The 69766-nt window shown below is 44.1% G+C and overlaps 10 non-coding genes across 10 annotated transcripts; 2 read left to right on the top strand and 8 right to left on the bottom strand.

The window, feature by feature from the left end:
- Positions 1 to 29136: 29136 nt before the first annotated feature.
- trnap-ugg (transfer RNA proline (anticodon UGG)) lies at positions 29137 to 29209 on the bottom strand. The gene has a single exon. It is a non-coding gene; the product is annotated as a tRNA-Pro (tRNA).
- A 715-nt stretch (positions 29210 to 29924) lies between these two features.
- trnai-aau (transfer RNA isoleucine (anticodon AAU)) lies at positions 29925 to 29999 on the bottom strand. The gene has a single exon. It is a non-coding gene; the product is annotated as a tRNA-Ile (tRNA).
- Positions 30000 to 36320: 6321 nt separating this feature from the next.
- Positions 36321 to 36393, bottom strand: trnar-acg (transfer RNA arginine (anticodon ACG)). Its single transcript has one exon. It is a non-coding gene; the product is annotated as a tRNA-Arg (tRNA).
- A 2156-nt stretch (positions 36394 to 38549) lies between these two features.
- trnal-uag (transfer RNA leucine (anticodon UAG)) lies at positions 38550 to 38631 on the top strand. The gene has a single exon. It is a non-coding gene; the product is annotated as a tRNA-Leu (tRNA).
- An 8554-nt stretch (positions 38632 to 47185) lies between these two features.
- trnar-acg (transfer RNA arginine (anticodon ACG)) lies at positions 47186 to 47258 on the bottom strand. The gene has a single exon. It is a non-coding gene; the product is annotated as a tRNA-Arg (tRNA).
- A 282-nt stretch (positions 47259 to 47540) lies between these two features.
- Positions 47541 to 47613, bottom strand: trnak-cuu (transfer RNA lysine (anticodon CUU)). Its single transcript has one exon. It is a non-coding gene; the product is annotated as a tRNA-Lys (tRNA).
- An 838-nt stretch (positions 47614 to 48451) lies between these two features.
- On the bottom strand, positions 48452 to 48523 carry trnak-cuu (transfer RNA lysine (anticodon CUU)). Its single transcript has one exon. It is a non-coding gene; the product is annotated as a tRNA-Lys (tRNA).
- A 1356-nt stretch (positions 48524 to 49879) lies between these two features.
- On the bottom strand, positions 49880 to 49952 carry trnak-cuu (transfer RNA lysine (anticodon CUU)). The gene has a single exon. It is a non-coding gene; the product is annotated as a tRNA-Lys (tRNA).
- A 1357-nt stretch (positions 49953 to 51309) lies between these two features.
- trnak-cuu (transfer RNA lysine (anticodon CUU)) lies at positions 51310 to 51382 on the bottom strand. Its single transcript has one exon. It is a non-coding gene; the product is annotated as a tRNA-Lys (tRNA).
- A 2824-nt stretch (positions 51383 to 54206) lies between these two features.
- Positions 54207 to 54279, top strand: trnam-cau (transfer RNA methionine (anticodon CAU)). Its single transcript has one exon. It is a non-coding gene; the product is annotated as a tRNA-Met (tRNA).
- The last annotated feature ends 15487 nt before the right edge of the window (positions 54280 to 69766 follow it).

The following is a 69766-nucleotide window of genomic DNA, read 5'->3' as shown; positions in this document are numbered from 1 at the left end:
TGTGGAGAGAAGGGTTATTAGTTAAAATTAGAAGAATGGGTATAAATGGTTGTATGTTTAAATGGATTAAAAAAAATTTTAGAAGGAAGAAAAATACAAGTGAGAATAGGGAAGGTATATTCTGAGAATTTTAACATAGAAAATGGGACACCACAAGGAAGCATAGTAAGTCCATTATTATTATTTTCTGTGAATGTCAATGATATGTTTAAGGAAACAGAAGGTGGAATGGGCATTTCACTTTTTGCTGATGATGGAGCAATGTGGAAAAGAGGACAGAATTTAAAAAATTTTGTCAAGAAGCTCCAGGAAGCAATTTCAATTGCGGAAAATTGGTCATATAAATGGGGATTTAAGTTTTCTGTGGAAAAAACTAAAATATTGTTTTTTACAAGGAAAAAAGTTGATGGAGAAATAAAGTTGAAATGATATGGTTAGGAATGGGAAAGAGTTAACTAATTTAAATTTTTTGGGTTATGGTTGGATGAAAGAATGACTTGGGGTGTACACATTAAGAAAAGAATAGATAAATGTAGGAAGGTATTGAATATAATGAGATGTTTAGTTGGTACTGAGTGGGGGGCTGATAGAAGGGCATTGAAATCTATTTGTACAGGGTTAATTCAGTCAATTTTGGATTATGGGTGCATAGTGTATAATTCAGCTGCAGATACAAATCTACAAAAGTTCAATTATATTAAATATCAGGCTTTAGGAATATTTACAGGTGCCTTTAAAACATTTCCTATAGCAGCATTACAGATTAAAATGGGTGAAATGCCTCTTAAAATTAGTAGGGAACAGTGATCCTTGAACTATTGGTCAAATTTACAAGGACAGAGAAAAGATCATCCAATTTTAAAAGTATTAGAAACAGGTTGGGAAAAAGAAAAAAATTAAAAGTTATGGAACGATAGTAAACACTAAAATTAGTGAAATATATTTAGATAAAATAGACATAAGTAGGGATGGGAATTGATAAGATTTTTACAATTCCAATTCCATTTTCGATTCTGCTTAGCGATTCGGTTCTTTATCGATTCTCATTTGGAAACAAACCGGTCGATTAGCATCAGCTTTGTTTAGTTCAGAAGTAATAAGAGTCGTGACCTCACAAACCCAACAACGGTGAGGTCCACATTGGTCTATCATGGCCTGGGTAATTTAACTCCTCCCTGCTCTGGTGAAAGGAGAAGCTGGAGGTAGAAGTGAACTGGAGGTAGTACCACCAGCCTCTGGCTCTGAGCCAATCAGACTCTGCCTCTCGGGATGGTCATTTAAATGTAATGCATGAGAAGGCCTTTATTTTACATTAACCGTTACTAATAGCAGGTTTTACAATTAGGCAAATGGTGCCAACATGATAGGCAGTGTTTGTTAGTTTGTTAGTTACCTGCAGTGTTAGCCGAGGACATGCTAACGTTGCTAACGTTGCTGCTGCTGCTGCTGGGTTAAGATTCACCAACGTTAGTCCGGAACGGATCGAAAACGCGACATTCATTCATAATTATTGCATGTTGGTAGTATTTCCTCCCTTTGATGAAATATCCACTTTTTGCCCTGTTGTCGTCTTTTTTAGGGAAGTGTAACCAAACTTTCGAGCGTTTGTACCGCGCCATGTTTCTGCACAAGTTGAAGGCGACTGAGAGAAGACTGGGAGACGCCAACATAAAGTGCATTGCAATAGTCTAACCTAGAACTTATAAGGGCATGGATGGCTTTCTCAAGGTCATGACTATTTAAAAACATTTTAACTTTGGCCAGGAGACACAACTGGAAAAAACTAGTCCTAACAACATTGTTAATTTGTTTGTCCAACCTCTGATGAGCACACAAGCAAAGCACACAAAGAGAAGGGGTTGATATTGGGCTTTTGTGCCGATCTCCCACCACAACATTGTTAGTAATTCTTTTGTTAATGATGACTGATCAGAAATGTAAGCCTACATGTTTCTGTGAGCTTATGTGACTAAATGTTTTGCTCTTTAAGCTCCAATGAAAGTCTGGGGATGCATTTTCTTCCAGTAAATGCAAATCAAATCCACATTTCATGTACAAAACAATTCAAAGTGCTTCACATAAAATAAAAGCATTGCAGCAGGGAGTGGAAGAAGCATTAAAAATACATAAAAGAATATAAAGAGAAACAAATAAAATAATTTAAATTAATTTAAAAACAAGCAAGAAATTAAAAGATATCGTGCAGATTTCATGCATGAGAAAAGAAATGTTTTTAACCTGGATTTAAAAATGTCTACATTTGGTGAAAGTTAAATCTCCACTGGCAGTTTGTTCCACTTGTTTGCAGCATAACAGCTAAATGCTGCTTCTCCATGTTTAGTCTGGACTCTGGACTGGACCAGCTGACCTGAGTCCTTGGATCTAAGAGCTCTGCTAGGTTTATATTCTCTGAACATATCACAGATGTATTTTGGGCCTAAACCGTTCTGGGATTTGTAAACCATCAGCAGGCTTTTAAAATCTATTCTGTGACTGACTGGAAGCCAGAGTAATCCAGGTGTTTACTTCCTCCAGACACTGACACAGTACGTCTGCTGGGCTGCAGTCGTCCGGTGACAGAGACACATAAAGTTGTGTATCGTCTGCATAACTGTGATAATTGATGTTAAAATTCTGCAATATCTGACCCAAAGGGAACATATACAAGTTAAACAGAAGAGGTCCAAGAATTGACCCCTGGGGGACTCCACAAGTCATGGCCACTCGCTCAGATTCATAGCTGCCAATTGTAACAAAATAACTCCGGCCTTCTAAGTAGGACCTGAACCAGTTAAGGACCAGAAAGTTGTAACAGGATTCTGTGATCTACAGTATCAAACGCAGCGCTGAGGTCCAACAGAATCAGGACTGAAACATTACCAGAATCAGTATTTAACCTAATGTCGTTTAACACTTTGACCAGAGCTGTTTTAGTGCTGTGATGACGTCTGAAGCCTGATTGAAAGTTATCAAGACTTCCACTTTCATTCAGAAAGTCGTTGAGCTGGTTAAATGCAACTTTATCAATAATCTTGGATATAAAAGAGAGGTTAGAGACAGGTCTGTAGTTGTTCATCATAGAGGCGTCTAGAGTTATCAGCTCACTGATGCCAGTGAGCTGATAACTATTTGTAGGAGATCACTTTCTACTGAGGTAAAAACAGTTTTTAAAAAGTCAGATGGTGTTATGTCCAGAGTGCAAGTTGTTGATTTCAGATCCTAAACTCTAGGATTTTTAAATAAACAAAATTAAATTGTGACATAACATCAGAGTTATTTCTAGGTTTTAGACACATTAGTTTAATGTTTTGTCTAATTGTTTTGATTTTTTGGCTAAAAAAGTTGGCAAATTCGTTGCATTTCTCAGTGGAGAGGAGGTCTGGGTTTGATTGTTTAGGAGGATTTGTGAGTTTTTCAACCATAGCAAACAGAGTTGGAAAATTGTTGACATTCTTATTAATCATTTCAGATAAATGCAGCTGTCTGGCCTTGCATAGCTCATTTTTATAACTACGCAGGCTTTCTTTGTACAACTCATAGTGAATCTGAAGCTTTGCTTTCCTCCACTTACGTTCAGCTTTCCTGCATTCTCTTTTCAGGTTTTTGACCATAGTGGTGTTTCTCCATGGTGTTTTCTGGTTGCTCAAGGTGCTCTAGATTTTAATTGGTGCAACAGCTTCCATTACATTCAAATTTTTCAAGTTGAAATGATCCAGCAGCCCTTCAACCGACTCTGCGCTCATTGTTGGTAACATAGCTATGGCCTCCCTAAACTGACCACTTGTTTTCTCATTGATGTACCTCTTCTTAACTGAGAAGCTGGTTGTTTGAACATACTGAGTGATCAATAAATCAAATAAAATACAAAAATGGTCAGACAAGGCCAAATCAATAACCACAACAGAAGAAATATCAACACCTTTAGAAATGAGCAGGTCCAGAATGTGACCTCGAAGGTGGGTAGGTTCTGTTACATGGTGCCACAAACCAAACATGTCCAGCACAGAAGAAAATTTTTTGGCATTATCATCCGTCATATTATCTATGTGAATGTTAAAATCCCCGGTCAAGATGAAATGGTTCAAATCAGTCGAGGTAACAGACAATAATTCAGAAAATTCATCAATAAAACTTGCAAAGTATCCTGGAGATCTGTAAATGATTAAGAACAGGATTTTAGGAACACCCTTTAAAATAAAACTCAGATATTCAAAAGAAATGAATTCACCAAATGAGATCTCTTTACACTGGAATGTATCTTTAAAATAAGGCAGCCCCCCCCCCACCTTTCCTCCCATTTCGGCATTTATCCATAAAACTAAAGTTTGGGGGGGCTGCTTAATTAAGAACAGTAGCACTTGTGCTCTCTGTTAACCATGTTTCTGTCAGAAAAAGAAAATCTAAATTGTGTGAAATTATGAAGTCATTAACTAACAGTGACTTATTAGACAGAGATCTAATATTAAGTATGGCTAGCTTTGTGGAGTTTACACTGGTCTCTGATGTATTCTGAGTTGTACGTGGTACCGTTAACAGATTAGATAGATTCACCCAGCTGGCTGACTGTTTTCTATTCCTTCTTTTACTAACTAATACAGGAATCCTATTGGGTCCCAGCTTGTTCTCAGAATAGCTGTCAGTAGTAGGACTACTATAGCAGGGACCCTGAACACACCATGGCATGCTATCTTTGTTCTGAACAGTGCTATCTTTGTTTTGAACTCTGGGTGTTTTGCTGCTCCTTGAACATCCTGCACATCCCCTTGTGTCCTGCTCTGCCAGGACAGATGATGTAAGAGGAGGAGGAGGAGGGGGTGCCCTGCGTTTCTCGGTTGATGGTGGTCGCTGGAGTCCTGGCTGGGATAGAGACATCCTCGCTGCTGTGTCCTTCAGTCTAATCTGTACAGTCATGTTTGGGTTCGCCGTCCCAACAGCATGACGTAAGTGTGCACCAAGTAATCTGCATCCAGTTCGATTTGGATGCATGCCATCAGGTCTGAAACGCTCCTTACAGTTCCAAAAGATATTAAAGTTATCAATTAACTTAATCCCATGGGCAATGCATGCATTTGACAACCATGTGTTCAGGCCAAGAAGTCTGCTGAAAACTTCAATTCCATTACCCACAGTAGGAATGGGGCCAGAAATGGAGACCCGGTGTGCTCCATAGTGACACAGTCTCTCCAACAGCAGAGAAAAATCCTTCTTCAGGATCTCAGAGCCAGTCTTCCTTCTCAGAACATCAAAAGACCCTGTGTGGACCATGATCCTCATGCCATCTGGATGAGTAGACAGAATGGTCGGCAAAATATCTATCAGTTCCCTGACTGATGGATCAGAAAAAGTTATATTTTCCATCTTTGCCATTCTGACATGCTGTGTTATAGAATCCCCGATTAGAATGGTGTCTATTGCTTTTTGTGTGGAGGTGTCGATCGCTTCTGTAGTCCTCACCTTGGTTGTGGGATTTGGGCTTCTCCTGATAATCTGGTTAGCCCTAGGCTGAGTTTTGGGGCCATTTGTTTTCATTCACACATTCTATTTGGAATCAACGGATCATGCTGGGTTTGCTCACTGATACTGCAGGGTGAGGAGACATTGTTCTGTTTGATTATTTTTGTAAACAGGAGGGGTAATACCGTTTACAAATATACAATTTAAAGAAAAGGAATACAATTATATCCAAGACAGAGTAGAATGATTTAAAAGTGAATAAAGCTGTAAGCAGCAGGAGGAAGCAGAGATGTCTGCACTCTTCAGAAGCAGGAAGTAAAAGCCATTGCAGGCGCCTACATCTTCATCACCATTTAAAAAGGAGTTCTGGCATAATATTTTACTTTCAGATGACTCCGAGACAAACTAAAAATACAGAGACAGCTGTACACAGTTTTAGCTTCAACAGTCACTGCTCCTCCCCATGTGGAGAAAAGGCATTGCAGCTCACTTCCTTGATTAAGGACATTACTTTGTTATGGCTGGGTGTGGTGTTACTTGGCTGAAAACTGGATAGGACCCTGCTGGCAACTGGCTGTACAGAGCCATCATTTTGAGTAGCTGCATCTATGAATATGCAGCTCCAAATAGTTCCCTCCAAATTAAATCCATTTCCAAACATCACAAGATGTTTCTCCCTGGTTCCCTTCCTTAGGAAGGCCTTCGACAGCCACCCTTCCATCGAGACGAATAAATAAATTATTCGGAGCCAAAGAATTGGTTTCAGCAGCACACATTGTACAATACCACTGTTTTATTTAAAAAGAGGTTCAGGCTGGCAAGTTAGACAGCTTCATGACAGCCGCCTCAGACGACAGCTTCTTCTGTCGGATTGGCGGCGGCCACCGCCACTGCTGCGGCAGCTTCCTCCGTCGGATTGGCGGCGGCCACCGCAGCTTCTTCCGTCGGATTGGCGGCGGCCACCGCCACTGCAGCTTCTTCCGTCGGATTGGTGGCGGCCACCGCCACTGCTGCGGCAGCTTCCTCCGTCGGGGCGGCGGCCGCAACCGCCACTGCTGCGGCAGGTTCTGTCGGGGCGGCAGCGCCGGCGCCACGGGGGGGCACTCGCGGGCATTGCCCCCCCATCCACGCCGGTGTGCCCCCCCTGGGTTCACTTTGACGTTTGACCGGAGATTGCCTCAAACACTGCAGTGCATGAGGGAGACACGATCTAACATAGCCTACCCAGAGAGAATCTGTGAGCCGTACGTCCTCAACCAGGGTCGGACTGGGGAAAAAAAAAAAAAAAAAAATCGGCCCTGGCAATTTTCCGCGGGACCAGCCCCCCTCAGTATTAATTAGTATCTCCAATCTATTTAAATAAAAATAAAAAACGAGCACAGACCGCTCAGTCAATGGCATGTACCCATAGAAAAAATACACACACATCACACAACCTGACTATCGGCTGCTAACAACCTACAACCATGATCAGTAACCTACACAAACCCAGACACATAATGGCTCGGCGGCCAGCAATCGGATAAACCAATGAAGTGAATCCATCCTGTGAAAGAATGAAAACAAGTGAATGAAACCTGCACTCACCCATTATGAAGTTAATTCTGAAAGCCCCTCCTAGCTGCTCGCCAACTCCTTGACGTCGGGTATGGTTGGTAACGTTACGGCGGCTAGCATTAGCAACGAGGCTGCTAGGCATGCTAAATCGGTAAGCATTAGGCTACTGAAGAAAGCTAGTCTTTTTAGCTACGTTATATTATCATCTTTCTTCTCGGCTATAAGTTAACCTTTGTTTACGGCCACTGGCCCTAACCTGACGCGCTAGCTGTCAAATCACCGGAAGTTTTCACCGGAAGTACTGGCGCACACACAAAAGCTCTCTCCAGACATATCTTTCTTTCATTCCGCCCAGATGAAATTTAATGCCAGTCTTCGAAAATCGGCGAAATTTAAGACATTTTAAGACCTTAAAAAACGTATTTTTTATTTAAGACTTTTTAATACTTTTTAAGGATCCGCGGAGATCCTGTAATGGCGGTATGGACAGATCCACTGCACTACTTCCAACCCTGCCATATTCACAAGTGGCCAGTTGATGGCGTCAATGTACTATAAATGACCAAAGAAACAATAATTTTACACAAAAAAAAATGCATGGTCAGTAGGACCAACACAGGACACAGCTATTGTTTTGTTTTGCTTTGTTTTTTTTTTTTTGTGTTTAAATTATAAAATGATGTAAATTTAAGTAATCATTAACAAATGTATTTGTAACATAGATCAATACTTGCATTCTTTACCAAGTGTGATTATATGAATAAAATTGCATCTCTGATCAATACATTTTTATCATTGTGCTTTACACCAAAAACACCACATTCCTTCAAACCGGGAGACATTGCCAATTTACTTTAATCTGAGTAAAAAATAGTGAACAAACCTTAGGACAGCCACACTTGAGGCAAGCGAAAAAATAGTGCATGCTGCCTGCCGGCTTAAAATATTAAAACATATTCAATTTTCCAAAGTGCTTAATAATCTCAATACATTGTATACATTTGAATCTTTGCCATTGACAACAACTGGAAGTGGTACATTATCCTCCTGGAACTTATATGTATTAATTAACATTTCATGAAGCTGAGCTGTGCTGCATGTTTAGATAACAGTTCAGAATAGAGTGGTTACTGACACACACACACACACACTTCCTCTCTCAGTCAGTTTCTTCTGAGATGTGGTGGCGGGTGGGGGATGCAGCAGCAGTGAGGACCTTATCCAGACATCTTTCCTGTGTGAAGTGGTGACATGCAGAGGCTACCTAATCCAGTGTGAGAGGGTTACAAAGACACACAGAGAGAATCAAGAGAGATACATATGTGAAATGGGCCTTTAGTTAATTTTTCTATCTCAATTTTTTAAACCAAGGATTACATGTAGTTATAGTTTGTGATTGATGACTTACCATTAGCTCTAGAAGAGTTGCAAACGACGAGTGCTGGCGTTGAACCTCCGAAGTACTTTATGCTTCTCATTGGTAGTGAATCGGCAAGTGAGATCCCTCTCAAAGGCAAGCTGCACCAACTGGGCCTTCCTTTCATGCAGCATGGAACGTCTGTGCTCTGAAAAAATGTTCCTCAAGGTCGAAAAGGAGTTTTCGCAAGTTGATGTGGAGGCACCAAAAGTTAGGGCATGCTTGAAGGCTGTCAGCACGCTGGGCATTGCAACCAAATGCCCATGGTACATGGAGAGGATGCGTTTCACAGTCCACGGTCCCTCTGTGGCTTCCGTCTGTGCAGTTAAGAACTGCTTTGCAACCTGGAATTCTGCGTCCTTTAAGCAGGTCTGTGAGAGGTCTAGGATAGGCTTCACGACAGTTGCATCAAGGAAGTGGAGGCTGTTTGGATTGAGTGCGTCAAGAGCTCTGGCTAACTGAGAATTACGCTCGCTGAATCTTTGATCCAACTCACCGAGCGCAGAATCAACAGTGCTGTAGTAGATCCTCTTCAGTTCGGGTTTGATGTCAGAATCCCGGTGTCCTGTGCTTTCCATCACGACGTAACTGTCCATCCTTGAACTCTGTCGAGGTGCGCGCTTGGGTCTTGGCGTACAGGTAGCCGTGGCCATGTCCCACACCCGACTGAACTCCTCCTCACAACGAAGTTTTCGAACACACTCTGTCGCACTAGTGACCACACTTAAGCCCGTCATCAAATCTGTTTCCTCTCCCTGTAGAATTTTGTTGGCAGGAGCCAACAACGACAGTATGGTGTGGACAAATTTGGCAATGAAAAGGAAGTTAGGCTCACCAATTTCACGCAGCAGTCCTGATGCCTCCACTCTGATCTCGGCGCTGTAAACACGATTATCCAACTCAACCAGAAACGACGTTAAATCCTCAAACGACTGAAGGATCGCTGACACAGTAGCAAGATGTCCACCTCTGTTCAAGCAAGCGTTTGAGATGCACACCCTTGTATTGTGCCGAAATTGTGGGTCTCTTGCAGAACTTGTAGAGAGCATTACATACCTCGAAAAAATCAGAGACAGCCGGCTCTGCAGACATGGCATGCACAACAACGAGATGGAGCTGGTGGTTGAAGCAATGCACATACGGCACTTCTCTCCCCAGCTTGTTTTGAAGAAGCCTCTGGACGCCACCGTGTTTTCCGGACATCAGAGCAGCCTCGTCATACACTTGGCTTAGGATCATGGCAGTGTCCAGCCCAGCCTTGCCTAGCTCTGATAGGATGATGGTGGCTAGGCTCTCGGCATCGCCCTTGTCTGCCGAAGCAATACACAACAGTCGTTCTGTGGCTTCGTGCACGTTGTTCACATACCATAATACGATGGAAATATTCTCTGTGCCCGTCGGGTCCCGTGTGCCGTCTGCTTTGATTGTATAGAATGAATCGCCGACCTCCTCCACTATAGCATCTGTTACAACGTTGCTGATCGTACTGATTAACTCATTCTGGATGTCGTGGGACGTGTATGTTGCATTTCGTGGAATTGATTTCACAACTGCAGCCAGTTCGGCGTCTTTCTTGATAGTGTAATTGAGAAGTGAGAGAAACAGCCCAGAGCCCCCTTTGTCCATGTCTTCAAATGCGTCCATGGTGCCTCGCAATGGTAACTGGTTCTCCACCAGGAACCCGATGACATCGATTACACTGGAGATGTAGTACCTGTTTCGCTGTAGCTGGTCCGCGTTGATTAACGTTGATACTTCCTTCCCTGCCTGCACACGCCTCTCTCTCTCCTTCCAACTCATGCATGCTGCCAGGTGCTCCTTGGACTGTTCGTGCTTGTGGAATCCTCTGTCCTTCTCCGTGGCATTTTTCCAATTGCGATAGCCCACACTCCCAAACACATCTGTGGCCGATCTTTTGGACGAGCTAGAACTAGCTGCCTGGTGGCAATAGAAGCAAAACGCAGCGTCAGCGCTCACACTGTACTCCAGCCACTCTCGGGAGGTAAACCAAGTTGAAACAAACGAGCGCTTCTTTCCTCCAAACATGCTGCCAGGATACTGTCGTAGTGTAAGCTGTTTAGGTTTGTCAACTCCAAGGTCACCTGGTGGCGATCTGGCGATTCCCTCACTGCTGCTAGGGTTGTAGCTGCTAGCCGCTCCGGTGTTGTCTCTGCTGCTGCTGACACAGGCTGAATTTTGACCATTTTTGGCACTTCCCTCGCTGTTGAAGCTGCTTGCGGCTACGGGGTTTTCGTTGCTGCTCTTTTGTGGGCCTCCATGCCCCCCTCCGCCACAAAGCCAAGCTCGTATATCCATTTGCTGAACTATATGTGTACTGTGATGACATCCAGAAATGACTGTGCGGTTGAAAATTCCATATCAATATTCTTTAATAAAATTCAAATGTGGCATCCAGGCTAACCTATCAGATCAGCACAAGCTTACAGACAGCCAATTAGCGTGTAGTGTAACCAGTGTGTATTGTACGTCATATCAGGGGGAGGAGTTGAGGACAGGCTCGAACTGGCAATCTGTGCCACCGGTGGGCTGGTCCACATCTGGGCCGGTGGCCTCCGATTTTTTATTTTATTTTTTTTAAACGATTTTTAAATTTATTTATCTAGTCTACATTTGCTAGCAGCCCGGTTAATGGCCATGTGGCTCGTAATCTATTGTATACATTTTTTGGGGGGGGGGGATGCACAGACCTTGCCAGCTTGCCTCTTCAGGACAAGTTCAGAAGCAGGTGCGTGTTACGATTGCGCCCCCTGCCCCCATCCCTCAAGTGGATTTGTCCATACCACCATTACAGGATCTCCGCGGATCCTTAAAAAGTATTAAAAAGTCTTAAATAAAAAATACGTTTTTTAAGGTCTTAAAATGTCTTAAATTTCGCTGATTTTCGAAGAGTGGCATTAAATTTCATCTGGGCGGAATGAAAGAAAGATATGTCTGGAGAGAGCTTTTGTGTGTGCGCCAGTACTTCCGGTGATTTGACAGCTAGAACGTCAGGTTAGGGCCAGTGGCCGTAAACAAAGGTTATAGCCGAGAAGAAAGATGATAATATAACGTAGCTAAAAAGACTAGCTTTCTTCAGTAGCCTAATGCTTACCGATTTAGCATGCCTAGCAGCCTCGTTGCTAATGCTAGCCGCCGTAACGTTACCAACCATACCCGACGTCAAGGAGTTGGCGAGCAGCTAGGAGTGGCTGGCAGAGTTAACATCATAATGGGTGAGTGAAGGTTTCATTCACTTGATTTCATTCTTTCACAGGATGGATTCACTTCATTGATTTATCCGATTGCTGGCCGCCGAGCCATTATGTGTCTGGGTTTGTGTGGGTTACTGATCATGGTTGTTAGCAGTTGATAGTCAGGTTGTGTGATGTGTGTGTATTTTTTCTATGGGTTTTTCTGACGAGGTGCGCGCTTGGGTCTTGGCGTACAGGTAGCCGTGGCCATGTCCCACACCCGACTGAACTCAAGCCATTGACTGAGCGGTCTGTGCTCGTTTTTTATTTTTATTTAATTAGATTGGAGATACTAATTTCCCAGTCCGACCCTGAACTACATGTTCAAATGCGTTCTGATGTCGGCTCAACGCCAGTCTGAATTCACTGTGGCCGTGCGTGGGCGTTGCTGTTGTTGTTGCGCTCCTGTTTGCTCGTTGTGTGTATTATTATTAATGGCGACTAGAAAGGGGCAAACGTGATCTGGGCTTTGCGTTCAATTTATGCACCGATGATTATACAGAGTGGATGAAACACTATTTTCATCCACTCTAGGCTATTCGAGATGTCTCCGAATGCCTACTTTAAAGGAAGCGTGATGTGTTTGCCAGGGCTGCCTAAACGAGTTGCCAACCGTCCCTTGAAATAATGGAATCGTCACGTATTTAGTAACAAAAGGACAGTTCCTTATTGGGCTGAAACGGGGCCCACAATACGGTTAAAATGCAGGAAATTGCATCTAAGAAATACCAAATTTTCTGGGGGAGGACCCCCAGACCCCCCGCTAGGGGGGCCCCCCCTACTCATTTAAATGCCCGTCCAATAGCTTGTCTCTGCTGCCGGATCTGGGAGAAGTACAACGTAACCCACCATTCTATCATCTACTTTTCAGGAAATAAGTTGGACATGGCAGCATTCATTTAGTGAATCTTTATTTTCTAGGAGCTTAGGGATCCTCCAACAGGGAAAGGGGTGGAGGCGGGAGGGGTGACAGCTGCCACCTGGCCGTGGTACGGTCAGATGGACGCCGCACTCCAGGGGCAGCACTCCATCAGTCCGCCCCTGGTAGTTGCGGCAAATCTGACCCCCACTACAGGTGGCGTTGTCACCCAGCCGTCCTCTGCCCCTCCCAGAGAAGGGGCAAACCCACCAGCTCCCAAGAAGGCCAGGGCCAGTGGGCAGCTACTGAACTTTTTAAGAGAGCAGGCTGAGAAAAAGGAAACGAGGGAAGAGGCGAGAGAGAGAGAAGCAGCCCAGAGATCTGAACGTTTTTTGTCTCTGTTTGAAAAACTTATTAATTGTTTCTTTTATTTCTGTGATTGAATATTGATGATGATTAAATATTGTATGTATTGAGTGTCAGTCTGTATGGTATTCAAACATATATATCTTTATTTACAGACTCCAGGTCAACAGGTAACTAACAAACAAACAATATAGACAGATGGATAAATCGGCTAATATAATGATTATAATAATGATTGTCATTGGACAGTTAACTATATACACAATAATTTAGAATAAATCAACAAAACAATATTTAAAACATTTAAACAGATAACAATTCAACTACTATAATGATCGAGTATAAGAATGATTGTAATTATAACTTAAATTTCTAACTTTCTAATTTATAACTTAATAGTCATGCTCCCTCAAACATGCTGGGAGCTCTCCAGGGGCAGACACTTCTGCAGCAAGTCTGGCATGGAGATTATTCCTAGACAGCTCCTGGTCCTGGGCAACATTCCCCTCATCTTCATCCTCCACTTGATCCTCCTCCACTTCCTCCTCTCCCTGGAAGTCACCTGCCAGCAGGCAGATTGTGGAGGATGCAGCATGCTGCAATGACTTTAGGGGCGAACAGAGCCCGGATCTCCAGAGCCCTGAGGAATATCGCTCTCCAGCGCGTTTTAAGCAGCCCGAAAGGTGCGCTCTATAATGTTTCTGGCCTTGGCGTGATGCCTGTTGAACCGCGCTTCAACTTGGCCTGTTGATCAAAATACAGGTAATGTAAAATACATCCGGAAATGCAAAGTAACAACTGTAATAAACAATTTATTCTCTTACCTGCTACAGGTTGACGGTAGGGAGTCATGAGGGCCACAGGATGCTGCAGGCAAGGGTACCCCCCGTCTCCAAGGAGGAAGAAGCCAGCTGGTGGGTAGAGGGACTCCTTGTACATTGGAGACTTCCGGAGCACAAGGGCATCGTGGACTGACCCTGTGTTTCTAATATATACATCAATGAATGCCCCTCTGCTGTCACACACGCCTTGGAGAACAACAGAGGGGAAGAGCTTGCGGTTGAAGGAACACTTCTTCTGCTCCGCAGGTGGGACAAGCCGAATGTGGCATCCGTCAATTGCTCCAACTGCACGCCGGAAACCATCATGCCCAGCCAGCCGAGCAAAACCTGCTCCCACCTCCTCCATCTCCACAGGCTTGGGTAACTGAATGGCCTTGTGGATGATGCCCATCATGGCCTCCACTACAGTGTGGACAACCCTGGCAACTGTGGCTCTCGGCATGGCAAATATGTCCGCCATGACCCGGTATGATGTGCCACATGCCAGCCAATAGAGGCAGACAGCCACCTCAATTTCATGGCCCCAGCCGTGTGGCTTTAGCCGGGGCAACATCTGGACCAACAAAATGACGGTCTCCCTGGACAGCCTGAAGGCTGGTTTTAGGTCAGCCTCCGAGAAGAAGGTGCAGAGGATGGGCACGGTGCTTCTAATTTGGTCATACCTCCGAGGAGAATGATCCTGTAATAAAGAAAAAAATATATTTTTAATTAGTACAACCATGAAATAATATCTATTTATTTATTTATTTAAACTGAACTCATCATGGCAATTTGACTTGACTGATGCATTTAAACACATGCAGTGTAAAATGTATTTATACAGGCCTATTTTTTTCATTAAACTATTTATTTTTTGTGTTCTATACAAATGAGCTTCACTTGTTTGATTGATTGATTGATTGATTGATTAATTGTATCAAATATTATTTTGAATTTATTGAAATAAATGCTCCTCTGTTGGGTCCCCCACGATTTCACCACTAGGTGGTGGTACTAGGTATAACAACATTAATAATAATAATAATAATAATAATAATAATAATAATGATAATAATAATATTAATAATATTATAATGATAGTAATAATAGTCAGTATTATAATAATAATAGCCGTGTCCTGGTGTGTGTCTGCTCTGTAGAGGGATACATGTGAGTCTGATGTAACTGTAACTCTATTATAACAACATTAATAATTATAATAATAGTAATAACAATAATAATAATCAGTGTAATAATAGCCATGTCCCGGTGTGTGTAGCCCGGCTGTCAGCTATATATAACATATCAAATGTCAGATGTCAATTTGTGTGAGCAGTAGCAATAGTAGTAGTAATTTGTGAATGAAAAGTTTTGGGTCTATAGCGTTACCATTACAGGCGGAAAATGTTAATCCTGTTTCATACATTAACATTTCTAAACCGTAGGCTATCGTACTAATTTTGTTAACTTTAATATGAAGTGCTGCCAAAGGAAAAATAACTTACAAAATCAGCGAGCGCTAGGATTGCGCGATATCTGTCCAGTCTCCTCCTCCTCACCATGGCTGTTCTACGCTGAATACGTCCCCTCAGCTCGGCAGCTTCCTCTTCTGCCTCTCGGCAAAGTAAGCCGACTGCTAATACTATCTGGTCCATATTTAAATATAACACGACGTAACTTTCTAAACTAATCCACAATGACGATCCTTAAACAATGGCCTTTTCCCGGGTTTTTTTTCCCGCTGTTGTCTCGTGCTGTGCAGGAATTTCTTGGCTCGTGACTCTTTCGGCCTCCATATGCAAGTTACCACAATAATAATAGTAATAATAGTCAGTATAATAATAATAAAAGCCGTGTCCCGGTGTGTGTCTGTTCTGTAGAGGAACACTTGTGAGTCTGATGTATCTGTTAGGCTACTGTTTATTATAACAACATTAATAATAATAATGATATTAATAATAATTATAATAATAGTAATAACAGTAATAATAGTCAGTATTATAATAATAATAGCCGTGTCCTGGTGTGTGTCTGCTCTGTAGAGGGATACATGTGAATAAGACACTTAAAGAAGCGCTTAAAAATAAAATATAGCATACATGTACAACGAACGGGGGCTGTTGCTGCTTTATTTAAACACGTGTATATTTATTTATCTAAGTAAATAAATTTATTTTATGTATGTTCATTTATGTATGTATTTTATTTATGTATGTTTACACACACACACACGCACACACGCACACACACACACACACACATTAGAGCGAGAGAGAGCACTTGGATGAAAAAGCCCAGCTGTTTAATCAGAGCAGGCTGCCTCGGGCACGAAGAACGCATCGTCTCAAAACTGAAAACGGAGCATGTGTACTCGTGATCTCCCGAGTTCATTCTTCCGAGGTTGACTAGCAAGAACATTCTCCTCAAGAACACAAGTCTGTTCTTTGCATTCTTGGTATTGAGAAACGGCCATACAGCTTTGACCGCTGCGCTCTGCGTGTGCATGATAAACTTCTGTCATGTTTAATTTGCGTTTAATGGACAATTGTAATGGATGCTTACTTTGGATGTACTACTACTGGATACACTTCAACACTGCGGTGAGCCACAATAAATTACGCAAAGAAAGAAGACGTCAAGTTGTTTATTCGTGCATACAAGTGATTTTTAGACCAATTCTTCTCCTGTCCCAACCATGCGCAAATAACAGTAGGCCTACATTTTTAAATTTATGTTATTTCTACAGAACGTAGGCCTAAGCTAGGCCTACTTGAAATGCATAACCCTCTAGACCCCAACAGAATTTTACAACAATGCTCCAGATTCCTGAGAATTCCGAAAGAAATGGGCAATTTGAGAAACATTTCAAATAACCAAGAATAACTTGAAAACTAATGACAAGTGTTCATTGTAAGTTTCTTTCTATTTAAAGATTGGAAATGGCTCTTTCAAATGATATGTGATCAATTAGGAATTATTCATTCATGTATTCCATAGACGACCATTGAACTGTATCAAAAAGGATATTTTGAGACTGAACAAAAATTCACTCCTCTTTTTAACTTGAAATGGATAGTTATAGTACTGTAGGCATATTTAAGTATTATTTTGCATAACATATCAACATCTCAGGTGATTGAGGTATTTGTTTTGGATTCAAATTTGTTCAGTTAGCAACGCACGGCATATGATAGGCCTTCAAAAGTTAGACACTTTGACTTGCGCCATCAGTCATTCAATCGCAGCGATGCGGACAATTTCTCCCCTCACCCCCTGCCATACACACACACATTTACACACATGCCTATGTAGCAGTCACAGTGCCGTGTGGATTAAGAGGCTTTGAAGCCTCTGACGATACCAACATTCCTATCGGGGGATGTTTACGTATGTGGATAAAAACCAGATCTTCATTTTCTTTCCACAAAGGAAAGAGAGACAGAAAACTGCCTAATTTACAACAACCTTCGGCCCTTTGAAAGCTTTTTGGGGAGTCGAACTCGCAACAGACGCTCGCCATAAATTGGAATAAGCTCAAACTAACAACGAACCCTTCTTTTGGAAAAGTGTCTTATCTGGACCATAAATCGAATTTGACACTTTAACCCCTTTCCACCAGAGAAGAGACCAGATGGCTGAGAAGACTGTCCTAATACCTTACTAAGACTCACTTTTAGTCGAATCTTAAAACCGTATTAAATGTGTTTGATAACTTCACACAATTTCTTTCAGGTTTCCAGCTTGATCACAAGACGCATATAGAGATAATTTGTACGATTCTGGCTTAAATATTGACGAAGAAACAAACTTGGTGGAAAATGCCCAACCTGCCTGATGGAACCACATTGCCCCCTAGTGGTCTGCAGTGTTGAATAAGTTGAACATTTAAATCCCAGAGGACTCAGTAAAATGGACAAGATATATGCAACAATTTAACTTTTAACGATGTCCCTTCGGTATCTATTTGTTATTTGTTTGGTATCCCCATTGTTAACACAGAAAATTAACATTGTGTGGTTTGCTATTCATATGTCACGACTTCATAGATATCCATCTGAATTTTGAAACTCAAAATCGTCTCTATTATGTTGTGTGTTATTTGATGTCTTTATATTGCAAGTCTATGTTATACCTTTAATCTGCATATCTTAACAAGATGTGGTGTTTTCAGAATCACCGAGACAAATGTTCTATGAGACGGAGGAATGGAGAAATAAGAGTTTCTTTGTCTCATCCAGAAATCCCCATATAAATGCTGATCGCCTTACACAGACATCCAGGCAGAACACCACAGTTCAGGCATATCATTGGCTGAAAGAGTAGTGTAAGCTTACGTCATGCCCCGCCTTCGAGAGTCAAACCCCGGAGCCAGCGAAACCAGACAAAGACTTGAGGAGAGTTCAGAACGCAGATCACAGTTGCTCAGAGAGATTTGTTTTGACTTTCAGTTGTTCAGGTTTTCAGAGATTTGGAAATGATTTGAGAAGAGAAGAAGAGCTCACCAGAGTTTGGGAGTTTCCCAGAGTCTCAGGAGAGAGCGGAAAGACGAGAGGATGAGCGATGCAGAGGACGACAGGAGGAAGCCCTCCATAACCAAGGGAGGCCCCGGAGACGAGGAAGAAAGACCCGAACAAAGATAAGAACAGAATGAAGTTTTCCTACCAAGAAAGCCAACTCAAGCAAACTTTTATTAATCTTCTGTGAACTTAAGTTCACTTCATCAGAGAAGCAACGGACCCACTGACACTCAGACGAGTTTAATCATGCACAGTGAAGTCAACACCAGCGTTCCCATCCAGGCAGCTGCTGAGAAGTCCGCTAGAGTCAGCCACCACAACCAGGAAGGCCCAGAGAGCGGAAGAGAAATCCCCTCGGAACCCGCGTGGCCGCTGCCATGCTCCGAGCTGACTCCACAGAACTTCAGTACAGTAAGACCGACCCGTTTTCACCTTAAAGTGGGTTTGATGGATGTTTCGAGGCTTTCACAGAATGATAAATGAATCCAAAATGTCAGTATTTAGCGTCAAATAGTCAGCCAACCCAAACTATTTGAATACATCCAGTATCTCTCCATTCCCCATATTTTATTTTCCATTCACTAAGTGTTTTATATAATCACCCATATTCAATGCATCTCCTGTTTGTTTAAGGTTCATGTCTTTGGTCATATCATTTTAATAAATAGTTCATATATCTATATATATGATATAATCACAGATTGTGTCGTATGCTTTCTTTACGTAATGTCTGTCCAACCAAACGAGAACTTTCACGAAAGTAGCGAGATATGAGACTGATTATTAATTTAACATACCAGGATCGTAAGATTTTAACAGTTTCCCTCCCTAGACTGTAACTTAAAACAAGTTAAAACAACAGGAAGGTGGTGCCCTATATTCGAGGTTTAAGGTTTATTGAGACTGTGAGAACGTCTTATAAATAATACATATATAAATGCCCAATAACGCTACACTTGGCACATCCTTCGAGCTGGAATTGAACCAGTGACCTAAGGATAACTGTTGTTGGGCACCTACAGTCCTCCCCTCTACCAACTGAGCTATCAAAGGGAGCAAAGCCAACATCCTTTTCATGAATCCTGTATGAATGCATGTAACCAGGCTTAAGATGCGTATCATGGGACACCTGCAGTTCTCTGCTGTACCAAATGAGTTATGGAAGGGAGCCAGGGGCTTGGGCCTGTTTATCAGTTAAATAAACACAAAAAGTGATGACAAACCATCAGTTTCAGATGCATTTCAGATCAAATCAGCCCCAGTTTCTATCATGCATTTAGTCCTTACAAAAACATATCTGGCATCTATCTGGGAAAGTCTCCACATCGTCCAACACAGATGTTGATCCTCAATATACCCTCACATTGTCCAGCGCAAAAGTCCAGCCATTTTGTTTGGTTCTTTTTTTGTCAGGTCTATCCATCCATTCATTTGGCACACGATTTTCATCTTCTGTTGTTAGGATGTTTATACTTTGGGTGTGGCGGTGTGTGAAAACCCTCCCTTTAGAAGAGCTAAAAAACACAGAACATATGCAGCCTTGGCGACTCATTAAAAAGGCACTATTTCTCATTGGGGCCTGTTTGATACTTTGACCCCTTTTATGCTCTTTAAATGGGCAGACCTTCTGCATTTGTGCTGTTTAATTCTTTCAGACCTTTGATACGGGACATGGATGTTACTTTGACACTTGCAACCTGCTGAAACATTCTTGCAGAGGCAGTCAGACCCCCCACATGGCAACAGCACTCTCCCTCAGTGTCTCCCCCCCCAAAAGTCAGCAGAAATTAGAAATTAGAGTCGAATCCCGCGTTGGTCAGCCGTCCATTGGGGAGTTTATTGAACAAACCGTCACAGCAAATGTGCATACAGAATGTACAAAATGTCCGACGAGCTCATCTTGTGACACCCTTTTATACCGTTTTATCATAACAAGTGTACGTGGCCCTCTCTGGAGGCGCCTAGCTTTCGCAGTTTATCATAAACACGCTCATTCTAACTATCAACAATATTCATATGAACCAGTCAACAAGGCCCAGGATGTAACTAGGCCAGAAGTCATGAGCATGTCATGACATCCTTCTCCCACATAGTCCCCCCTGAAATCACTTATCAGTGATTTAATAAAGAAATAATCTAAAATGAAAGAAAATCATCCCACATAGTTAATTAAGAATTAATTAACATAATCAACACTAAATTATCCTAATAATTCTACAATATCAATCAACAGGACCATTTTGAATAAATGAAAAGGAATATATATATGTGTACTCGAATCACATTAAATGATTAAATTAAATTAAACGATATTGAATTCACCAACACTACAAGTTTTACATTGCCATCACACTTGTCCACCGTTCGCAGTGCATAGGTGCGAAAAACCCACCGGCTGCTACTTTCGTAACTCATGTTCTTATCTTGGGAAAACTCACCTACGGCCCCACCCCACTTGGCGACCGACCACTTTACCAAGGTCGCACTCCGAACAGTTGACTTACACAACTGGCAATGCACATATTAGTGATCAGTTCTGATTGATAATACACATAGACTGAATACATCACCTTCAAATCAGTTAATCACCGTTTTGTATCCAGTACAATACATAAAATTATGGATTATCACACAACAATAGTAATAAAATGCAATGTAATGCCGCTCCTCCAGTCCCGTCCCATCTCCTGTACTCTGGTGTCGTCTGCTTCTGGCCGAACATCCGTCCGGCTGGGTCTGGAACTGCTAAGCTAACTCTGGGAGGAGAGGTCGCCAGTACGTCACTCCCAATCAAAGAGATCTTCAGCATCTCTTCTCCCTATTAGACTAACCTTGGTTCCACCCTCGAGGAAAGAAACTTGTGAACCGTCCGTTGATAACCTTCATTCGTTGACCCGCTCTCCCATGCGTTGGTCCTCAGACCTGGTCTCGCATGGTCATCTGCCTCCAGATTCCTTCCCCTGTTTGTTTGAACATCACTTGCAGCAAACACCTTCTCAGAATGGGTATAATGCAACACCCCAATAGGGAAACCATCCTCACTATCAACAATATTGCTATTCCCGCCTTAACTGTCATCGCTCCCCCTTCTCCCAAAATCCCAAACAGACCAGTCCACCACCGTTCACCTCCACCAGCATCACACGTCAGCTCCTCTCTCCGTTCCCTGAACTCCTTCACGGCCGTTGTAAACGCTCCATGAGCTGCAGTGTTCCCGGGTATAAATGTACAACATTTTCCCCAACCATCTGGCAAACACCAATTTCCCCTTCTAATATACATTCTAAAACTTGTCTGTTCTACCAAGCCATCATACTCGTCTCATGTAGTTGTTCTCCAAAGCCTGCAAACCCTTCACTCGTGTAGCTAAGAATTCCCTGTTGGTTGTATTATATGTAATTAGTCCATTCCCCATTTTGTTAAATATGATCCACGGCAAATCCAGCTGCAACCTCCCTGCGTGCTTTGAGCTCAAAAGGAATCCCTCTCGGCTGTCCTATTGCATCCAAGTAAACGTGCTTATCCAGGATGTAGTTACCACTATATGTTTTAACTCTCCCTTTTTCCACATCCAACCCTCGCATCTCGTTTACCTTGTTATACACTAACACAACTGATGTGTTCCTCCTCACCCGTGCACAAAGACCTATCCACCTGTTGGGTAACACATTTAACAAAACATCATCTCCACACATCCAGTAACTCTCAGCCACTGGGTGTGTCTGATCCCCAAAAAGATATAGAGTTAAACTGATCATTTCTATATTTTCACATTATTGATCCAAATAAATAAATCCCAATAAATATTGGTTCCATTTAACAGTAGTACTACTTACGTGACTTCCAAAAGCATTCAAACTCACCATCGTAATCTACTCTATAATCAGTGGGAGGCCCATCCTGTGATGTACTAAGATTAAATTCAGCACAAGAAGACTCCAATTTGTGGCCCTTCCTTATTTTGAAAACAATTATGTAATTTATCTGGCCCAAACATCAATCTGCACTTAATACCCCACCTAGGAAACAATAACCATTTATCCTCTTCCGATGTGAACCTACCTGCTCTGCATTCCCGTTGCTGGACCACTGCACAGTCTCTGAAGGTGTGTGGCTCTGGAACAACAACAGGCAATGCCCCTGGAGCGTCTGCGCATATGAGACACTCCATCGCTGTCAGTTCTCTCGTAGTGTATCATGCCCATCTATACCACATATTCTGTGCTGCCTTAAACCCTCTTCCACAGTTACACTGTTTTCCTGACTTTACCTGTGCATGTACACTCCGTCTGTTCTTGGGTTAACATGATTATTCTGTCCTGTAGTGCTAATGGTATCAAATCCCCCTAGCCTTCCACGAGAAATCTTACTGTTCTTACAACTATTGTGAACAACTTCTTCTGCGTTGTGGCGTCCGGAGGCGGTGATTTGGTCGTCTCCTCCACCGGACCCATGATCCACCCCTCCTCAAATCGTTTATTCCATGAACTTAAATTCAAGCTTAGCAGATACCTCTTCACGACTAGCTCTAGTGTGTACTGCTGGCAAAGTTTGTGGCGTGGCATGGTCTGAGTGGGTGTGTATTGTTGCATCATACTCATCTGACCCAGGCTGGCTACTTCCCTGCGGGGTGGCTTCATCACGGGACCCTTCCAGCCTCTCCTGGATGCGGGATCCCGTCCAACATCTCCAGGCTTCGTTCTCCTGAGCCCATGCTGTCGGCCAACACCCACACCTGGATGCTCACAGTGTCAGAAATCTTAACCTCTTCCTTTCGTCCATCCTTTTCCTCGGACTTAACTCCGTCTGTGCCTTTAGTCCAAACCTTAGTGCAGTGATTCAAATGGTACCATGTGTTGCTACCTTCCACTTGAACTGCTGTTGATGTTGCTCGCACCATTGTGTACGGTCCTTTCCGTCTTGGCTCGTGCCACTTCCTCCGGAACACTTCGATGTGCACCTGGTCGCCTGGCACCACTGGCCTCTCAACCAGCTGTTCGAGACTCAAGTCTCTGAACTCCTCCTGTAGATAGATTGTTCTGTGGATTGCAGTTAGTTGCTTCATGTAAGCTGTCCACTCTGTTTGCATCTGCTCGAGTGGGAACTGAGGTGCCGGCATGGGTCGACCCGTTAGCATTTTATGCGGTGTTAGTGCGTGACTCTATGAGTCTGCATACGATAGCTCATTAGTGCAAGCAGCAAAGCATCTAGTTAGTTTAGCTGAAGCACAGATTCAATTCAATTCCCCTTTCCAGGTTCTATTGATCCTCTCAACCATCCCTTGAATTTGTGGATGATAAACGGCCCCACAGCACTGCTTGATTCGCAGCTGCTGCAGAATGCCTCTTGCACTTTTATACACAAACACTTAACCATTATTTGAGCTAATCTCTGATGGAATGACAAACAGATGAATCAATTCTCTTACCAAAAAAAATTTACGACTATTTATCCAATATGTATGACCAATATCCTTGTGATGGCGCGACCTCTGGCTCCAGTAACACCATTGGTGCCAAAACAGCAAGCTGGCACTTTGATGCTACTTTCGCTGCTTCATCAGCCGCGATATTACCTTTACTGACCACTTTGTTACCTTTACGATTATTTGACACTGTATCACTGCCAATTTTCAATTTTCATGACTGCAATCCGCTCCTTCATTTGGACCTCATGTCGCACTGGACTTCCGTCTGACCTCCTGAACCCTCCCTGCTTCAAAACTGCTTCAAACAAATAGCAAATATCATGAGCATATGCAGAATCTGTGTACACATTCGTAACCTTACCTTTCACCAGTCAACATGCTTCCGTTAGTGCCTTCAATTCAGCCAACTCTGCCGAACATGGCCGTTCACACTTCTCAGCTTTCACCGTCACAAAGTTTTCCACCTTCCTGTTTCACAACTGCAAAACCTCATGATCACCCAAATGATCTCACAACATGAACCATGCACAACATAAGTGACATCAGCCTGCACAAGTGAAGTTGCTCCTAAGTCAGGTCTCAGTTTAATGTATCTCACAGCTTCTGACACACGCTCATGTGGTTCTCCTTCAAACTCACGTGGAATGACATCCGCAGATCCCGATGTAGTACACTTCTGTATTCACATCTGGACGTGTCAAAAGATGCACAACCTGCAAACATCCTGTCCGAGTCACAACATACCTACTCTGATTTATTAGTTCTGAAATCTTATGGTGTCTATTGGAGACATATAAGAAAAATGGCTTCTCATAGACTAATGTTGCCCGTTTCAGATGACTCTTGCTAATTCTGTTTCAAATTTCCAAAGGCTAGCTTAGCCTCGATTGTCCTATCCAGTTGTGCTTTCAACCTTTGATCTTTGGATTTTTCATGATTCCTTCCAGAGGAAGCGCATTTTATTGCATAATCCTCCCAAAAGAAGATCATACTTGTTTTATTTTAATTTTACTTATTTATTCATTAGTTATTTATTTATTTATTTTGGACATGGCGCTTTTCTTACTCCCTCCAAGTGGGATGGAGAGATATCAGTAATTCCCTATGGGCTAAATAGATACTCTAATTTCGGCTAACAATGCTAAAATTTAAATTCGAAACTTGGTTTTGTTTAGATTTCACAAATATTTTAAGTTTTAAATTTAGAAAATTTGTTTTGTTTTGTAATAGTAATAGCGACATATTTAAATTTAAGTTCTAGAAACTTAGTAATCGTGACACATTTAACTTAAAAACTTTGTTTTGTTTTGTAATGATGACACACCTGAGGGCGGTTTTTAAACCCTTTTGAGTATGTCCGATGTAAGTGTACTTCTTACCTCTATATGTCAATGTAAACCAATACTGGGATTCCTCTGCCAGAGGAACGCCTTGGACCTGCCGGGCCACTTGCTCCGCCCCGCAGGGACTGGCCATGGTCCTGCCGAACACTCGGGTTTCTCGGTGCTCTTGGACAGCTGTAAACAAAGTGTCCCCTCTCGCCACAGGCCCAACATGCCCCCGAGGACCTTCGTCCTCCAGGTGCACCTCTTCTTGACCTTTGACAGGGTCGATGATGGACTTGCCCCTGTAATGGCTGTTCAGCGGCCCCCGCTGTTATGGCCTCATTTCGTACTTCTTGCTTCGCTTGCAGTTCTTCTAACTGCAACCGTGCAAGTTCCCTTTGCATAACCTTCTCCTGCTCCTTCCGTTTCAGTTCTTTTCTGTATTTGTTTACTGCCTGCACCACGTGGTCTCGGAATTGTCCATGTGACATTGAATTCAACCCCACCACATCCTCCAGCCTCCCCTGAACTGGGGCAGGCAGAGCCTCTTTGATGGAAACTCTGAACAATGTCACCCAAGCTGGGCTCTTCTCGATTTCTCCCTCAGACTCTTGTCTCCATTTCTTCAATTGTTGTGCAATGTACACAGCCGGACTCTCTGTTTCTGACAGTGGTTCCCCCTTTAATGCTTCGAGGTCCACTCCTACAGGAAACTCAGCTCGTAACGCTCTCCAGAGTGCAGCTCGATATGCATTAAAGTCAGTTCCATCAGCTCGGTGGCTCAACATCCAGTCATTCTCACTGTGTCTCAAAATGCCCTCCATGGTAGAAGTTCCAAAACACAGTGCCCACACTGCCTTAATGTGTCCCACAGACAACAGCTTATGCACAGTCTCTTGTTCAAAAGCTCTTATCCATTTGCTTGCACCTGTGTGAATGTCCGGCAGTCTGGCAACCAGCCCCCCTAGGACGAGCGTCTGCCACGGCACATACTGTCCCTGCGTCATTTCCATCAAACTCGGTGCTGACGCTGTTGGACTCTTATGTTCTTCAGAAGATGCCTTTTGAACTGGAGATGCCAGTTCTGGTGATCTTTGGTATTGTGGGAGCTGTCCCCTTGCCTGATCTGAATTACAGACGGCGTCTGGCTCAGGAGCTCCATGACTGCTTTATGTAGCTATTTGTGGTTCTGGACGTTCATGAGATATTTTGTGATCTTTTATTTCAGAATCTCCTTGTATGTTTACTGCTCCTGGCAGTGTTGGATATAGCTCTGCATTTTCAAAGAAATGTAAAACTTTTAATTCAAGCTCTCTCTTTTCCTGTCTCTTTTTGCTTTTGTCCTTTGGTTTGTAAGCTTTAATCCTTTGTTCCATAATCTTACAGGCAGCCCCATTAAAAGTGCCCCCTTTTGGCCAGGGTGAGACGTTATTTTTTGTTCGTTTTTCCCATTTTTGAGATATCTTCTTAATGACTTTGGAATGTTCAGGATACTTGGTGCTGATGGTTATTGTTGGTGTTACATCCATTGTTTCACCTAGTTAATTCCCTTCTTTTGACTTTCGATTTACTTATTTATTTTCCCTAATTTTATTTTATTCTTATTATCCCCCTTTTTCTTTTTCAGACAATTTTTGAAAGTCAATTTGAATTCACTAATTATTTCACTCTAATCAATGCTAATTTAATGCTCGGCTCAATTTAGCTTAGATGCAGCTAATTATTGGATTGGATATTGTCAATGCTACTGTTAAGGTTAGCCTATGTTAGCTTTGAAAGCTTATGCTCTAGGTTGTTTTTTTTTTTTTAAATTAAACCAATGTTAATTCAATGTTAGGCTGATTTAGCTTTTTGACTTCTAGTTTGGAGTTAGGTTACTATTATTGCTAATGTTAATGTTTGCTAACCAATGCCAATTGATGTTAGCTTCCTAGCTGTTGCTAATCAATGCTAACCTATTGCTAATTAAGATTTAAACCAATATTTGCCTTATTGCTATTGCTAATCAATGCTAATTGTATTTCTGATCAATGCTAATTATGGCTAACGAAATGCTAACAACTGCTAATAATGCTAACCAATGCTAACTATTGCTAATCAATGCTACTTATTGCTAATCAATACTAGCTTCCTTGTTGACCAATGCTAATTGAATGCTAATTATGCTATTCAATGCTAGTGATTGCTAATCAATGCTCGTTATTAATAATCAATACTATTGATTGCTAATCAATACTTGCTGTATTACTAATGCTACCCAATGTTAATTTATTGCTAATCAAAAGCTCAGTTAATGCTTACTCTGTTTGAAGTGACTCAGGCTAAAGGCGTTGCCCCAACCTTTGCTCACATCCGGATGTTACAGATCCAATCCACACACAATGTCTCCCACCAATCCAGATGATCCAATGCACGTCACCGCTACGTCAATTCTGACCAATGAAATAAAAATATTGTTTGACCAATGAAATCTGAACACACCTCTAAATCTATCTCCAATGAAACACGTCTGAGACACGTAACTTCTAACCAATAAAATATGAACACACCTCTAAGCCCACCTCCAATGGATCACGTTAATTCTAACCAATCAAATATGAACACATCACCACGTCTACTTCCCAGGCTGTTATTAACTCCTCCCAAACATAACAATTGAACCAGACATAACACTTGAACCACACCCCAACTCAAAATGGCGTTTGTCACACTTTTTGTGACAAGTTAAGAAAGAGGAAGAAATACAAACTTTCCAGCTGGACAGAGAAAAAATACAAACCAAACAACACAGAAATAACAGTTGCACTATTCTTTACCTCAAAATGGCATTTGTTAAGAAAGGGAAAGAAATACAATTTAACACGCTGTGGACAGGGACAATACAAATCAAAAGATACAGAAACAATGCATAAGCGAAAAACTTTCTTTATCAGGAATGTCACATTCACGTCGAACGACGTGATGAATCAATGGCCTAAGGACAGAAACTCTCCCTTAGGAATTGCGAAACCAACATTTACTCGACTGATAACAACTCTGCAATTAGCACATTACCTAAAGAAAACTAATAATTATTACAGTTCAACCATAAAGTGCCCCTGGAAGACACAAGGAAAGAAAATGCGGTCACACGCGAACATTTGCAGCAGCAGAAAACTGTCAAGGACAAACCACGCACCTTCACACCAGCCGCGTGAACGCGCAGCACTCTCTGTCCCCCTGAAAGCCAAAACACCTTCACTCGCCTGTTGAGAATAGAACTTTAGAAACTTAACACCAATCACAGCAGTATTCAATAATTCAATAATAACAAGATGCACTCAACGAAAATACAGAATCTTAAAGAAATAAACACACAGCGTTTAAAAATCACAGCACTTCACTGTAACAACTCCTTATCTCCCCAAGTTATTAATGTGGCAACTATAACAATTAAGCAAATTATAACAATGAAGCAAATTATAACTATAATTAAGAAGCAAATCTGAGTGTAACTTAAAATACTACAACTACTCAAAAGTCAAGGGATGATATGAGTCAGAACCTTTTTTCTTTTCTTCTTTTTAGATTCAAATAAAACAGCAGGATTTCACACACATTGACAGACAAACAGAGACCGGTCCCACACACTCACACCAAGTCAGTCGATCAAAGTTTTGTGTCAGTCACCGTTCAAATCTTCACAGTTTTAAATTATCAATTTCTTTCATTTAGACTTTTAATTTTCAGGAGATGTTGGTGTAGGCAATATATGGAATACAAAATGTGTTTTCCCTACAAGCCTTGTGATATGGTTCCTTGACCAATGCAACAAATGCTGACGTGTATCATTTGTTATATGCTCCAATGACTCGACGTGATAGAACTTACTCATTCAAGTCTCTCTTCTTTTTGTATAGCTTGAGTATAGGCAGTAGGGGAGGCCAAGATCACTGCGCAACATCAGCTTAACTTTGGATATTTTTACCAGTAACAGACTGGTAAAATCCTCTGACTTTAATGGCATCCCATTCAGAGGATTTCTGACATGGAGTACAACTAGCAAAGTACTTAGCAGCTTTCACCATGTGTTTATTTGGTTAGTACTTAGTACAGTGCTCTTGATTTCTGTACAGTAATGACAGCATACAACTAAACAACACAACCACGAAGGGACTCGAACCCTCAATCTTCTGATCCCAAGTCAGACGCCTTGTCCGTTAGGCCACATGGTCTCACCTGAGTCAACCGGCCGGTACAGGGGTGGTCTGCTGCCAAGTGTGACACAGCCAGGAATAAAATTGTGCCTCCAAGTCTGAGGCTCTGATCCCCTGTTGGAAAAAGGTCGAGGGCCCTCTTCTTGCTTAGAACCAGTTGCTGCCTCAAGTGGAAGAGTTTAGGGATCAGACCATTTTGACCACGACTGGAGGATTTCATTCTACCAGTCGATCTTCCTTCCAACGCTCACCTCTGGTCACTCCTTATGAGTGGTGACTAAATGAATGAGATTGCGAATGCATAAGGGCTGAAATCATCTTCCACTCTGTGGTGATTAGGCTCACCCTCTTGGATCAGGGTGATAAACGTAGTCATCTGGAATACGCTGAGAATACAGTCTCTGCCACTCTTCTTTGAATGAAGCAGGATCAGGCGGTATGGGCATCTGGTCAGAGTATCTTGTAGATTCCCCCCAGGGGAGATATTTTGGATCAGTTGCACGGTGAGGAGGCCTGAGGGAAGGTCCAGGACTCACAAGAAATAAACCATGCTGGTCTTGCATTGGTATTTCTGTGTGTCCACCCGAGAAGAGGTGTAGATTATGTCCTGTGAGAAGCAGGGCTAGGGATGTCTGCTCACACCGCTTCCCCGGCATCAAATATATTGATATATCTTTAAAAGTCATGTGTTATAGAAGGGCGCCTGCACATGTGCTGTTGTTGCTGATATTCGTGGCCAGTATGGGGATTTGAACCCATGACCTTGGCGTTATTAGCACCACGCTCTGACCAGCTGAGCTAACCGGCCAATTTTTGGCTTTCCCTATGAGCAATTTTGTGCCAGAATAAGTGCTCTCAGTGTTTTCTCTGTTACCTATTTAAGTCACACAAACATTCTATACAGCTTGCCTTTGATTTTGCGGATTTGGATATTATCAGCAGGTGAGTTGAAAGACTTTTAGTTCTTCAAAAAATCCTTTCAATGCAATTATTTTATCATTTGTTATATGCTCCAATGACTCGACGTGATAGAACTTACTCATTCAAGTCTCTCTTCTTTTTGTATAGCTTGAGTATAGGCAGTAGGGGAAGCCAAGATCACTGCGCAACATCAGCTTAAGTTTGGATTTTTTTACCAGTAACAGACTGGTAAAATAGTCCGACTTTAATTGGAATCCTAATTCAAAGGATTTCTGACATGGAGTACAACTAGTAAAGTTCATAGCAGCTTTCACCATGTGTTTATTTGGTTAGTACTTAGTACAGTGGTCTTGATTTCTGTACATATATGACAGCATACAACTAAACAAGACAGTCATGAAGGGACTCGAACCCTCAATCTTCTGATCCGAAGTCAGACGCCTTGTCCGTTAGGCCACATGGTCTCACCTGAGTCATCCGGCCGGTACAGGGGTGGTCTGCTGCCAAGTGTGAAACAGCCAGGAATAAAATTGTGCCTCCAAGTCTGAGGCTCTGCTCCTCTGTTGGAAAAAGGTTGAGGGCCCTCTTCTTGCTTAGAACCAGTTGCTGCCTCAAGTGGAAGAGTTTAGGGATCAGACCATTTTGACCACGACTGGAGGATCTCGTTCTATCAGTCGATCTTCCTTCCAACGCTCACCTCTGGTCACTCCTTATGAGTGGTGACTAAATGAATGAGATTGCGAATACATTAGGGCTGAAATCATCTTCCACTCTGTGGTGATTAGGCTCACCCTCTTGGATCAGGGTGATAAACGTAGTCATCTGGAATACGCTGAGAATACAGTCTCTGCCACTCTTCTTTGAATGAAGCCAGATCAGGCGGTATGGGCATCTGGTCAGAATATCATGTAGATTCCCCCCAGGGGAGATATTTTGGATCAGTTGCACGGTGAGGAGGCCTGAGGGAAGGTCCAGGACTCACAAGAAATAAACCATGCTGGTTTTGCATTGGTATTTCTGTGTGTCCACCCGAGAAGAGGTGTAGATTATGTCCTGTGAGAAGCGGGGCAAGGGATGTCTGCTCACACCGCTTCCCCTGTGATCCGTTCCAGGACAAGCAGCATCAAATATATTGATATATCTTTAAAAGTCATGTGTTATGGAAGGGCGCCTACACATGTGCTGTTGTTACTGATGTTTGTAGCCAGTATGGGGATTAAACCCATGAACTTACATTTGAAAGCTGATTATACAAGGAGCAGAGAATGCATTGGCCGGGAATCGAACCCAGGTCAATTGCTTGGCAAGCAGCTATTCTCTCGCTATGACACACTCAGTCTTACTCAGGAATCTTTCTATTTCTCCCTTAAATAAGAGAGAAGTTTAAAGCGTGAAACTTGTGCTTGCTTGGATTCATTCTCCAGATGCGCACAATTGCTTTCATTTAAGGCTAAAATGTTCACAACTTCAGTACAATGCACTATGCCAATTAATTTGCCAGTTAGGAAGAGTTTACCACAGTCTTGCAACCTGTACCGTGTGCACTGCTTTCAGTTCCCTGATGGTCTAGTGCAGGGATGGGCAACTTCCATGATAAAGAGGGCCAACATTTTTTCAGCACTATCATTGGAGGGCCACATGACAACGCACTTCGAATAATTGGATATGAAAGACGCTACAAATGATTCTCAATAAGAACACATTTAATATGAATTTATATCTGTATGTTTATTGCACCAACATACGATTATTTTCTGCATATAAATGCATTTCAACACATCCTTAATAAGCAACAAAGACAAAACATTTGCTTAAAAAGTGCAAAAAGGAATTTGAACTCCTTCATAACAAAGAACAAAACTGATTGCAAATAGCTCAGATTCAATAATGGCAGAAAACCACAGAGGCCCAGCATTATTTGAACCTAATGAGAGAGCTGTGGTTTGGCCTGCTTGCTCACAATGGATTGGATGTCAATGTCAATTTTTGTGGTCCCGATGCGCATCAAATGAAACAGAGTATCACCAGTGAGTCTGTGTCTCTCTTTGGATTTTATGTGAAATCCATTTTGGCTGAAAAATGCGATTTTCTGGGTCAAGTTTTCTCTTTTTGCCACTGCTAGTGGTCATGGCTCTCGACTTTCCTATTCGCTGTTGCGGAAAGCGGCCCGGCCCGCGCTATTGTTTGCGTATGGCGCGCCCTCTATCGGTCAACAGTATAATTATTATTTTTTTTTTTTTATTTTTTTTATTATTTTTTTATTATTGATCTATTTGCAGGCCGTACTAAGTGAGGACGAGGGCCGTCAGTTGCCCATCCCTGGTCTGTATGGAGGACGCGAGCCGGCTGTGGTGACTGCTGACCGCCTGGTCACCTGGGGCCTCATGTACAAAGGGTGTGTGCGCACTTTTTCACGTCAACGATCAGATGTATCAAGAGCGACATGATCGTGGAAATGTGCGGGGCCTCATGCCAACTTCAGGGCTGGCGTACGCACTTTTCTACAGCTGTTGATTCTTTGGCGACACTTAGAGGGGATGTTGGGAAACTGTTATAATAAATCAATGTGAAAACATTTAGTCCTCAGACAGTGATGTGCACATTTGAGACACATGAACAATTAATACTGATAAACAATTAACACATCCATGTGTCTGGAATAACACGAGTGGATATAGAACCATGCGCAAAGTGGTGCAATACATTCAATTAAAAACAATGGCTGCTTTAGTGGTATTAGCAGACTTTGCAAATGGTGCAATTCGAATAGAGCATGTGTTCAGAGACAGAGAGTGTTGGAGCGCAACGCTCCAACCCTGAGCCGAGCCATGCCAATTATACGCATCTCAGCCAGGAATATCAAATTCCCATACAATGCAGGCCAACATTAAAGCGCAATTTGAAGTGAGAGACGGTTTTCCTCATGTAATCGGAGCTATCGACTGCACAACCATTGCTATAAAAGCTCCATCACATGATGAATTTGTAAATGCCTCACAGGAAACATTTTCATCCAATCGATGTAAGATCATATGTGATGCGTAAATGCAATTAACCAACATTGTGGCGAGGTGGCCTGGTTCAATGCACGATTCATACATTCTGAGTAACAGCATTGTTGGGAACAGACTACAAGCTGGCACTGTGCGCGATCCCCGTGCATAAAGAGTGAAATGTCTTAATCAGCCTCACCTTTTCCCCGGCGCACTTCTGCACGTTACTGTATGAACACGTTGTTGTGAGTTGCACAAATACATAAATATTTATCTATGCAATCAGCTTCACCCACATATGCTCCCACGACCACTGAGAGAGCAGTGTCACCCATAGTTGCGCCGACTCGCTGTTAAAACTGGATGGGCCCCTCTTCTCCTGCCTTCAATTCGGCCTGTTTTGGTCACACTTTGGCGGCAGTGTTGCCAATTTAGCGACTTTGTCGCTAGATTTAGCGACTTTTGGCCATCTGTGGCGACAAAAAAACAATCTAGCGACTTAGCGACTTACCGACTTTCGGGCTCAATCTGGCTGAATCTAGCGACAATTTAACTTGTTTTGTGAGTGACGAATCAGTTGCCCCGCGACACCATACAAGCCGAGACAGAAGCACTGCAGGACTGCGGCAACCCGGCATACCGTCATTTCCCGCCAAAACGGCAGTTTCAAGCTAGCTACAACGAGGGTAGGTTCACTTCCTGTTTTCAAAACAAAACCACCTTTTTATCGTAATGGCTTTCCCTATGATAAAAGGCAACAGGTATTTTATTTTGTCAAAATAACCGGAAGTGCGTTGCTCACTGCGGCTAGCTTTAGTAGCGCCGAATTCGTCGGAACAAAATTGTAAATAGCCGGTATTTTGGCAGGTTTTTAACACGTTGGGGATCTAAACGACTACTTTCTGGCCGGAAAAGTTTCAAATGTTGCTAAAGTTTACAGAGTTAAGGTTTAGGCTCGGGTAGGAGCGAAAATATATAATATGGGCGTGGTTACGTCACTTATGACGTCATGACGCAATCTAGCGACTTCTAGCGACTTTTCAGAGAGCCAATAGCAACTTCTTGTGATTTTTTTTTGGCAACACTGTTTGGCGGTGGGCAGCCGGTCTCTGCTTCACATCCACCTTAATGTGGGACCACTTCTTCTTCACCTTTGCTTGTGTGAGCTTCTCAGATACCACAGCATTGACAGCCACGTGCACGCTCTCCCACCCACTCCTCTTACATATTTGCTGCTTATGCCGGAGGAGAGCGTGCCAAAGTGCACATTTTTGCGGGCCTCAACTTCAGAAAGTAGCACCTCCATCTCGCTTTCCGTGAAGTTCTTTTTTTCCCCGTCTTACTCGTTCTTTTTTCTTTATTTTCTGATCGTACACAGAGGGGAATCGCAGGTGCAGGGCTCATTTAAATATGATTTGCATATTTAGGTAGGGGCGTGGAGAAGGAAGAGTCAGGTACTCCAACATGTGCGCTCAATTCCACGTTGATGGGATGTACAAAGCAAAAGTGCTTGGATTCATGCGTACGCACAGATTCATACATCCGGATATTTTTGTGCATAGGAAGGCATTTGGGTTTGAGCCCCTGGTCTACTCCAGCGACCTCGTCTTGGCTAATAGTTACATCACTGTAACATCATTCAAAGGATATCTGTTGGAACAGGGAAACACGAGTTAATGACCACAATAATGTCACACATACATAAAGAGAGTAAAGTGAGGAAAGGTGTGACAGATGAGGCCCCCCAGCAGTCTAGGCCTATAGCAGCTTAACTATGGGATGTTTCAGGATCACCTGAGCCATCCCTAACTATAAGCTTTATCAAAAAGGAAAGTTTTAAGCCTGGTCTTAAAAGTGGAAAGGGTGTCTGCTTCCCGGACATTTACTGGCAGCTTATTCTACAAGAGAGGGGCCTGATAACTGAAGGCTCTGCCTCCCATTCTACTTTTAGAAACTCTGGGAACCTCAAGTAAACCTGCAGTTTTGGAACGAAGTGCTCTGTTAGGAAAATATCTTATAATGAGATCTTTAAGATATGATGGAGCTCGGTCATTAAGAGCTTTATATGTAAGAGAAGAATCTTAAATTAATTAATATTCCATCTAATATGACCTTTCTTTGAGCCAAGCTTGATTTAGAGAAGATAATTATGAGGAGATGCCCACTTTAAATGGAAGTGTCAGCACTCACCTTTGGGATTATAGGAATGTCTCACACACACACACACACACACACATTCATAAAATGATTATTTGATAAAAGAGATTAAAAAAATGTGTAAGACCTGGGAATAACTAGATTTTTTATTTGGGTCAAAGAATCTGATGGGTCAGAGAATGTGCTTTTACAGTAGAAGGGCTGTAGAGCGTATCTTGCAGAGGTTGGAACAAATTTGTGATTTAGCACAATACCTATTCCAACTCTTGGCCCTACCACTTATTCCTACCCCTACATTTTGGATGTATAAGGTGTCCTTTTTTTGGGAGGGTAATGGAGTATTTGTTTTCTATCCCTTTAATTTGAAATTACGGGCCAACTGGATGGCAAATTGATCATTACTGCTTGATCCCTAAAAGAAAAGGGCACCTTATCCTTTCCAGTCAAAGGGATAAAACCAAACGATAGGTTAAACAGGGTGTTTGGGAATGGGCCTTTATATAAGGGAAGATTTTGTAACTACATAGCTTCCCTCTAACCTCATAAGTGATCAGAAACAGAGGATTTTGGTGGCCAGTTAAAGTGAAATAAGCATAAATTAGACCACTCACATTCAAACATAATTGACTCAAAGCATAGTCTTTTAATCATATTTTTTAATCACTTGATTTAAAGGTAAATTTAGATAAATGTATTTATTGTGAAAAGGCCTTGTGTGTTACTTTCAAGTCACACAGTCTCATGAGAACTTTCAAGACAGATCCTAACCCTTCTTCCTAATGTAAGTCTTGAACTTGCACATTCATGTGTTTAATGGAGCAACCTATATGCAGCTCCTTTACTATATTAGAGTCTATATCTCTATAGAAATCCATGCATATTAAAATGTATTTACAGATGAAATCAAACATTACGGATATCTGCATTGATTGGTATAATGCACAACTCCTAAACATGACATCACCAAGATATTTTCTACACCATTTTGGGCAGGCTAGAGGGTGGAGAGCTTTTAAAACGACCTAAAAACAGAAGTGAGAGACTAAAACAAGAAATGCAGAGCTAGCCAGGAGTTGAACCTAGAATCTTCTGATCCGTAGTCAGACGCGTTATCCATTGCGCCACTAGCCCTTAGCAAATCCGATAGAGAGTGGTACAGTCTTTCGTAAAACAGCATATTCCAAAAGCTTTGAAAGGATTGACGGAGTTGGCCAAAAGAGCCTCTGAGCACAGAAGCTTGGCACATCCTTCGAGCCAGAATTGAACCAGAGACCTAAGGATAACTGTTGTTGGGCACCTACAGTCCTCCGCTCTACCAACTGAGCTATCGAAGGGAGCAAAGCAAACATCCTTTTCATGAATCCTGTATGAATGCATGTAACCAGGCTTAAGATGCGTATCATGGGACACCTGCAGTTCTCTAATGTACCAAATGAGTTATGGAAGGGAGCTAGGGGCTTTGGCCTGTTTATCAGTTAAATAAACACAAAAAAGTGATGAGAAACCATCAGTTTCAGATGCGTTTCAGATCAAATCAGCCCCAGTTTCTATCATGCATTTAGTCGTTACAACAACATATCTTGCATCTATCTGGGAAAGTCTCCACATCGTCCAACACAGATGTTGATCCTCAATATACCCTCACATTGTCCAGCGCAAAAGTCCAGCCTTTTTGTTTGGTTCTTTTTTGTCAGGTCTATCCATCCATTCATTTGGCACACGATTTTCATCTTCTGTTGTTAGGATGTTTATACTTTGGGTGTGGCGGTGTGTGAAAACCCTCCCTTTAGAAGAGCTAAAAAACACGGAACATATGCGGCCTTGGCGACTCATTAAAAAGGCACTATTTGTCATTGGGGCCTGTTTCAACTTTGACCCCTTTTATGCTCTTTAAATGGGCATACCTTCTGCATTTGTGCTGTTTGATTCTTTCAGACCTTTGATACGGGACAGAGGCCTGTACACAAATATTGTTTTTTTTAAAGTTTAAAAAATGTAAGTTGAAAGTGGGATCTTATTTCAGCGATGGTTGCCGTGACCCCGATTCGAAACGGGGTTGCTGCGACTACAACGCAGAGTACTAACCACTATACGATCGATCGATCGTTTGATCGTTCGATCTATCTATCTATCTATCTATCTATCTATCTATCTATCTATTGACTTTTAAATTAAAAGCTTACTACTATACTATAAAGTTAAATTATAGTTTGATCACAGAACGTGACATCATAATAACACTATTTTATTTAATCTATGGTATATTATTTTTAGCTGTTTAGCTATATTAATACAACGTTTGTTCTAATGGAAGGATATATAAGAAACAATATAACTTGATACTTACTGTAAGTCGGCAGAGACAACGGCTCGATGAAAAATCCCTCTTCTGTAACGGCTAACTTTTATAATCCTCTAACCTAACGAAAACAAAATCATTAATTTGTTTTTTTGTTGGCTTTGTTGGAGGAGGGGGAGCGGGAGGGGAGGGGAGGTTAATTCAGAGTTAGGGATTCACCTTTATTGGCCAATTTCCGTTGTGAGCTCGGGCGTTGCTAGGCTCGGTTCATTGTGAGTCGTTGCGACATTGGCTAAACCATTCAATGTGAGAATGGAGAAGGGTGAAGCCTATTGGAGGGGAGATGCAGACTAACGTGAGCGAGGTAGCGCCAACGAGGCCTATAAATCATAAACATGCATGTATTGTCAGCCTAGGCTCACTTTCACACACCCATTCATTGGTCCTGCAGACTTTGCTAAAGGTATGTGATGCCCACTTGCCCAGCTCACATGGACTTTATGGCAATCAAATAAGTGGATGGTAGGAAATAAGATCTTCTAATCTGTAGCCCCCCTGTGACACCTATGGGAGGCGAGAACGGAAAAACCGAAGAAAAGTGTGTCTGACTTGACAAGTTTAAGTAGATAATAAAGGAAGCAGAAACTGAAAGGCGACAATTATCTGATTGCAAGGCATCTCTAAAAGAGCGATGGTTCGAATCCCCATAACTTGGGTTTGACACAAGGCGACAACGGCGACAAAGATCTGATTGCAATGCTTTTCAAAAAGAGAGATGGTTCGAAGACCCATAACTTGTGTTTGACACTTTCCACACTTTGTAGTGACTGAGCTTCCGAGTGGGCTTTCTGCAGCTCCAACAGAGAGCAATCGGAGCCACCTGTGCCCAGCAAGTTTCCAGCTGTAACTGAGGTGAAGTGCTATAAAAATCACATCAAAACAACTGCCCCGTGTGAGGGTCCCTTGTAGTTGGATCATAGATAGGGTTGGTAGTGTGGCCGAGTGGTCTAAGGCGCTGGATTTAGCCTCCAGTCTCTGTGGATCTGTGGGTTCAAATCCCACCACTGCCAATTTTGCTGCTTTCTTGGTGGCAGTTTCACAATCAAAAGTACAAATCAGTTTAAAAAAAACATCGCCATGAAGAAGATGGAACTCACAGGAAATCATACACATCTGCTGGTTCTTTGGGGAGGTAACCCATATGTCAAGTCCACTTCCACTTTCATCCTCTGATAAGGTTCAAACATGAATCCCAAATCTTTTTAGGTGCCCCTTTCAGTCTTAATGTGTGACAACAGAAAGAAAGCTCATTTTACCCAGTCTAACTTGTTACTGACATTTTGAAGAACTTCAGTTTCTTCTACTGCCAGAGATAAAGGGGACCTTGGTCGGAAATCATTTTTATATGTGGAACTACAGAGAGTCCTTAATAAAGCTTATACATTAATGTCACACACAACTAAAGAGTCCCTTCAGGGTCACAGAAGAAACAGTGAAACAGCACATGCCAAAAAATGGATGTTACCACTGTGACATTGGCAGCTGACTGGCAAGCTATCTTTTCCAAGGCTGATGTTTGTTTTTGGCCGTTACTCTTTGGGGTTTTGTAAATGCAGGTCATGGATATGGCTGAGGACAGCGAGATGCTATGCGTGGTCAGTCAGTAGGTCTAACATTTGTACACTATGACTCAGAGGGCAAACCATTAATACTGCACTGTTTAAAGCCTTAATGCAATGAATCCTAAGAAAATCATCCCAGTGGAGATACAATGTTTGGGATACTAGCCATAGAGACCAAAGTCATTTGAAGTAGCAGATTTTAAACTTCTGTATATCTACTAATGAGGGTGGCCTGTTAACATAGTGGTGTAAAGGGATTGAACTGAAAACGGCCTGAAGACGCCATTGAAAGTACTGCGGTGACTGCTAATGTTGTGATGGTAACTTGGAGGTTCCTAGATTTCCAAAACCTTAACCAAGACACATGGAAGCTGAGTTGCACATTGCTTGTTCCGAGGTGCTTTAAATCCTCAAATGTATCTCCCAACACAATTTGCTGTCTTACGCCTACAGACTAAAATGCAAAAGCAGAGTGGTGCAGCGAAAGTGTGCTAGGCCCATAACCCAGAGGTCGATGGATTGAAACCATCCTCTGCTAGTTGATCATATTGTTGAGTTCCACCAGTTTATACTATTCTCTTGCTATGCTCTCTTCTGTAAAGATTTCATGGCGTTAGATGACGAGCACAAGAAATATCTATGTTGTTGCATAGTGGCAAGACTACAACTGGTACTTATCAGTTGTTATTCTGAGTTAGAAAAGTTTCATCTTACAGGGTCGACTGACAACTGTTGATGACAATCCTTCAGTTCAGTCTGTCTTTTAAAGGTGACACTCCCTTGTAGTTGGCTCAAATATATATTTGGTAGTGTGGCCGAGTTGTCTAAGGCAGTGGATTTAGGCTCCAGTCTCTGTGGAGGTGTGGGTTCAAATCCCACCACTGCCAATGTGGCTGCTTTCTTGGTGGCAGTTTCACAATCAAAAGTACAAATCGCCATGAAGAAGATGGAACTCACAGGAAATCATACACATCTGCTGGTCCTTTGGGGAGGTAATCCATATGTCAAGTCCACTTCCACTTTCATCCTCTGAAGACGCCATTGAAAGAACTGCGGTGACTGCTAATGTTGTGATGGTAACTTGGAGGTTCCTAGATTTCCAAAACTTGCCCCTCTCCAAGGGGCCTATAGTTGATTGTTGGCGAAGGCACCGTTTACGGCTCCCTCTCCCAGCATTCATCTATGAGTACAGGATTTTCTTTTGTATGAAAATCTATAAGTAAAGAATTTTCTTTTGAAAAAAAAAAAAAACCTTCACTTGCCCCTCTCCAAGGGGCCTATAGTTGATTGTTGGCGAAGGCACCGTTTACGGCTCCCTCTCCCAGCATTCATCTATGAGTACAGGATTTTCTTTTGTATGAAAATCTATAAGTAAAGAATTTTCTTTGAAAAAAAAATAAAAAATCATAACTTGCCCCTCTCCACGGGGCCTATAGTTGTTTGTTGGCGAAGGCACCATTTACGGCTCCCTCTCCCAGCATTCATCTATAACTAAGAAGAAGACATATATGAATAAGAATTCATAAATACGTACTATCGTCAAATACACTGTGTGTGTGTATATATATATATAGAGCTAGAGGTGGTCCCGACATGGATCACAACCACTCCTGCTCGGCCTGTATGGCTCCTCTACAGCTTGAGGATGGCCATGATCTGTGTCCTTCGTGCCTCGGCCTCGGACATCTGAGGCAGGGTCTCTCAGACGAGTCCTGCATGAATTGTGGCATTTTGCCTCATGCTGTCAGGGCTGCAAGGCTGGCCGAGGTAGAGCGCCTGTTGGGCCCTCCCTTGTCTCCTCAGTTGACCCCTGACCAGCGGCTGGCCCCGTCTCGGTCTACCCGACCACGGCGTCGGCCTGCTGAGACTGCAGGCCCCACCTCCGGGAAGAGGGCCAAGGGGTCCGGGCTTACTTCTAGAGTGGATCAGCTGACAGCGGAGCTTGACAGCATGAAGTCCCTCCTCCTGGCTCTCCAGCCTGGGGCTGGAGCAACCCTGCCAGGTGCCCTTGTTCCTCCAGCGGCCTCCTTCGGGCCGGAGGAGGATGCGTTTTCCATAGCAGCTTCGGCTACTATGTTTCAGGACTACGCTCCGGACGTGCTCCTGGGAGACGAAGCCTCCCGTCCTTCTGCAGCGGGCTCCCTTTCTTCAGCCCGTGGCTCTGCGGGTGGTAGTGAGGACGGCTCTGTGGGAGCCGCCATCCGTACGGCTCTAGCCAGGCTACAGCTGGACGTGCCGCAGGCTCAGCCAGCTTCGGCCAGTGCCTTTTTCAGGCGCTCCTCAACCCCCGCTGAACTAACTGTACCTCCATCAGAAGAGTATCTGAGGGAATTACAGAAGTTCTGGAGGGACCCTAGGGCCCCTGCCCGTCCGACAGCTGATGCTCGGACCCTGGCAGCCATGCAGGACGCCTCCAAGTTCGGCCTGGACCGCATGCCAGCGGTTGAGCCCACTATAGCCGCCCTGATCGTCTCACCCAATGAGGCTCTGAGACAGGAGGCGAGGTGTCCTCGCCCCCAGTGCCGGGTTACGGATGAATTGCTGTCGAAGGCCTATGAGGCGGCGGCACGTATGGCTCGCATGGGTAATTCCATGTCCCACCTGCTGCTCGCCCTGTCGTCATCCCTGCAGGAGACTGAGCTGGACACTTCTGTCCACGGTATTACTGACGCCTCTCTACAGGCCTTTGCACTGATGTCCAGGGAGTTGGGACGAGTAATGGCTACTCTCGTACAGGCTCGCCGCCAGGTTTGGTTGGCGCAGTCCCCTCTCTCGGAGGCCTGCAGGAGAACCCTCCGCAGCGTTCCGGTGGAACCGGGGGAGCTGTTTGGTTCCGCGGCTCTGGAAGCCCTCGAGCGCATGGTCCAAGCTGGGAAGACCCGACAGCAGCTGTCTGAGCTTCACAGAAGCGCGCCGCCGCCTAGCAACCCTAGGGGTTGTCCAGCTGCCCCGCAGCGCGGCACCCACTCACGGGCCAGGGGCCTCCTTCGGCCCCAGTACTCACGCCCACAGCCTGCTCAGCAGCAGGCGCAGCCCTTTCGGGCACCTGAGCGACTGCCCCCTGGGCGTCCTCAGGTCTCACATACCGACCGTCGTGCCCCTGGAGCCTCTAGAGGTCGGGGGGCCCGACGCTGAGGCCACGGGGCCGACCATCGGCGTTTTTTCCCAGCAGCAGCTCAGCTACTGGGCTGCTTCCACCAGGGACCCGTGGGTTCTTTCCACCTTGACCCACGGGTACGAACTTCAGTTCCGACGTCGGCCCCCGATCCATGGCCGAGTCAGGATGACTGTCATCCGCGACCCGGTGAAAGCCCGAGCCCTCGCCCAGGGGCTGTACGCCCTCCTGGGCAAGGGTGCCATCGAACCGGTAGACCCCCAGGTGCACCCCGGGGGGTTCTACTCGACTTACTTTCTGGTAGCAAAGAAAGATGGCGGATTCCGACCTATCCTCGACCTCAGGAACCTCAACAGGTTCCTGAAGGTCTTGAGGTTCCATATGTTGACCACTGCAGAGGTTCTGCGTACGGTCTCCAGAGGGGAGTGGTTTACCTCCATAGACCTGGAGGATGCCTACTTTCACGTTCCTGTGGCGCCACACCATCGGCAGTTTCTGCAATTCGCCTTTCAGGGGCGTCATTTCCAGTTCAGGGTGCTCACGTTTGGTCTCTCCCTCTCCCCACGGGTGTTCACCAGGTGTGTGACGGCAGCCCTCTCGCGCCTACAGTCGCGGGGCATGAAGATCTTGCCGTATCTGGACGACTGGCTCGTTTGTGCGCCGTCCCAGTCTCAGGCGGCCCTCGACACGACGTGTCTTCTTTCCCATGTGGCCCGTTTGGGCCTCAGGGTGAATTTTACAAAGAGTGGCCTTGTCCCATCACAGAGCACAGTTTTTCGGACGACATCCTCCGCCACCTCCTCCCGTTTCGGGAAGGCAGGCGGTTCCACTACGTGGAGTTCCTACGCGTCCTGGGGAAACTGACAGCTGCGGCTGCTGTGGTCCCCTTAGGATTGCTGTCGCTGCGTCCCCTCCAGAGGTGGTTGCACAGCTTTCACCTGGACGCCAAGAGACACCGGCACAGGAGGCTCGCGGTGTCCCACCGTTGCCTTCTTGCCCTGGCCCCGTGGAAGAAGCGCTCGTTTCTCCTCCAGGGCATGCCCATGGGCTCCATTGCATCCCGTCGCGAGGCAGTCACAACGGACGCCTCCCTCTCGGGGTGGGGCGCCGTGTGGCAGAACCGGACAGCTCAGGGGCTGTGGCCGGCGCGGGACCGCTCACAGCACATCAACGCACTAGAGCTGCGGGCTGTACACAGAGCGTTGCAGGCTTTCCTCCCTTTCTTGAGGGGCCGACATGTACTAGTGCGGTCGGACAATGTTTCGGCCGTCTCCCACATAAACCACCAAGGTGGCACCAGGTCTGCACTGCTACTGCAGGCATCCTGGGACCTTCTGCTGTGGGCAGCACCACGCTTAGCCAGCCCAAGGGCAATGTATTTGCCCGGGGAACGCAACCAGACGGCGGACTTGCTCTCCCGTGGCAAGCCTCCGCCGGGGGATTGGCAGCTCCATCCGGAGGTGGTGCTCAATATCTGGGCCACCTTCGGCAGAGCAAACGTGGACCTCTTTGCCTCAGAAGAGTCGACCCATTGCCCCCTCTGGTTCTCTCTGACAGAGGAGAGCAGTCCCCTGGGACAGGATGCTCTGGCCCACGACTGGCCAGAGGTTCTCCTCTATGCTTTCCCGCCGATCCCTCTGATAGTCCCTACGCTACAGAGGGTCCTCCAGCAGGGCCACAGGCTGCTGTTGGTAGCCCCCTTTTGGCCAGGGAGGACGTGGTTTCCACTGCTGCACAGGCTCTGCAGCGGTTCCCCGTGGCGCCTCCCCGACAGGAGGGATCTCCTGTCTCAGTGGCAGGGTCAGATCTGGCATCCCGACCCGTCCCGCCTGCAGCTGTGGGTCTGGCCACTGCAGGGCCCGACCCGATGCTGATTGAGTGCTCTGGCGAGGTCTGCCATACCATCCTAAACGCGAGGGCGCCTTCTACCCGGGCGCTTTATGAACAGAGGTGGCGGCTGTTCACTACATGGTGCTTGGACAGGGGTGAGGACCCTGTGCACTGTCCTGTCCCTAGGATTCTGGAGTTCCTCCAGTCACTCCTGGATGACGGCCGGTCCCCCGCTACCCTGAGGGTGTATGTGGCGGCCATTTCCTCTCGGCATGCTCGAGTGGATAACGGCACGGTGGGAAGCCACAGGTTGGTGTCCCTTTTCCTGAAAGGTGCGCGGCGGCTGTGCCCCCCACGAGTGCGGCGCACCCCACCATGGGATCTGCACCTGGTGCTCGGCGCCCTGTGCGCGCCTCCCTTTGAACCCCTTGCTCAGGCAGGGCTGAGGTGGGTCTCCGCTAAGACCGCCTTTCTACTCGCTATCGCGTCAGCGAAGCACGTCGGGGAGCTGCATGCTCTGTCGGTGAGCGACTCCTGCATGAGGTGGAACTCGGATGGCTCAGGGGTTTCCCTATGGCCGAACCCCGCTTTTCTCCCGAAGGTGCTGTCTTCATCTAACCTCAACAGACCTATCCACCTGGCACAGTTTGTTCCCCCGGAGGGGGAGGACAGGTTACGCCTACTGTGCCCTGTGCGGGCTCTGAGAGCCTACGTGACCGCGACTGCCGGTATCAGGTAGTCGGACCAGCTCTTCCTCTGCTACGGTGGCCCTCGGAGAGGCTGTGCGCTCTCTAAACAGCGACTGTCTCACTGGGTGGTGGACGCCATCACCCAGGCATATGAGGGAAGTGGGCTCCCCCAGCCAGCTGGGGTGAGCTGCCACTCCACCAGAGCTGTCTCGACCTCATGGGCAGCCCTACGGGGCGTTCCCCTGGAAGACATCTGTGAGGCAGCGTCATGGGCGTCACCGAGTACCTTCTCCAGGTTCTTTCGGGTGAATGTTGCCACTCCCAACCCGTTGGCTGTGGTCCTGCTGCCCGACTCTGCTGCTTCCTCTCAATAAAGTGAGTAGGTGCTGGATTCCTCGTGACTTTTCTGGTATTAGTCATCCAGTGCTTGAAAGCACCGCCTCTGGCGGTCAGTAAGGATGAAATAGAACGAAAGTTACGCATGTAACTACGGTACTATGAATCCTGGATGACCGCCAGAGCGTTCTGTCACTCAGAATCCTCGTATACTCGCGAGAAGATTCTGTAAGGACTGACCTGCTGATATTGCCGGAAGTATATAGGCTCTCCGGGGTCAGCAGGGGGTCACGAGTGATGTTGTTGGTATAAACACTCGACCTGCGCATGCGCAAGATGTATCATCCAGTGCTTGAAAGCACCGCCTCTGGCGGTCATCCAGGATTCATAGAACCGTAGTTACATACGTAACTTTCGCTTTCAGTATCTAGTCATTGACTGGAGGTTTAACATTGATAATGTTAATAGATCCATCTAATATGACCTTTCTTTGAGCCAAGCTTGATTTAGAGAAGATAACTATGAGGAGATGCCCACTTTAAATGGAAGTGTCAGCACTCACCTTTGGGATTATAGGAATGTCACACACACACACACACACACACACACACACACACTCATAAAATGATTATTTGATAAAAGAGATTAAAAAATGTATAAGACCTGGGAATAACTAGATTTTTTATATGGGTCAAAGAATCTGATGGGTCAGAGAATGTGCTTTTACAGTAGAAGGGCTGTAGAGCGTATCTTGCAGAGGTTGGAACAAATTTGTGATTTAGCACAATACCTATTCCAACTCTTGGCCCTACCACTTATTCCTACCCCTACATTTTGAATGTATAAGGTGTCCTTTTTTGGGGAGGGTAATGGAGTATTTGTTTTCTATCCCTTTAATTTGAAATTACGGGCCAACTGGATGGCAAGTTGATCATTACTGCTTGATCCCTAAAAGAAAAGGGGACCTTATCCTTTCCAGTCGAAGGATTAAGACCAAACGATAGGTTAAACAGGATGTTTGGGAATGGGCCTTTATATAAGGGAAGATTTTGTAACTACATAGCTTCCCTCTAACCTCATAAGTGATCAGAAACAGAGGATTTTGGTGGCCAGTTAAAGTGAAATAAGCATAAATTAGACCACTCACACTCAAACATAATTGACTCAAAGCATAGTCTTTTAATCATATTTTTTAATCACTTGATTTAAAGGTAATTTTAGAAAAATGTATTTATTGTGAAAAGGCCTTGTGTGTTACTTTCAAGTCACACAGTCTCATGAGAACTTTCAAGACAGATCCTAACCCTTCTTCCTAATGTAAGTCTTGAACTTGCACATTCATGTGTTTAATGGAGCAACCTATGTGCAGCTCCTTTACTATATTAGAGTCTATATCTCTATAGAAATCCATGCATATTAAAATGTATTTACAGATGAAATCGAACATTACGGATATCTGCATGGATTGGTAAAATAACCCTTTAGATGCCAATTTGAACTTTTTAGCCCAAATTTAAGCCTTAAGGTGTCAGTATTTTCAAAATATGGAATGCAAAGTGGAACTATCTAGTAGGGATAATTATGGTCTGGGATATATCAATAATTAGCAACAACATTGATTTTTAGATTTTAAGAAATCTAAGTTGAGAGTGGGATCTTTTTTTAGCGATGCAAACAATTTCGGTCAGGGGGGTTGCCATGACCCAGATTTGAACCGGGGTTGCTGCAACCACAACGCAGAGTACTAACCACTATACGATCACCTTCGTATCCCAAGGATAGCATATGTAGCTCTGCGGCATGTGGCTGGCAGGCTTGGTTTTTTTTTGTGTTTGGAGCAAAATCATTGACAGCAGAGATAAAGAGGAAGACGAGCTTTCCTTACGGTGTGGGGTCAGCGACATGTGTTGCAAGACGAAACACTGTGAGGTATCTTTGGGGCATAAGTGAGCTGGGACACCCAGGGAGTAGAAGGTTTAACACGATCCTGTTCTATAGCAGTGGGAGAAGTGAGAGAGTAAAACCAGCGTGCCGAGCTAGCCAGGAGTTGAACCTAGAATCTTCTGATCCGTAGTCAGACGCGTTATCCATTGCGCCACTAGCCCTTAGCATATAAAGTAGCGAGTGGTACAGTCTTTCGTAAAACAGCATATTCCAAAAGCTTTGAAAGGATTACTGTTGTTGGGCACCTACAGTCCTCCGCTCTACCAACTGAGCTATCGAAGGGAGCAAAGCCAACATCCTTTTCATGAATCCTGTATGAATGCATGTAACCAGGTGTGTGATCATTCAAAGTGGCACCACTGAGGACGCTGTGATGGTGGTAACAGAGCTGAACTTTGACTTTAAGTGCTGGATCAAACATCTGTTGATTATTAAAACTGCTACGCCCAACTTGGGGCTCTAACCCACGACCCTAAGATTAAGAGTCTCATGCTCTACCGACTGAGCTAGCCGGGCTATTCACATGATATAAAACATGCCTTCCGAAAAAAAAGAAGAGATAAAAAAAGCCATGGAATTGAAGGTGTAGAAGGGAATGGAGAGGCCACAATTTCAGAGGCTAGAGAATGTGAGCTGAATCTTCATGCAGAGGAATTTGCCCTGGACCTGACTCCAGTGATTCAGGAGGAGGAGATGGATGGATCCCAAGTGAGCATGGAGCCAGTTGTATCTAGAGTTGGTAAGAGAAAACGTAAACGTTCCTCGGGCCAAGATGGTGACACCTATGAGCTGCTTCTGCAACGGGAAACGGAAAGAGCGGAAATGTAGATTCAACTGGCAAAAGAGAAACTCTTGCTTACCCAACTGAAGCAGACAAAAGTTAAAATGGAGATACAACTCCTAAAGGCAGAGATGGAAAGAGCTGGTCTCTGTCCTGTAAACAATCCTAATATTTTTTGAATATTGGACAGTGCTGTTTTTTTGTTTACTTATCATAAGAAAATAAGCAATGTAAATGTTTCAGTTTATTATAATTGTTCTGTTTCTTCACATTAAAACAAACAATGGCTTTTTGTGGCCACCTGTATTTTAGGTGTACCTTTTGTTCTTTGCAAAGCCAGTAGGCTACACTATTGAGTCTATTTTAAACTTCTGCTAACCAAGATTTGGTAATTCTGAAATTCGGTATTTGGATCGGATCACAGTGATCCAAAGTTTCTTTAAAAAACTGGTATAAAAGTAATCTGGATCAGGTGATCCTAGATAGCAAAACATGGGATTTCCAAATCCGGATCATTTTGATCCAGATTAAAATTTTTGAACAACTGGGCCCTGATGATTATTAAAACTGCTACGCCCAACGTGGGGCTCGAACCACCACCCTGAGATTAAGAGTCTCATGCTCTACCGACTGAGCTAGCCGGGCTATTTACATGTTATAAAACATGCCTTCCGAAAAAAAAAGAAGAGATTAAACAAGCCAAAGTCAACTTTCAGAGATTACGAATGACATGGGAACACATTCCTCCCTTTTCAACCTCTACCTACTCCACTCGACTGGATCCCACTCAGCTGTTAGGGTTTTCCAAGAGGTAATACTACCTGGCACAAGGTGGTACATTTTTAGCACCTACTCGGTCGGGGTCAAGTTGAGTCCAGCCGAAAATGTGACATTTACACACTGCAGTCAACTGATTGGCCAGGGAGTGATGTCACTGGATGAGTCATGAAAGCCACTCCTTAACAAGAACCCGGCAACAGCAACAGTTGGATTTGATGTATTCTGTGATCATCAACGAGGTGGATTACTAGACGCAAAGACACAGACCAAGTAGCATGTATACCTTCACCTTGATGTCCTAAATTGTTTTGTCATGTTTTGTCCAATAAAAGTGACATCACAGGACTTTTGGACCTCCTTGCTATAACGACCCCACCCACATTGAGGTGGTTGTGAGTAAGTACGAGTGGAAAAGAGCTTAATGTAGCAGGAGAACTGCCTCATCGCACATCAGAATTGTGTATGTTAATGGGAGGAATTGAAGGCCCGTCTTGAGAGATAAATGCCTTTTTTCACCATGGCCTGACATGGCTTTCTTCACGGTCTTCTAATAAGAAAGTAAGATTTAAGCAATAAATTAGTGTCAGGAGTGGGATTTGAACACTCGCCTCCTTTTGGAGACCAGAAGTCCCTGTGCTAAGAAAGGAATGAAGCCTTGAGTCTGGCGCCTTAGACCGCTCGGCCATCCTGACACCATTACTTCCCTGACTGTGTAAAATATGACAAACGTGAACCAAAATGCAAAACGCTACTCCACTTGACTATATTCGACTCAGGTTTTAGGGTTTTTCATGAGGTAGTAACAGCTGGTAGCAGCTACATTTTTAGCACCTACACGGCAGGGATTCGAGTTGAGTCCAGCCGAAAATGTGACGTCTACAGACTGCAGGCCACTGATTGGCCAGGGAGTGATGTCACTGGATGAGTAATGAAAGCAAGAGAGGGCCAGAGGCCATGGGTTGTTATTCAGATTTTCCTTCTTTTGTTTTAAAGTGAATGATCATACTTGAGCAAAAAGGGAATACAGTAATGACATGAGCCCAAAGAAAGGTAAACGTAATGCTCTTGCGCAAGTTTGAATGTTTTTGATTCATATTGTGCATTTCAGGACGTTTGTGATCATTCAAAGTGGCACCACTGAGGACGCTGTGATGGTGGTAACAGAGCTGAACTTTGACTTTAAGTGCTTGAACAAACATTTGTTGATTATTAAAACTGCTACGCCCAACGTGGGGCTCGAACCCACGACCCTGAGATTAAGAGTCTCATGCTCTACCAACTGAGCTAGCCGGGCTATTCACATGTTATAAAACATGCCATCCGAAAAAAAAAGAAGAGATAAAAAAAAGCCAAAGTCAACTTTCAGAGATTTCGAATGACATCGGAACACATTCCTCCCTTTTCAACCTCTACCTACTCCACTCGACTGGATCCCACTCAGCTGTTAGGGTTTTCCAAGAGGTAATACCACCTGGCACAAGGTGGTACATTTTTAGCACCTACTCGGTCTGGGTCGAGTTGAGTCCAGCCGAAAATGTGATATTTACACACTGCAGGCAACTGATTGGCCAGGGAGTGATGTCACTGGATGAGTCATGAAAGCCACTCCTTAACAAGAACCCGGCAACAGCAACAGTTGGATTTGATGTATTCTGTGATCATCAACGAGGTGGATTACTAGACGCAAAGACACAGACCAAGTAGCAGGTATACCTTTGCCTTGATGTCCTAAATTGTTGTGTCATGTTTTGTCCAATAAAAGTGACATCACAGGACTTTTGGACCTCCTTGCTATAACGACCCCGCCCACATTGAGGTGGTTGTGAGTAAGTACGAGTGGAAAAGAGCTTAATGTAGCAGGAGAACTGCCTCATGGCACATCAGAATTGTGTTTGTTCATGGGAGGAACTGAAGGCCCGTCTTCAGAGATAAATGCCTTTTTTCACCATGGCCTGACATGGCTTTCTTCATGGTCTTCTAATAAGCAAGTAAGATTTAAGCAAGAAGTTATTGTCAGGAGTGGGATTTGAACACTCGCCTCCTTTTGGAGACCAGAAGTCCCTGTGCTAAGGAAGGAATGAAGCCTTGAGTCTGGCGCCTTAGACCGCTCGGCCATCCTGACACCATTACTTCCCTGCCTGTGTAAAATATGACAAACGTGAACCAAAATGCAAAACGCTACTCCACTTGACTATATTCGACTCAGGTTTTAGGGTTTTCCATGAGGTAGTAACAGCTGGTAGCAGCTACATTTTTAGCACCTACACGGCAGGGATTCGAGTTGAGTCCAGTCGAAAATGTGACGTCTACAGACTACAGGCCACTGATTGGCCAGGGAGTGATGTCACTGGATGAGTAATGAAAGCAAGAGAGGGCCAGAGGCCATGGGTTGTTATTCAGATTTTCCTTCTTTTGTTTTAAAGTGAATGATCATACTTGAGCAAAAAGGGAATACAGTAATGACATGAGCCAAAAGAAAGGTAAACGTAATGCTCTTGCGCAAGTTTGAATGTTTTTGATTCATATTGTGCATTTCAGGATGTTTGTGATCATTCAAAGAGGCACCACTGAGGACGCTGTGATGGTGGTAACAGAGCTGAACTTTGATTTTAAGTGCTGGATCAAACATCTGTTGATTATTAAAACTGCTACGCCCAACGTGGGGCTCGAACCCACGACCCTGAGATTAAGAGTCTCATGCTCTACCAACTGAGCTAGCCGGGCTATTCACATGTTATAAAACATGCCATCCGAAAAAAAAAGAAGAGATAAAAAAAGCCAAAGTCAACTTTCAGAGATTTCAAATGACATCGGAACACATTCCTCCCTTTTCAACCTCTACCTACTCCACTCGACTGGATCCCACTCAGCTGTTAGGGTTTTCCTTGAGGTAATACCACCTGGCACAAGGTGGAACATTTTTAGCACCTACTCGGTCGGGGTCGAGTTGAGTCCAGCCGAAAATGTGACATTTACACACTGCAGGCAACTGATTGGCCAGGGATTGATGTCACTGGATGAGTCATGAAAGCCCCTCCTTAACAAGAACCCGGCAACAGCAACAGTTGGATTTGATGTATTCTGTGATCATCAACGAGGTGGATTACTAGACGCAAAGACACAGACCAAGTAGCAGGTATACCTTTGCCTTGATGTCCTAAATTGTTGTGTCATGTTTTGTCCAATAAAAGTGACATCACAGGACTTTTGGACCTCCTTGCTATAACGACCCCACCCACATTGAGGTGGTTGTGAGTAAGTACGAGTGGAAAAGAGCTTAATGTAGCAGGAGAACTGCCTCATGGCACATCATAATTGTGTATGTTAATGGGAGGAACTTAAGGCCCGTCTTCAGAGATAAATGCCTTTTTTCACCATGGCCTGACATGGCTTTCTTCATGGTCTTCTAATAAGAAAGTAAGATTTAAGCAATAAATTAGTGTCAGGAGTGGGATTTGAACCCACGCCTCCTTTTGGAGACCAGAAGTCCCTGTGCTAAGGAAGGAATGAAGCCTTGAGTCTGGCGCCTAAAGGCTGAGTTATACTTCTTTTTACTGCCCTTGCGCTTTCTTCTTGCGTTTATGTTAATGGCTCGAGACGTTTATACTTCATTTAGCTTTGCCGGCGCTTGCGTGTGCTGTGTGGCGATTCACTGCCAGGAGAGCAGGTGGAGTAGCGTGTTTTTTCAATGACAAGCCTACTATGATGAAAGGAAATTCACCGCCAGGACCTCTTCGATTGGATTCATGCTTCTTCTTGTAAATAGCCGGTATTTTGTCAGATTTTCAACACCTTGGGGGTCTAAACGACTACTTTCTCGCCTGAAAATGTTTCAAATGTTGCTAAATTTATATATTTACAGAGTTTATAGCTTAAGGGAAATCAGCTTTTCATGCTGGCTGATTTGGGCTCGGACAGGAGTGAAGTGCACTGTGTGTAAACGCTCTGCATACTGTCTGATCGATGAGTATGACGTTTTCAAGTAGTAGGCTTGCGTCTTTTCTTGCGTGAAGTTTAGAAAATTGAGGTGACACACGCAAGCACGCAAGGGCTTGCGTTTCTTCTTGCGTCTGGCTTTGCGTCTTGCGTTACCGACTATAAACCAGGCTTTAGACCGCTCGGCCATCCTGACACCATTACTTCCCTGTAAAATATGACAAACGTGAACCAAAATGCAAAACGCTACTCCACTTGACTATATTCGACTCAGGTTTTAGGGTTTTTCATGAGGTAGTAACAGCTGGTAGCAGCTACATTTTTAGCACCTACACGGCAGGGATTCGAGTTGAGTCCAGCCGAAAATGTGACGTCTACAGACTGCAGGCCACTGATTGGCCAGGGAGTGATGTCACTGGATGAGTAATGAAAGCAAGAGAGGGCCAGAGGCCATGGGTTGTTATTCAGATTTTCCTTCTTTTGTTTTAAAGTGAATGATCATACTTGAGCAAACGGGGAATACAGAAATGACATGAGCCCAAAGAAAGGTCAAAGTAATGCTCTTGCACAAGTTTGAATGTTTTTTACTCATATTGTGCATTTCAGGAGGTTTGTGATCATTCATAGCTTTGTTACACATACACAAACTATTTTCACAACTTCAAAACTTTGTTACACATGCACAAAATGTTTTTACAACTTCAAAACTTTGTTACACATACACAAACTATTTTTACAACTTCAAAACTTTGTTACACATACACAAAATGTTTTTACAACTTCAAAACTTTGTTACACATACACAAACTATTTTCACAACTTCAAAACTTTGTTACACATACACAAAATGTTTTTACAACTTCAAAACTTTGTTACACATACACAAAATGTTTTTACAACTTCAAAACTTTGTTACACATACACAAAATGTTTTTACAACTTCAAAACTTTGTTACACATACACAAACTATTTTCACAACTTCAAAACTTTGTTACACATACACAAAATGTTTTTACAACTTCAAAACTTTGTTACACATACACAAACTATTTTCACAACTTCAAAACTTCGTTACACATACACAAACTATTTTCACAACTTCAAAACTTCGTTACACATACACAAACTATTTTTACAACTTCAAAACTTTGTTACACATGTGAACATCATAGTACAAGTACAAAATCTTTCTGACCCTTAGCTGATCCCATACAGGTGGCTCCGATTGTTCTCTGTTGGAGCTGCAGAAAGCCCACTCGGAAGCTCAGTCATTCCAAAGTGTGGAAGGTGTCAAACACAAGTTATGGGACTTCGAACCATCTCTCTTTTTTAAAAGCATTGCAATCAGATCTTTGTCGCCTTTCAGTTTCTTAAACTTGTCATGTCAGACACATTTTTCTTCGGTTTTGCCTTTGTCGCCCCCCATAGGTGTCACAGGGGGCTGCAGATTAGAAGATCTTATTTCCTACCATCCACTTATTTGATTGCCATGAAACCAATGTGAGCTGGGCAAGTGGGCATCACATACCTTTAGCAAAGTCTGCAGGACCAATGAATGGGTGTGGGAAAGTGAGCCTAGGCTGACAATACATGCATGTTTATGATTTGTAGGCCTCGTTGGCGCAGTAGGCAGCACGTCAGTCTCATAATCTGAAGGTCGTGAGTTTGACCCTCACACGGGGCAGGTGTTTTGATGTGGTGTTTATAGCACTTCACCTCAGTTACAGCTGGAAACTTGCTGGGCACAGGTGGCTCCGATTGCTCTCTGTTGGGGCTGCAGAAAGCCCACTCGGAAGCTCAGTCACTCCAAAGTGTGGAAGGTGTCAAACACAAGTTATGGGCCTTCGAACCATGTCTCTTTTAGAAAAGCAAGTTGCACCCTGGCCAAGACACATGACAAAGGATAAGAAGTTCATCACGCTAACATAATAGAATACGCTGTGTGACAAAAGCACCTTTGCAGACTCTCCTTCTCTTGACATAGACTGACATGGGACAATTCAGTCAAGTTTATCCCACGTGAAACTACCTCTTTTGTAACTTTCCATAAACTTTCAAAATGAGGATGAAAGCCAGATAAAGAAACTTGTGAGTTGATTGTTTTACCTCTAGTCTAGACAACAGGTCTTTTGAACAAGTAGCTCCATGCTCAACAGGCCATGTCATCACATATTTTAGCAAAGTTTGCAGGACCAATGAGTGGGTGTGTGAAAGTGAGCCTAGGCCAGTGCTTCTCAAAGTGTGGGGCGCGCCCCACTGGTAGGGAACGGAGACATGGCAAGTGTACGAAAAGTGCCTTTTCCCCTAGTCATAATGAATACTTAGAATTTGATGGAGGTGGTAAGTGTTCATGGAAAAGGTACCATTTGTGAATGGGCGCATGGATTCTGGAAAGGAACTGCTAAAACCTTAACAGTGCACCTTTTATTACGGCTATGGCTTGAAATTGAACTGTAACATTGCATGTGGTCGCCATGGATTTGATTTAATTATGTCCTGTTTTCTGTTCTGTTGCATAGCATTGACCCCTTCCAGGTAGGGGAGGATGGGGAGGATGTAGAGGCGGTGATGCTCTCGTCACCAGCAAGGAGTCCTGGCTCAAACGTAAGCATTTTTAAAACCCATCCCTTTTTCTTCTTGGTTGAACCGATTTTTATTCTATTTATGTCATTCGGTGTACTGCAGTCATCAATTTTCCTGTCTGGAATAGGACGAAAGGGATCTGAAACATTTGCTGGAGGACTTTAAAAGTTCTTTCATCGACACTGAGAACAAAGTGACAGTAGTGGCACGACGGCGGCGAGTTCTTCAGAGTGCCTGCCTGGCACTAAGCCGAACATATTTTGAGTGGCATAAAGAGCCAAGAGTAGAGTTCATCAATGAAATGGGGGACGACTACGGAGGTCCCAGAAGAGAGTTTTTCCGGTAAGACACTGATATGAGCTGGATGTAGGCTGTGATGTAGTCAACTTTTTTATAGTAGGTATACTGTATATTTGGGCAGCCATAGACAGTTCCCAAACTAGGAGTCGGGCCGCGAAGGAAGCGGTTTCCAAGGTGGGTGGAGCCATTGTGAACATTTGGGGTGGGGTGGGGGGGGGGGTATTCTTAGATTAAGTTTCCTGCGTTCTACTGTATTTCAGGGTGAATCTTAATCTCAGGACTAGACTATAGAGCACTAGATGTCAGCCTTTTAGCATGGCCACCCTTGCGTGCCACCATCTTGGTATGGGGTGTTTCTCACACTATCAGCGTATTGCCAGTTGATGTTAATGCAATAGCCTTACCCCTTTATAAGGTCTCTAATGATTTTGAGACGTTGAGGGGTGGTCAATGAAACATCTGCAATTTTATATCTCTCCCCTGTGACTATTAAGTCCAAAATGGGATTTTTAGGATCCTGCAGCGACTTTAGAATATGTTTTAAAAAATATTTAAGAAATATAACATGGGCTATAGGCCAGGGGTGGGTGGGGAACCTTTTTCACTCGAGGGGTCACTTCAAATTTCTCCAAGCACTGTAAAAGTCCTCCGAGCACCGTACTATGAATAGTGGTGGACAAAGTAAAAGAAAAACTGTTTCTTTCCAACACAGGTAACTTATCTGAGTAAAAAGTAGCCCAATGTACTTGTCTTATGATAAGCTGATTCTGCACAGGTTAGATTGAGTTTGGGGTGGGTCCAGTTAGCTTTTTATGGTTTTTCATTAACACAGTCTATCTCAATAGGTAGGTACAATGGAGTAAATGGCATAACAGCTATGTAATATCACATGCTACTGTTGTAATTACACCACTTGTACCTTAACTTTCTCAACCACTGACAATGAACACAAACCAGGATTCCCCCCTGCAGTGTAGGCCTTTATTGAAATTAGCCACCTTTACAACAGACCCCCACCATCTCTAGGTTCCCTGAATATAACTTAATTGTATTGCAAATGTAATTTCTAAGATTCCTTTCCAAAATATTTCAATTTTAATGTTATGCAGCTTAACATGACATATATGTCGGGGGCCGGATAAAATGTCCTCAAGGGCCGTAAATGGCCCTCGAGACATAGGTTCCCCACCCCTGCATAGGCCCAGTGCTATAAGGAATGCATTGCACCGCAAAAAGATAGGCCTAGCAAGTAGCCTATATTTACTTGTTCCTGGAAGATGATCGTATTATTTGAATTATGAAAAAGACATAATTTAGTGATATTTCTGCACCAAAAATGGTGCTTGTGCTGTCACTCACTCTGCTCTGGCCTGCTTTCATTACGCTATACATGCATGCTCCATAGAGGAAAAAATAATGTATAAATACTGAAATAAATACTGCACAATAAATTTGAAGTGGGTGTACGGATCAATTAGAAAATGTTGGTGGGTATACTGAATTCCTCTATCTTCTCTTCTGGTCTGCGTTTAAAGTAGACTACACCACTGGATGTAGGCAAAGTAGTCAAAGTAACTCGTACAGTGACTGAACTCAATGCCTGAAGTCATGAGCGCAATTGTTAATCTTCAGAATGTTTGTTTCGAGGATTCCAGGCAGGCAGTGCTCAAAAACATATGGTGTTTCTGTATTTATCTTCACAGCCTTCTAATGAGAGAAGTCCAAAATATGGACATATTCGAAGGAAATCCAGAAAGTCTTTTCTTTTTAAAGTATTTTTGGGGGCTTTTTATGCCTTTAATGATAGGACAGTGTGAGAGAGACAGGAAGCAGGGGGCAGAGAGAGGGGGAAGAAACACAGCAAAGGGCTGCTCGGTGCGGGGCCAGCTGCATCGAGGACTGTAGCCTCTGTACATGGGGCGGCTGCTTAACCCACTACGCCACCGACCGCCCCAAGTCTTTTCTTTTCATACAACCTGGGGGCACTCATGGCAAACAAGTATTATACAGCCGGGAAGTTGACCGCCTGGTCCCTGGCTCACAATGGGCCAGGACCAAGGTCCCTTAATCGGGACCTATTCCTTCTGATGTGTGGCGAGACCCCGGACCTGACCAGCACAGACATCTCCCCAATTCTTGTTGAACACGGGGAGAAATTTGCTGAGGTATTTGTTTGTGGCTGACTACATGAGTATGTTATTCATCCGCACATGTATTTGCAGGTTGATTAATATTTCCTTTTCTTTTTCCAATTCAAACAGGTGAAAAGGTGCACCGTGGCAAAGGATGTAGAGCGGGTGAAGGAGGTTCTGTCAGATTGGGTGGCTGATTGTGGTGTCCCGACCGTTTATTCAGCCACCGCTGAGGATCTGACAATGGTGCTCAACCAGGTCACTGCACACTTTTCCTTTCACCGGTAAGATTGAATTTTAACCCTGTTGTATGACCTCCACCTCATCCATGCAGACTAGTCATATTATGACTACAGCCAAGACTATACAAATACAAGTAAACAAACACCTGGATCCCCACGCATGTTAGTGACATGGATAGATGAATAACTGATTGGGGGGGTGGGGTTAACCTTGCGTTGTTTGGATAAAGGTGGGATGTTTTTATTAAGCCATAAGTACCAATTTTCAGCAGTAAACTAAGTCATAAGCTAGCACTATGACAACATTTACAGTTTAACTATCAGCACTCGTACTAAGACTTATAGGTGAGTAGTGGATAGACTTGGGGGAGAAATTACTTGGATACGCAGCATCTGTAGTCATCCTAGTTTTTGTCTACGCGGGCTCTGCAGCCCCCCAGGAGGCGTTATGCTGCGTGTACACCAAGAGCGACCTACGCTACCTGAGCGCCGGAAATCATTATTTCTCTATGGAGAGTGAGCGAACTGGGCGACCAGAGTGGATTCGCCAGTGGCGAAGAGAACTGAGCGACCAGAGCGGATTCCAGCGATTAAACTCAAGCTAACTTTATGGTAATGAGCTATGACGCGTTTCGGCGAAAACCAATGACAGTTGGTGAGAGGCTGAGGTAGTTTGTGGCTGTAAAAAGATGGTTGTTGTGGTGTGAGGAGCAGATCTATATAGGGAGTATAGGGAATTACTTACTGAGTCTGGTCCTTTATTTATTTATTTTTTCGTTAGCACAAGTTTCTTGTGTTTACCTTGAATAGGGATGGCTCAGGTAATCCTGAAACATCCCATAGTTAAGCTGCTATAGGCCCAGCCTGCTGGGGGGACTCATCTGTCACACCTTTCCTCACTTTACTCTCTTTATGTATATGTGATATTATTGTGGTCATTAACTCGTGTTTCCCTGTTCCAACAGATATCCTTTGAATGGTGTTACAGTGCCGCCGCCGCCGCCGCGCCCTTTGAATTGGCTCTATATGAACGAATTGGATTATTTTATGAATTATGATTATTATTAATTAATTGAATTCCAATTGGCTTGAATTGGACTTACTATCTAAGTGCCTTGAGATGACATTTGTTGTATTTGGCGCTATATAAATAAAAATGAATTGAATTGAATCCACAGATTGTAGGGGTCCGACAATCCGCGGGGTTCGCGGAAACAGACGTGTAAACTTTAGTTCCTATCCAAACAATAGTCGTTTAATCCTGAGACTGTTGCAATTACCGTGTCGAGTGCTTCAATACAATAGTGTAGTAACCCCGCGCATACCTTTCTCACTGCAATTAAGTTTTATTTCGGATTTTATTTCGAATTTAGTTTATTTTCACAGCTGCCTCTGCTATTCCTGCTCTTCTCAGGTGTACCTAATGTAGTTTTACATAATTTGTAACGTGATGTATATCTTGTATAACAAATTGTAAATAACAACACGTTTATTCGTGTCCCTGCCCTCACTTTTCTCATGTTTTTTTCAGCGGGGGTGCTGCACAGCCGCGGGGCCTTTAAGAATTGAACATTCTAAATGTGACGTCACGAGCTACCAAAGCTACCAAAGCTACCAAAGCAAATTCTCAAGCGAAGCTTCTCCAGCGACCTCCGCTACCAGGTAGCGTAGGTCGCTCTTGGTGTACACGCAGCATTAGGGAGCCCTAGGGAGGGGGTGTTGAGAAGGATACAGCTAAGAGGGGGCGGGTTGGTTGGTTCTTTGGGCGAGGCAGTGCTTATTGGGCAAGGCAGTTGAGGTAGGCTCCATAAAACATTGAATGAGGTGTTTTTATTCTTGTTTGAGCATGTAAGCTTGGTGGAATTGTACAGGTAGATGTATTGTGGACTTGAGGGAAAACTGAATTGACAGGTATTCACGGGCATCATCAGCAGGGCTTGACATTAACTTTTTTGCTTGCCAGCCACTGTGGCTAATGGTTTTCTAGAGTCATTAGCCATTCACCTATTTAATATGTATATTGTTTTGGTCTTTATCATGATGCTGTTCATCTAACCTCAGAAGATGAGGTGCTAAACCAAGAAGACGAGTGCACAGCTTTCTACATGGAAATAAATCAAACAACTACAAACTAAGTAACTGAGCTTTTTTAAACTTAAATACAAACAATTGATTCCCAAAGAGGGGAAAAGTGCTGATATGTCTAATTTGGCTACCTGCCAAATTTGCATGTTACCTTCAAATTATCACCAGCCACAGGAAAGTTTTACCAGTACTTGGCAGGTGCTAGTGTCAAGCGCTGATTATCAGTAGTGTTGTTGTGTTTTGGCCTGCAGAGTGATCAGTCCTACCTGTAGGTTTAGAAATGGACAGACAATAAACAACACAGGGAACACAGAGCTGGACAGGTCACACTCCTACCTGTAGGTTTAGAAATGGACAGACAATAAACAACTCAGGGAACACAGAGCTGGACAGGTCACACTCCTACCTGTAGGTTTAGAAATGGACAGACAATAAACAACTCAGGGAACACAGAGCTGGACAGGTCACACTCCTACCTGTAGGTTTAGAAATGGACAGACAATAAACAACACAGGGAACACAGAGCTAGACAGGTCAAACTCCTACCTGTAGGTTCAGAAATGGACAGACAATAAACAACTCAGGGAACACAGAGCTGGACAGGTCAAACTCCTACCTGTAGGTTCAGAAATGGACAGACAATAAACAACTCAGGGAACACAGAGCTGGACAGGTCAAACTCCTACCTGTAGGTTCAGAAATGGACAGACAATAAACAACTCAGGGAGCACAGAGCTGGACAGGTCACACATCCACCTGTAGGTTCAGAAATGGACGGACAATAAACAACACAGGGAACACAGAGCTGGACAGGTCACACTCCTACCTGTAGGTTTAGAAATGGATAGACAATAAACAACTCAGGGAGCACAGAGCTGGCCAGGTCACACTCCTACCTGTAGGTTTAGAAATGGACAGACAATAAACAACACAGGGAGCACAGAGCTGGACAGGTCACACTCCTACCTGTAGGTTTAGAAATGGACAGACTATAAACAACTCAGGGAACACAGAGCTGGACAGGTCACACTCCTACCTGTAGGTTTAGAAATGGACAGACAATAAACAACACAGGGAGCACAGAGCTGGACAGGTCACACTCCTACCTGTAGGTTTAGAAATGGACAGACAATAAACAACTCAGGGAACACAGAGCTGGACAGGTCACACTCCTACCTGTAGGTTTAGAAATGGACAGACAATAAACAACTCAGGGAACACAGAGCTGGACAGGTCAAACTCCTACCTGTAGGTTCAGAAATGGACAGACAATAAACAACACAGGGAACACTGAGCTGGACAGGTCACACTCCTACCTGTAGGTTTAGAAATGGACAGACAATAAACAACACAGGGAACACAGAGCTGGACAGGTCACACATCCACCTGTAGGTTTAGAAATGGACAGACAATAAACAACACAGGGAACACAGTGCTGGCCAGGTCACACTCCTACCTGTATGTTTAGAAATGGACAGACAATAAACAACACAGGGAACACAGAGCTAGACAGGTCAAACTCCTACCTGTAGGTTCAGAAATGGACAGACAATAAACAACTCAGGGAACACAGAGCTGGACAGGTAAAACTCCTACCTGTAGGTTCAGAAATGGACAGACAATAAACAACTCAGGGAACACAGAGCTGGACAGGTCAAACTCCTACCTGTAGGTTCAGAAATGGACAGACAATAAACAACACAGGGAACACTGAGCTGGACAGGTCAAACTCCTACCTGTAGGTTTAGAAATGGACAGACAATAAACAACACAGGGAACACAGAGCTGGAAAGGTCACACTCCTACCTGTAGGTTTAGAAATGGACAGACAATAAACAACACAGGGAACACAGAGCTGGACAGGTCAAACTCCTACCTGTAGGTTCAGAAATGGACAGACAATAAACAACATAGGGAACACAGAGCTGGAAAGGTCAAACTCCTACATGTAGGTTCAAAATGGACAGACAATAAACAACACAGGGAACACTGAGCTGGACAGGTCACACATCCACCTGTAGGTTTAGAAATGGACAGACAATAAACAACACAGGGAACACAGAGCTGGAAAGGTCACACTCCTACCTGTAGGTTTAGAAATGGACAGACAATAAACAACACAGGGAACACAGAGCTGGAGAGGTCACACTCCTACCTGTAAGTTTAGAAATGGACAGACAATAAACAACTCAGGGAGCACAGAGCTGGACAGGTCACACATCCACCTGTAGGTTCAGAAATGGACGGACAATAAACAACACAGGGAACACAGAGCTGGACAGGTCACACTCCTACCTGTAGGTTTAGAAATGGATAGACAATAAACAACTCAGGGAGCACAGAGCTGGCCAGGTCACACTCCTACCTGTAGGTTTAGAAATGGACAGAAAATAAACAACACAGGGAGCACAGAGCTGGCCAGGTCACACTCCTACCTGTAGGTTTAGAAATGGACAGACAATAAACAACACAGGGAACACAGAGCTGGACAGGTCACACTCCTACCTGTAGGTTTAGAAATGGACAGACAATAAACAACACAGGGAACACAGAGCTGGACAGGTCACACTCCTACCTGTAGGTTTAGAAATGGACAGACTATAAACAACTCAGGGAACACAGAGCTGGACAGGTCACACTCCTACCTGTAGGTTTAGAAATGGACAGACAATAAACAACACAGGGAACACAGAGCTGGACAGGTCACACTCCTACCTGTAGGTTCAGAAATGGACAGACAATAAACAACTCAGGGAACACAGAGCTGGACAGGTCAAACTCCTACCTGTAGGTTCAGAAATGGACAGACAAGAAACAACACAGGGAACACTGAGCTGGACAGGTCAAACTCCTACCTGTAGGTTTAGAAATGGACAGACAATAAACAACACAGGGAACACAGAGCTGGAAAGGTCACACTCCTACCTGTAGGTTTAGAAATGGACAGACAATAAACAACACAGGTAACACAGAGCTGGACAGGTCAAACTCCTACCTGTAGGTTCAGAAATGGACAGACAATAAACAACATAGGGAACACAGAGCTGGAAAGGTCAAACTCCTACATGTAGGTTCAAAATGGACAGACAATAAACAACACAGGGAACACTGAGCTGGACAGGTCACACTCCTACCTGTAGGTTTAGAAATGGACAGACAATAAACAACTCAGGGAACACAGAGCTGGACAGGTCACACTCCTACCTGTAGGTTTAGAAATGGACAGACAATAAACAACTCAGGGAACACAGAGCTGGACAGGTCACACTCCTACCTGTAGGTTTAGAAACTGAAGGACAATAAACAACACAGGGAGCACAGAGCTGGCCAGGTCACACTCCTACCTGTAGGTTTAGAAATGGACAGACAATAAACAACACAGGGAACACAGAGCTGGCCAGGTCACACATCCAACTGTAGGTTTAGAAATGGACAGACAATAAACAACACAGGGAGAACAAAGCTGGACAGGTCACACATCCACCTGTAGGTTCAGAAATGGACGGACAATAAACAACACAGGGAACACAGAGCTGGACAGGTCACACTCCTACCTGTAGGTTTAGAAATGGATAGACAATAAACAACTCAGGGAGCACAGAGCTGGACAGGTCACACATCCACCTGTAGGTTCAGAAATGGACGGACAATAAACAACACAGGGAACACAGAGCTGGACAGGTCACACTCCTACCTGTAGGTTTAGAAATGGATAGACAATAAACAACTCAGGGAGCACAGAGCTGGCCAGGTCACACTCCTACCTGTAGGTTTAGAAATGGACAGACAATAAACAACACAGGGAGCACAGAGCTGGACAGGTCACACTCCTACCTGTAGGTTTAGAAATGGACAGACTATAAACAACACAGAGCTGGACAGGTCACACTCCTACCTGTAGGTTTAGAAATGGACAGACAATAAACAACTCAGGGAACACAGAGCTGGACAGGTCACACTCCTACCTGTAGGTTTAGAAATGGACAGACTATAAACAACTCAGGGAACACAGAGCTGGACAGGTCACACTCCTACCTGTAGGTTTAGAAATGGACAGACAATAAACAACACAGGGAACACAGAGCTGGACAGGTCACACTCCTACCTGTAGGTTTAGAAATGGACAGACAATAAACAACACAGGGAGCACAGAGCTGGACAGGTCACACATCCACCTGTAGGTTTAGAAATGGACAGACAATAAACAACACAGGGAACACAGAGCTGGACAGGTCACACTCCTACCTGTAGGTTTAGAAATGGACAGACAATAAACAACACAGGGAACACAGAGCTGGACAGGTCACACTCCTACCTGTAGGTTTAGAAATGGACAGACAATAAACAACTCAGGGAACACAGAGCTGGACAGGTCACACTCCTACCTGTAGGTTTAGAAATGGACAGACAATAAACAACTCAGGGAACACAGAGCTGGACAGGTCAAACTCCTACCTGTAGGTTCAGAAATGGACAGACAATAAACAACACAGGGAACACTGAGCTGGACAGGTCACACTCCTACCTGTAGGTTTAGAAATGGACAGACAATAAACAACACAGGGAACACAGAGCTGGACAGGTCACACTCCTACCCGTAGGTTTAGAAATGGACAGACAATAAACAACACAGGGAACACAGAGCTGGACAGGTCACACTCCTACCTGTAGGTTTAGAAATGGACAGACAATAAACAACACAGGGAACACAGAGCTGGACAGGTCAAACTCCTACCTGTAGGTTTAGAAATGGACAGACAATAAACAACACAGGGAGCACAGAGCTGGACAGGTCACACATCCACCTGTAGGTTCAGAAATGGACGGACAATAAACAACACAGGGAACACAGAGCTGGACAGGTCACACTCCTACCTGTAGGTTTAGAAATGGACAGACAATAAACAACTCAGGGAACACAGAGCTGGACAGGTCACACTCCTACCTGTAGGTTTAGAAATGGACAGACAATAAACAACACAGGGGACACAGAGCTGGACAGGTCACACTCCTACCTGTAGGTTTAGAAATGGACAGACAATAAACAACACAGGGAACACAGAGCTGGGCAGGTCACACTCCTACCTGTAGGTTTAGAAATGGACAGACAATAAACGACACAGGAAGCACAGAGCTGGACAGGTCACACTCCTACCTGTAGGTTTAGAAATGGACAGACAATAAACAACTCAGGGAGCACAGAGCTGGCCAGGTCACACTCCTACCTGTAGGTTTAGAAATGGACAGACAATAAACAACACAGGGAACACAGAGCTGGACAGGTCACACTCCTACCTGTAGGTTTAGAAATGGACAGACAATAAACAACACAGGGAACATAGAGCTGGACAGGTCACACTCCTACCTGTAGGTTTAGAAATGGACAGACAATAAACAACACAGGGAGCACAGAGCTGGACAGGTCACACTCCTACCTGTAGGTTCAGAAATGGACAGACAATAAACAACACAGGGAGCACAGAGCTGGACAGGTCACACTCCTACCTGTAGGTTTAGAAATGGACAGACAATAAACAACACAGGGAACACAGAGCTGGACAGGTCACACTCCTACCTGTAGGTTTAGAAATGGACAGACAATAAACAACACAGGGAACACAGAGCTGGACAGGTCACACTCCTACCTGTAGGTTTAGAAATGGACAGTCAATAAACAACTCAGGGAACACAGAGCTGGACAGGTCACACTCCTACCTGTAGGTTTAGAAATGGACAGACAATAAACAACTCAGGGAACACAGAGCTGGACAGGTCACACTCCTACCTGTAGGTTCAGAAATGGACAGACAATAAACAACACAGGGAGCACAGAGCTGGACAGGTCACACTCCTACCTGTAGGTTTAGAAATGGACAGACAATAAACAACAAAGGGAGCACAGAGCTGGACAGGTCACACTCCTACCTGTAGGTTTAGAAATGGACAGACAATAAACAACACAGGGAACACAGAGCTGGACAGGTCACACTCCTACCTGTAGGTTTAGAAATGGACAGACAATAAACAACTCAGGGAGCACAGAGCTGGACAGGTCACACTCCTACCTGTAGGTTCAGAAATGGACAGACAATAAACAACACAGGGAACACAGAGCTGGACAGGTCACACTCCTACCTGTAGGTTTAGAAATGGACAGACAATAAACAACTCAGGGAACACAGAGCTGGACAGGTCAAACTCCTACCTGTAGGTTCAGAAATGGACAGACAATAAACAACACAGGGAACACTGAGCTGGACAGGTCAAACTCCTACCTGTAGGTTCAGAAATGGACAGACAATAAACAACTCAGGGAACACAGAGCTGGACAGGTCACACTCCTACCTGTAGGTTTAGAAATGGACAGAAAATAAACAACACAGGGAACACAGAGCTGGACAGGTCACACTCCTACCTGTAGGTTTAGAAATGGACAGACAATAAACAACACAGGGAGCACAGAGCTGGACAGGTCACACTCCTACCTGTAGGTTTAGAAATGGACAGACAATAAACAACTCAGGGAGCACAGAGCTGGACAGGTCACACTCCTACCTGTAGGTTTAGAAATGGACAGACAATAAACAACACAGGGAACACAGAGCTGGACAGGTCACACTCCTACCTGTAGGTTTAGAAATGGACAGACAATAAACAACTCAGGGAACACAGAGCTGGACAGGTCACACTCCTACCTGTAGGTTTAGAAATGGACAGACAATAAACAACTCAGGGAACACAGAGCTGGACAGGTCACACTCCTACCTGTAGGTTTAGAAACTGAAGGACAATAAACAACACAGGGAGCACAGAGCTGGCCAGGTCACACTCCTACCTGTAGGTTTAGAAATGGACAGACAATAAACAACACAGGGAACACAGAGCTGGCCAGGTCACACATCCAACTGTAGGTTTAGAAATGGACAGACAATAAACAACACAGGGAGAACAAAGCTGGACAGGTCACACATCCACCTGTAGGTTCAGAAATGGACGGACAATAAACAACACAGGGAACACAGAGCTGGACAGGTCACACTCCTACCTGTAGGTTTAGAAATGGATAGACAATAAACAACTCAGGGAGCACAGAGCTGGACAGGTCACACATCCACCTGTAGGTTCAGAAATGGACGGACAATAAACAACACAGGGAACACAGAGCTGGACAGGTCACACTCCTACCTGTAGGTTTAGAAATGGATAGACAATAAACAACTCAGGGAGCACAGAGCTGGCCAGGTCACACTCCTACCTGTAGGTTTAGAAATGGACAGACAATAAACAACACAGGGAGCACAGAGCTGGACAGGTCACACTCCTACCTGTAGGTTTAGAAATGGACAGACTATAAACAACACAGAGCTGGACAGGTCACACTCCTACCTGTAGGTTTAGAAATGGACAGACAATAAACAACTCAGGGAACACAGAGCTGGACAGGTCACACTCCTACCTGTAGGTTTAGAAATGGACAGACTATAAACAACTCAGGGAACACAGAGCTGGACAGGTCACACTCCTACCTGTAGGTTTAGAAATGGACAGACAATAAACAACACAGGGAACACAGAGCTGGACAGGTCACACTCCTACCTGTAGGTTTAGAAATGGACAGACAATAAACAACACAGGGAGCACAGAGCTGGACAGGTCACACATCCACCTGTAGGTTTAGAAATGGACAGACAATAAACAACACAGGGAACACAGAGCTGGACAGGTCACACTCCTACCTGTAGGTTTAGAAATGGACAGACAATAAACAACACAGGGAACACAGAGCTGGACAGGTCACACTCCTACCTGTAGGTTTAGAAATGGACAGACAATAAACAACTCAGGGAACACAGAGCTGGACAGGTCACACTCCTACCTGTAGGTTTAGAAATGGACAGACAATAAACAACTCAGGGAACACAGAGCTGGACAGGTCAAACTCCTACCTGTAGGTTCAGAAATGGACAGACAATAAACAACACAGGGAACACTGAGCTGGACAGGTCACACTCCTACCTGTAGGTTTAGAAATGGACAGACAATAAACAACACAGGGAACACAGAGCTGGACAGGTCACACTCCTACCCGTAGGTTTAGAAATGGACAGACAATAAACAACACAGGGAACACAGAGCTGGACAGGTCACACTCCTACCTGTAGGTTTAGAAATGGACAGACAATAAACAACACAGGGAACACAGAGCTGGACAGGTCAAACTCCTACCTGTAGGTTTAGAAATGGACAGACAATAAACAACACAGGGAGCACAGAGCTGGACAGGTCACACATCCACCTGTAGGTTCAGAAATGGACGGACAATAAACAACACAGGGAACACAGAGCTGGACAGGTCACACTCCTACCTGTAGGTTTAGAAATGGACAGACAATAAACAACTCAGGGAACACAGAGCTGGACAGGTCACACTCCTACCTGTAGGTTTAGAAATGGACAGACAATAAACAACACAGGGGACACAGAGCTGGACAGGTCACACTCCTACCTGTAGGTTTAGAAATGGACAGACAATAAACAACACAGGGAACACAGAGCTGGGCAGGTCACACTCCTACCTGTAGGTTTAGAAATGGACAGACAATAAACGACACAGGAAGCACAGAGCTGGACAGGTCACACTCCTACCTGTAGGTTTAGAAATGGACAGACAATAAACAACTCAGGGAGCACAGAGCTGGCCAGGTCACACTCCTACCTGTAGGTTTAGAAATGGACAGACAATAAACAACACAGGGAACACAGAGCTGGACAGGTCACACTCCTACCTGTAGGTTTAGAAATGGACAGACAATAAACAACACAGGGAACATAGAGCTGGACAGGTCACACTCCTACCTGTAGGTTTAGAAATGGACAGACAATAAACAACACAGGGAGCACAGAGCTGGACAGGTCACACTCCTACCTGTAGGTTCAGAAATGGACAGACAATAAACAACACAGGGAGCACAGAGCTGGACAGGTCACACTCCTACCTGTAGGTTTAGAAATGGACAGACAATAAACAACACAGGGAACACAGAGCTGGACAGGTCACACTCCTACCTGTAGGTTTAGAAATGGACAGACAATAAACAACACAGGGAACACAGAGCTGGACAGGTCACACTCCTACCTGTAGGTTTAGAAATGGACAGTCAATAAACAACTCAGGGAACACAGAGCTGGACAGGTCACACTCCTACCTGTAGGTTTAGAAATGGACAGACAATAAACAACTCAGGGAACACAGAGCTGGACAGGTCACACTCCTACCTGTAGGTTCAGAAATGGACAGACAATAAACAACACAGGGAGCACAGAGCTGGACAGGTCACACTCCTACCTGTAGGTTTAGAAATGGACAGACAATAAACAACAAAGGGAGCACAGAGCTGGACAGGTCACACTCCTACCTGTAGGTTTAGAAATGGACAGACAATAAACAACACAGGGAACACAGAGCTGGACAGGTCACACTCCTACCTGTAGGTTTAGAAATGGACAGACAATAAACAACTCAGGGAGCACAGAGCTGGACAGGTCACACTCCTACCTGTAGGTTCAGAAATGGACAGACAATAAACAACACAGGGAACACAGAGCTGGACAGGTCACACTCCTACCTGTAGGTTTAGAAATGGACAGACAATAAACAACTCAGGGAACACAGAGCTGGACAGGTCAAACTCCTACCTGTAGGTTCAGAAATGGACAGACAATAAACAACACAGGGAACACTGAGCTGGACAGGTCAAACTCCTACCTGTAGGTTCAGAAATGGACAGACAATAAACAACTCAGGGAACACAGAGCTGGACAGGTCACA

Source organism: Odontesthes bonariensis, chromosome 8 (assembly GCF_027942865.1).
Source record: "Odontesthes bonariensis isolate fOdoBon6 chromosome 8, fOdoBon6.hap1, whole genome shotgun sequence".
NCBI lineage: Eukaryota > Metazoa > Chordata > Actinopteri > Atheriniformes > Atherinopsidae > Odontesthes > Odontesthes bonariensis.
The sequence above is the reverse complement of the archived record's forward strand: the minus strand, read 5'-3'. Positions and strand labels throughout refer to the sequence as shown.